Source organism: Mobula birostris, chromosome 1 (genome assembly GCF_030028105.1).
Source record: "Mobula birostris isolate sMobBir1 chromosome 1, sMobBir1.hap1, whole genome shotgun sequence".
NCBI classification, from domain to species: domain Eukaryota; kingdom Metazoa; phylum Chordata; class Chondrichthyes; order Myliobatiformes; family Myliobatidae; genus Mobula; species Mobula birostris.
Window position 1 is genome coordinate 3283154 of NC_092370.1, and position 72089 is coordinate 3355242.

The 72089-nt window shown below is 44.9% G+C and overlaps 1 protein-coding gene across 1 annotated transcript; it reads left to right on the forward strand.

Moving 5' to 3' along the window:
- The first annotated feature begins 13310 nt into the window (after positions 1–13310).
- gdf6a (growth differentiation factor 6a) lies at positions 13311–40341 on the forward strand. Its single transcript, XM_072274184.1, has 2 exons — positions 13311–13653; positions 39458–40341. Exons 1-2 carry the CDS (start codon positions 13311–13313, stop codon positions 40339–40341), a joined length of 1227 nt encoding a protein of 408 aa, XP_072130285.1.
- Positions 40342–72089: the final 31748 nt, after the last annotated feature.

Consider the following 72089-nt stretch of genomic DNA (forward strand, 5'->3'; position numbering starts at 1 on the left):
CACAAACAAGATAAAATATGCAGCTGCTGGAAATACGAGCAACACAGACAAAATGCTGGAGGAACTCAGCAGGTCAGGCAGTATCTATGGAAAAAAGTACAGTTGATGTTTATGGCCAAAACCCTTCCGCAGGACCCTGCTTAGAGCATTGATTAGAGCATTGGCTGATTGGTAGGAGGCAGCAAGTGGGAATAAAAGGATCCTTTTCTGGTTGGTTATCAGTGACTAGTGGTGTTCCGCAGGGGTCAGTGTTGGGACCACTTCTTTTTATGCTTTATATCAATGATTTAGATGATGGAATTGATGGCTTTGTTGCCAAGTTTGCAGACGATACGAAGATTGATGGAGGGGTAGGTCGTGTTGGGGAAACACGTAGTCTGCAGGAGGACTTAGACAGATAAGGAGAATGGGCAAGAAAGTGGCAAATGAAATACAATGTTGGAAAATGTATGGTCATGCGCTTTGGTAGTAGAAGTAAATGCACAGACTATTTCTAAACGGGGAGAAAATCCATGAATCTGAGATGCAGAGGGACTTGGGAATCCTTGTGCAGAACACCTAAAAGCTTAACTTGCAGGTTGTGTCGGTGATGAGGAAGGCAAATGCCATGTTAGCATTCATTTCAAGAGGTCTAGAGCAAGGATATGATGTTGAGGCTTTATAAGGCACTGGTGAGGTCTCACCTTGAGTATTGTGAACAGTTTTGGGCTCCTCATCTAAGAAAAGATGTGCTGGCGTTGGAGAGGGTCCAGAGGAGGTTCACAAGGATGATTCCGGGAATGAAAGGGTTATCATACGAGGAGCATTTGATAGTTCTGGGTCTGTACTGGCTGGAATTTAGAAGGATGAGGAAAGATCTAATTGGAATCTTTTGAATGTTAAAAGGCCTAGAGAGAGTAGGTGTGGAAAGGATGTTTCTCCATGGTGGGGGGTGTAGGACAAGGAGGTACAGCCTCAGAACAGATGGGCATCCACTTAACACAGAGATGCAGAGAAATTTATTTCATTAGAGAATGGTAAATTTGTGGAATTTGTTACTGCAGGCAGCAGTGGAGGCCAGGTTGTTGAGTATATTTAAGATAGATATTGATAGGTTCTTGATTGGACATGGTTTCAAATGTTATGGGGAGAAGGCTGGGAAATGGGTTTGAGGAGGGGAAAATATGATCAGTCATGATTGAATGGTGGAGCAGACTCAATGGGCTAAATGTCCTAATTCTGCTCCTATGTCTTATGGTCTTAAACCTTTCATCTTTCACCCTTATCCTATGACCTTTAGTTGTAGTCCCACCCAACCTTAGTGGAAAAAGCCTGCTTGCATTTACCCTATCTTAGAAAGGCATCCATTAGTCTTGTGAGACCATGGATCTGCGCTTGGAAGGTCTTCACTCTCCAGGGTGCAGGCTGGGCAAGGTTGTATGGAAGACCAGCAGTTGCCCATGCTGCAAGTCTCCCCTCTCCATGACACCAATGTTGTCCAAGGGAAGGGCAAGGGCCGATACAGCCTGGCACCAGTGTCGTCGCAGAGCAATTTGTGATTAAGTGCCTTGCTCAAGGACACAACACGTTGCCTCGGCTGGGGCTCAAACTCATGACCTTCAGGTCGCTAGTCCAATGCCTTAACCACTTGGCCACATGCCCACACTTACCCTATCTATACCCTAATAATTTTCTTTTCCTCTATCAAATCTCCCCTCTGTGTTCTATGTTCTAGGGAATAAAGTTATAACCCATTCAATCTTTGCTTATAACTCCAGTTCTCCAGTCTGTGCAACATCCTTGTAAATTTTCTCTGTACTCTTTCAATCTTATTTACATCTTTCCTGTAGGTAGGTGACCAAAACTGCACACAATACTCCAAATTAGGCCTCACCGACATCTTATACAACTTCAGTATAACATCCCATCTTCTGTACTCAATACTTTGATTTATGAAGGCCAATGTGTCAAAAGCTTCCTTTAAGACCCTATATGCCTGTGATACCACTTTCAAAGAAATATGGATGTGTATTCTTAGATCCCTTTGTTCTGTTCACTGTGTAATAATGAACCTAATTAGTCATACCGAAGTGCAAAACCTCGCATTTCTCTGCATTAAATTCTGTCTGCCATTTTTCTGCCATTTTTCCAGCTGATGCAGATCCCTCTGCAAGCCATGAAAGCCCTCCTCACCGTCCAGTACAACACCAGTCTTGGTGTCATCTGCAAATTTACTGATCCAGTTAATCACATTATTATCCAGATCATTGATAGAGATGGCAAACAATAATGGACCCAGCACCATGTCTTGTGGCACTCCACTAGTCACAGGCTTCTAGTCAGAGGGGCAACCATCTACTACCACTCTGGCATCTCCCACAAAACCACTGTTTGATCCAATTTACAACCTCATCCTGAATGCTGAGCGACAGAGCTCCTCGACCAATCTCTAAAGTGAGACCTTGCCAAATGCTTTGCTGATGTCCATATGGATAATCTCCACTGCCTTGCCTTCATCAATTTTCCTGGTAGCTTCCTCAAAAAACTCTATAAGATTGGCTGGCATGATTTACCATGTACGAAGCCATGCTGACTATTCCCAATGAGTCCGTCTATCCAAATACTCATATACCTGGTCCTTTAGATTGTCTTCCAATGACTTTCCCACTACCGATGTCAGGCTCACCAGTCTATAATTTCTTGGCATATTCTTAGAACCTTTTTTAATCATGGAACAACATCAGCTATCCTCTGATCCTTTGCTATCTCACCTGTTGCTAAGGATGATTTAAACATCTCTGCTATGGTCTCTGCAATTACTGATTGGCTCGCACAGGGTCTGAGTACCTTGTCAGGCACTGGGGATTTGTCTCAAAACAGCAAACACATCTCAAACAAGAGAAAACCTGCAGAAGCTGGAAATCCAAGCTACACACTTGTTATCTTTCTGTTTATTCTGGCAGGCACATTCAAGCTTTGTACTCTCAAATTTCACCTTTGAAAGTCTCCCAAGTATACATTTGCCAGTAACCAACCTGTCCCAATCGACACTTGCCAGATAATTTCTGATACCACCAGAACTGGCCTTTCTCCAACTTAGAATCTGAAACCTCAGACCTATTTCCTCTATTTCCTGAGGAGACTGAGGTCCTTTAACATCTGTTGGACGATGCTGAGGATGTTTTACGAGTCTGTGGTGGCCAGTGCTATCATGTTTGCTGTTGTGTGCTGGGGCAGCAGGCTGAGGGTAGCAGACACCAACAGAATCAACAAACTCATTCGTAAGGCCAGTGATGTTTTGAGGATGGAACTGGACTCTCTGATGGTGGTGTCTGAAAAGAGGATGCTGTCCAAGTTGCATGCCATCTTGGTCAATGTTTCCCATCCACTACATAATGTACTGGTTGGGCACAGGAGTACATTCAGCCAGAGACTCATTCCACCAAGATGCAACACAGAGCATCATAGGAAGTCATTCCTGCCTGTGGCCATCAAACTTTACAACTCCTCCCTTGGAGGGTCAGAAACCCTAAGCCAACAGGCTGGTCCTGGACTTATTTCATAATTTACTGGAATAATTTACATATTACTATTTAACTATTTATGGTTCTATTACTATTTATTATTTATGGTGCAACTGTAATGAAAACTAATTTCCCCCAGGATCAATAGAGTATGACTATGACTATGACTATGATTATGAGACCTATCCTTTTGCATAATTACCTTGAAACAAATGGCATTATGAGCACTGGATGCAAAGTGTTCTCCTACACAAACTTCTGTCACCTGCCCCGTCTCATTCCCTAATAGCAGATTAAGTATTGCATATTCTCTTGTTGGAACTTCTATGTACTGACTAAGGAAACTGTCCTGAACACATTTGACAATCTCTATCCCATCTAGTCCTTTTATAGTATGGGAGCCCCAGTCAATATGTGGAAAGTTATGTGTGGAATATGTGGAAGTCACCTACTGTCACAGCCTTATGTTTCTTACAACAGTCTGTGATCTCTTTAGAATTTTGTTCCTCTAAATCCCTCAGACTATTGGATGGTCTGTAATATAGCCCTTTTTTTATATAGGAATCTGTTAATCTCGTGAGACCATGGATTTGCGCCTTGTAAGTTTTCCAGGGCGCAGACCTGGGCAAGGTTGTATGGAAGACCGGTAGTTGCCCATGCTGCAAGTCTCCCCTCTCCACGTCACCGATGTTGTCCAAGGGAAGAGTATTAGGACTCATACAGCTTGGCACCGGTGTTGTCACAGAGCAATGGTTAAGTGCCTTGCTCAAGGACACACACGCTGCCTCAGCCAAGGCTCGAACTAGCGAACTTCGAATCACTAGGTGAACACCATAACCACTTGGTCATGCGCCATTAATGTGGTCATATCTTTATTATTACTCAGTTGCACCCATAACACTGCCATGCCATTTTCCCTGACTAGTAATGCCAATCCTCTCACTTTAATCCCTCCTGCTCTATCACATCTAAAACAACAGAACCCTGGGATTACAATGGGAGATAGAAAATGCACGCCAAAAGGACAATGTTACAATAGTTATGGGGGATTTTAATATGCAAGTAGATTGGGAAAATCAGGGTGCTGTTTGATTCCAAGAGGTGGAATTTCTAGAATGCCTATGAGATGGTTTACCAGAGCAGGTTGTGGTTGAGATAACTAGGGGACCAGCTATTCTGTATTGGGAGGTATGCAATGAGTTTAAGGTAAAAAAAAAACCTTAGGGTGATCAAAATATGATATTAAAATTTGAGAAGGAGAAGCTAAAGTCAGATGTATCAGTACTACAGTGGAGTAAAATGAATTACAGAGGCCTGAGAGAGGATATGGCCAGAATTAACTGAAAAAGAACACTGGCAGGAATGACAGAAAAGCAGCAATGGCTGGAGTTTCTGGAAACAATTCAGAAGATAGATAGATAGATAGATATACTTTATTGATCCTGGGGAAATTGGGCACTGAATATATACGGCCCAAAGAGGAGGAGGTATTCTAAAGACAAAATGACACAACTGTGGCTAACAAGAGAAGTCAAAGCCAAAGAGAAGAGAAATAACAGAGCAAAAATTAGTGAAAGTTAGACAATTGGGAAACTTTTAAAAACCAACAGAATGCACCTAAAAACAGTCAAAAGGTGGAATATGAAAGCAAGCTAGACACTAATACTAAAGAGGATAGCAAAAGTTTCTTCAGGTACATAAAGGAGGTGAAGAGATTGTGGAGACATTAACCTTTCAGGAATAACTGGATGTTGGAATGGTTCCAGAAGATTGGAAAATTGCGAATGTCACTGCGCTCTTCAAGAAGGGAGAGAGACTGAAGAAAGGAAACTATAGGCCAGCTGGTCAGACCTCGATGGCTGGGAAGATGTTGGAGTCGATTGTTAAGGATGTGTTTTCTCGGTACTTGGAGGCACATGATAAAGGAAGCCAAAGTCAGATGCTGTGTACTTGGATTATAGAGGGCCGTTGACAAGGTGCCACGCATGAAGCTACAGATTAGAAAAATGGGCAGAGAAATAGCAGATGGAATAGAATGCTGGAAATTGTATGGTCTAGCACGCAATCCTGAGATTATCACCTGGAGGTCCTGCCCTTTAAACTATCCACCTAACTCCCTAAACTCCCTGTGCAGAACCTCGTCGCCTGTCCTGCCCATGTCACTGGTACCAACATGGACCACGACCCCAGGCTGTTCACCCTCCCGCTTAAGAACGCTGAGAACTCGGTCCGAGATATTCCGGACCCTGGCACCCAGGAGGCAACATACCATCCGGGAATCACGTTCCTGCCCACAGAACCTCGGTTCAGTTCCCCGAACTCACGAACCCCTTCTCAGCACCGCGCGATTCCTCTCCCCTACTTCGCTGTGAATTAGTCGCGGAGCGAGACTCAGAGCCGCAGACTTTTTGTCCTTAACATAAGCGTTATCTAACTTCGTCAATGTTGCCCGACGAGCCTATTATCTCCACTATAGACAAATGGGAGAAATGAAACACATGCAAATACAGATTAATTGTTCAGTGGACCAGACGGGCCGAAGGGCATGTTTTGTGCTGCTGTGCTCCACGGTTCTCGACTCTGACTTCGCGGTCAGGAGACCAAGCGCCACTCGTCTCTCAGGTAACAGTTTTAAATCGTGGATATTGGGATACGGAGTGGCAAAGTGGGAATTTAATGTTAAAATAAATATTCTTCTACAATAAGGAATTATCTTTGAGCAGAGAGTAAGTTGCATCCTAGTTTTGCAAGCTATCATTTATTTATAAATAAAAAACGACAGTGACGCTGGTTTTCGACCGGGACGGTGGCTCCATTTCTCGCTGCAGACACCCTGTCTAACCTGTTGAATATTTCCTACGTTTTCGGTGTAAATATCCACGTTTTTGTTCAGTCCATAAGGCCATAAACTATAGGAGTAGAATCAGGCCATTCCTCCCATCATGACTGATTTGTTGTCCCTCTCAACACCAAATCTCCTGTCTTCTCCCCGTAACCTTTGACACTCTGCCTAATCAAGAACCTATCAACCTCTACTTTAAATATACCCAATGACTCGGCCTCCACAGCCGTCTGTTGTAATGATTCACCACTCTCTGGCGAAAGAAATTCCTTCAGATCCCTGTACTAAAGAGGCAGTTTGCCTTGATCATTCAATCGAAATGAGTAAAATACGGATTTCTAAAAAACAAATTATTTTGTTGTTACGGGTTTCAAAATTCTTGTGTTACTGCACAGGACGGGAAAAAGCTGCAGAGAGTTGTAACCTCAGCCAGCTCCATCACGAGCACCAGCCTCCCCGGCACCCAGGACATCGTCAAAAGGCGATGCTTCAAAAAGGGGGCACCTGTCATTCAAGGCCCCATCACCCAGGACGTGCCCTCTTCGCATTGCTACCATCGGGGAGGAGGTACAGGAGCCTGAAGACACACACTCAACGTCTTCCCTCCGCCATCAGATTTCTGAATGGACAAAGAACCCGTGAACAGTACCTCACTATTTCTGTCCTCTTTTTACGCTACTTCTTTAGTTTAATTTTATATTCAAACATTTAGAGTACATTTATTATCAAAGTATGTAGGTAGTTTACAACCCTGTGACTCGCTTCTTATTTCTGAGGGATATTTCTCTTGTATTTTTATTGCAAATTGATGTTGCCGCACAACGACAAATGTCAGTGGTATTACACCTGATGCCGATTCTGACATTGATTTAAATCGGCATCTGATTCAAATAGCTACCGAACCACGCTTTTGTTCCGTCCGTGTCTGGATATCAGTCCAAATTAGTGCATCACAAATTAGTACATCTGCTTTTTAAGCAGAATCATTTTAGTTGTCTACGAAACGAAAGAGGATTCAAAATTTCAATCTGCGCTAGAATTAAATTTAAACTGTATGCTCGGGTTTTCACTTACAGAACATTAATGCTGCCTACTGCCGCCAGATGGGGATCGTTTAATGTTTTAAGCACGATCACATTTAACTCTACAGGCAAAAGATGACAAATGGATTCTTGCAGTTGAATGAGCAGGGATCAGAATCAGGATCAGGATCAAGATCAGAATCAGAATCAGAATCAGAATCATGAATCAGGAATCAGGAATAAGCAACTGGATCAGAACCAGAATCGTGAATCGGGATCAAGAATCAGAAACAGCATCAGGATCAGGATCAAAATGAGAATCAGGATCATGATCAGGATCAGAATCAGAATCATGGATCAGGAATCAGGAATAAGCAACTGGATCAGAATCAGGACAAGGATCACAATCAGAATCGGGATCAGAATCAGAATCGGGATCAGAATCAGGATCAGGATCAGAATCAGAATCAGGATCAGAATCAGGATCAGGATCGGAATAAGAATCAGGATCAGGATCAGGATCAAAATCAGAATCAGAATCATGAATCAGGATCAGGATCAGAATCAGGATCAGGATCAAGATCAGAATCAGAATCAGAATCATGAATCAGGAATCAGGAATAATCATGAATCAGGAATCAGAACTGGATCAGAATCAGGACAAGGATCACAATCAGAATCGGGATCAGAATCAGAATCGGGATCAGAATCAGGATCAGGATCAGAATCAGGATCAGGATCGGAATAAGAATCAGGATTAGGATCAGAATCAGGATGAGAATCACGATCAGAGTCAGGAACAGGATCAGAATCAGAATCAGGATCAGGATCAGAATCAGGATCATGAATCAGGATCAGGATCAGAATCAGAATCAGGATCAGAATCAGAAACAGGATCAGGATCAGAATCAGAAACAGGATCAGGATCAGGATCAAAATGAAAATCAGGATCAGGATCGTGAATCAGAATCATGAGTCAGGAATCAGGAATAAGCAACTGGATCAGAATCAGGATCAGGATCAGAATCAGGATCAGAATCAGGATCAGGGTCAGGATCTGGATCAGAATCAGGATCAGGATCAGAATCAGGATCAGGATCAGGATCAGGATCGGAATAAGAATCAGGATTAGGATCAGAATCAGGATGAGAATCACGATCAGGGTCAGGAACAGGATCAGAATCAGGATCAGAATCAGGATCAGGATGAGAATCAGGATCAGGATCAGGATCAGAATCAGGATCATGAGTCAGGATCAGAATCAGAATCGTGATTCAGGATCAGAATCAGAAACAGGATTAGGATCAGGATCAAAATGAGAATCAGGATCAGAATCAGGATGAGAATCAGGATCAGGGTCAGGATCAGGATCAGGATCAGAATCGGGATCAGGATCAGGATCAGAATAAGAATCAGAATCATGAGTCAGGAATCAGGAATAAACAACTGGATCAGAATCAGAATCAGGGTCAGGATCAGGATCAGGATCAGAATCAGAATCAGAATCATGAATCAGGATCAGAATCAGAAACAGGATCAGGATCAGAATCAGAATCATGAGTCAGGAATCAGGAATAAGCAACTGGATCAGAATCAGGATCAGGATCAGAATCAGGACCAGGATCACAATCAGAATCGGGATCAGAATCAGAATCGGGATCAGAATCAGGATCAGGATCAGAAACAGATTCAGGATCAGAATCAGGATCAGGATCAGAATAAGAATCAGGATTAGGATCAGAATCAGGATGAGAATCACGATCAGGGTCAGGAACAGGATCAGAATCAGGATCAGGATCAGAATCAGGATCATGAATCAGGATCAGAATCAGAATCGTGAATGAGGATCAGAATCAGAAACAGGATCAGAAACAGGATCAGGATCAGGATCAAAATGAGAATCAGGATCAGAATCAGAATGAGAATCACGATCAGGGTCAGGAACATGATCAGAATCAGGATCATGAATCAGGATCAGAATCAGAAACAGGATCAGGATCAGAATCAGAAACAGGATCAGGATCAGGATCAAAATGAGAATCAGGATCAGGATCAGAATCAGAATCAGAATCATGAGTCAGGAATCAGGAATAAGCAACTGGATTAGAATCAGGATCAGGATCAGGATCAGAATCAGGATCATGAATCATGAATCAGGATCAGAATCAGAAACAGGATCAGGATCAGGATCAGGATCAAAATGAGAATCAGGATCAGGATCAGAATCAAAATCAGGAATCAGAATCAGAATCAGATTGAGGATCAGGATTAGAATCAGAATCAAGATCAGGATCAGGATCAGGGTCAGAATCAGACTCCAGGATCAGGTTTAATATTACTGGCTTATGTTGTGTTTGTGGCAGCAGTGCAATGCAATGTAAATTATTTTTACTACCTATTAATTTAAATAAGAAATATATATGGTGTGGTTGTCCATCCGCCATTGCGGGGAAATTTGTGCGGGAGAGTTTTTATGTCGTGCAAAAGGAGAGCAAAAGAAAACAGAAACAAAGAGTGAGCTATCGTAATGAGTTCGTTGTTCATTCAGAAATCTGATGGCGGAGAGGATTAAACATTGAGTGTGTGTATCAGCTAGCCACTGTTGGTAGAAACGTATCGGTCAATTACGCACTGTACTAATATTCACAGTTCTGCGTGGAGCTGCCGATTTATCTCCGCAAATCTAGATTTAGGTCGTTTCTAAAACAATTAAATAAACACGTTATCAGTTTGAAATGCTGCATATAAATCAGCGGTTGATGTGATTTAATTTCACTGTGATTAGCAGTAAACCATTTTCGACGATAATGATGCGGATGTTTGATGTCCTCACACAGTTGAAATTTGAACATCTACGGTCAGTGCAAAATGGAGACATGGGAGGCTGCAGATACTCGAAACGGAAGCAAAATTCAGACTATACTGGCTGGAGTTTCGATGAAAGCGTGGGGATCTCATTGAAACCTATCGAATGTTGAAAGCCCTCGACAGAGTGGATGTGGAGAGAATGTTTGTTTTTATATAGAACATCGAACATAGAAATCTACAGCACATTTCAGGCCCTTCGGCCCACAATGTTGTGCCGACCATGTAACCTACTCTAGAAGATGCCTAGAATTTCCCTCTATTTTTCTAAGCTCGATCCACCTATCTAAGAATGTCTTAAAAGACCCTATTGTATCCGCCTCTATCACCGTTGTCGGCAGTGCATTCAACACACCCACCACTCTCTGTGTGAAAAACTTACTCCTGACATCCCTTTGTACCCACTTCCAAGCACCTTAAAACCGTGCCCTCTCGTGCTAGCCATTTCAGCCCTGGGAAAAAGCCTCTGACTATCCACACGATCAATGCCTCTCATCATCTTATACACCTCTATCAGGTCACCTCTCATCCTCCGTCGCTCCAAGGAGAAAAGGCCTAGTTCACTCAACCTGTTCTCATAAGGCACATCCTCCAATCCATACAGTAGGGGCGCCTAGGGTCAGAGGGCACGGCCTTAGAATAGAGGGACGTCCACTTAGAACAGAAATGAGGAGGAATGTCTTTAGTCGGAAGGTTGCGAATCTGTGGATTTCGTTTCCATAGACGGCTGGGGAGGCCGAGTCACTAAGTATATTTAAGAAGGAGGTTGGTAGGTTTTTGGTTAGTAAATGCGTCAAAGGTTACAGGGAGAAGGGTGGAGAATGGGGTTGACAGGGATAATAAATTAGCCATGATGGAATGGCAGAGCAGACACGATGGGCCGAATAGCCGAATTCTGCTTCTATGTCATATGGTCAATTGCAGGCCGGTGGGGTAATATCTGCGGAGGTAGAGGTCTGGTCAGCATCTCCTGGGTCCCCTGTAACACTCAGTTATCCCAGCAGTTTGGGTTTCGCTCCGCGCACGCAGTCACCCTGACCTGACGAGGGACATAAATTATTTTGCGATACAGTATACCTTTAAACTAGATAATATAGAACAGACCAATACAGCACAACACAGGAACGGCGCCTTCGGCCCACCAATTAGATTAATCATCATATGGACATCCCCTCTGCCTACACAATATCCATATCCGATCATTTCTCCCACATTCTTATTGCCGTCTAAACGTCTCTTACGTCTCTTATGCCCGAAGTCTCTAATGTACTTGTCTGTACCACCAGCCCAGGCAGCACGTTGCAGGCTCCCACCACTCTCTGTGTAATAAACTTGCCCCTCGCATCTCCTTTGGAATTATCCCCTCTCACCTTCGTTGCACGCCGTCTGGCATTAGCCATTTCAACCCTGGGAAAAAGATGCTGTCTGTCTACTCCGTCTGTGCCCCCCATAATCGTACAAACCGCTATCAGATCTCCCCCCAGCGTCCTCCTCCTCCCCGAGATAACCACGAATTCCCACATTCTCGTACCGCGCATATTATTTTACATTGACATAATTTTCAAATGTGTATTTGGACGGTAAATGCAAATAGCTTTTAGGAACAGCCGCTACCCCTCTGCCATCAGAACGGACAACCAGCCCATGTGCACTTCTTCAGTATCTGATCTTCTTTCTGCTCCTGTTTGAACTACCTATTTAATTATATATATAATTGTAATTTATATATCTTAAATATATGTATTGCTACGTGGTATTAAACGAGGTCCCCATTCTGATTCTGATAGGTGGCCATGTTTTCAAAATAACTGTCATCCATACTTCACACGATCGTTGTGTATCACAGGACGGGAGTTTGTAAAACGGTTACAGGGCAAATCAGCTGTAAGTATCATCCGGGAAGTTATTTGCAAAATAGGTTCTTCATTCTATTTATTCCACCATAAACCATTCTGACGTCTCCCCACCCCCCTCATTTTGAGTCCAGATGAAGCGTCTCGGACCAAAACTGTCTACTCCTCTGCCTGGATGCTGCGTCTCTTCCGCATTTAGTGTGTGGATTTCCAGCATCTGAAGAACCTGTTTTAATTTATCCCACCATCATAAGACCATTAGACATAGGAACAGAATTAGTCTCTTTTGCCCCTCGCGTCTGCTCCACCATTTCATCCTGGCTGATTTATTATCTCCCTCAACTCCATTCTCTTGCCTTCTCTCCAGAATCTCTGCGTCCGGACTGAGCAAGAATGTATCAACCACTGCTTTAAATATACCCAATGAATTCCGCAGATTCTCAGGCTAAGGAAATTCCTCCTCATCTATTTCTAAATGGACGCCCTTCTATTCTGAGGCTGTGCCCTCTGGTCCTAAACTCATCCACTATAGGGAACATCCACCCTAACGAGGCTCTTCAGTTTTCAATAGGTTTCAATGGGATCGCCACTCATTCCTCAAAACTTCAGCGAGTACAGACCCAGAGCCGCCTAACACTCCTCAAACGTTAACCCTTTCATTCCGGAACTCATTCTGATGACCCTCCTGTGGACCCTCTCGTATGTCGACACATATTTTCTTATATAAGGGGCTCAAAACTGCTCACAAAACTCGGTCCGGTCTGACCAATGCTTTATAAAGCATGACATGTTTGCTTTCTATAATCTAGTCCTTTTGAAATGAATGCTAACATTGCATTTGCCTTCCTCACCACTGACTCAACCTGCAAATTAACCTTTAAGGCAGCCTGCCTGCACAAGGAGTCTTAAGAGACGTGCTGTAATGAAACCTTTACACCGAGCGTGCGGTGGGGGTGATTACATTTCTTTGCCTTGGCGGGAGATTGCTGCCCCTCAGGGGGTGGAGAGAACCGCTCTGCCTCCTCCCACTGGCCGAATGGGGGCGGGCAGTGCGCGCCGCCCGGCCAATCATCGGCGGCGCGCTTGCGCGGGTGGGCGGGCCGGCGCGCACGTCGGGGACAGTGGGGCGGTGGACGGGCGGCCGCGGCAGGGAAGTTTCGGTACCGTGCGTTTCTGTGCTTGAAGCGAGCCGCGCCCGGCGGAGCGCCCCTCGAATCCCCTCCGGATGGAGCCGCTCCGAGCCGCTGCCCTTCTCCTGTGCTCGGTCACCTGCTGCTGGTGGGGTTTACAGTGCGTGGAGCCGGCAGCTCTGTCCCCCGCTGCTCCGGGCGCCGCCTCCTCCTCCAGGACAGCGTTCGGCGGCGCGGCGCTCCGAGCGGATGGTACCGTGCGCTCGTTGCCGGTCCAAGGGAGCGGCCACCGGCGGACCGGCGGAGTGACTCCCCACCACTTCATGATGACAATGTACAGGACTTACTCTGCAGCCGAGAAACTTGGACTAAACGCCAGTATCTTCCGCGCTACAAAGTCTGCCAACACGATCTCAAGTTTCGTGGACCAAGCAGAAGGTTGGTCCCGAGCGAAAATCCGTTCCTAGTAACGCTACCGCTGCGAGTCGGACCCCGAGTTCCCTTCCGACCCATCGGATGTTCGGAGCCCGCCGTTACTGCCGGCTGCAGTCCGGGCCACTTTGTGCAGACGGGGTTGTAGCATATTTGCTGATCTCAGGAAAGATCACCGTTTGTGGGGCGGACAGAGGATTGTAGTTTTGAAAAGTTAAATAGAAATAAGACAAGATATTAGTACAATAAGATAATATTAGGTTTGGAATGTCTAATAGCAGACAGCATGCACTTAAGGTGAGAGGAGGTTTAAGTTTTAAGAGATCTGAGATGTGCTATCAGAAGAGGCTTGGTTTTGTAATCTCTGGAGCGGTGGGGACCGAGGGGAGATCTGATTGACGTTTGTAAGATTATGAGAGGCACAGACTGAGAGGCATACGAGTAGACAGACAGTACCTTTTTACCAAGGTTGAAATGTCTAATACCAGACGGCATGCATTGAAGGCGAGAGGGGGTAATTTGAAAGGAGATGTGAGAGGCAAGTCTTTTTTTACACAGAGTAGTGGGTGCCTGGATTGTGCTGTCCGGGGTGGTGGTAGAGGCAGAGACATTAGGGACGGGGCTTTAAGAGACATTTAGGTAGGCGCTTGAATGTAAGGGAAATAGGACATCGTGTTGAGAGAAGAGATTAGTTTAGTTGGCCATTTGATTACTAATATAATTGGTTCAGCACAACATTGTGGGCCGAAGGGCCTGTTACTGTTCTATACTAATACGGAGCTATCGGCGTTGTCGCTTCAGACACAATAGGGCGCCTTGCAAGGTTTAGCATCTTTCTACGACAACATCGGCGTAATGCTGTTTTTGATTGAATCTCACATGGGATCACTTGTAACATGAATTTCCAGATAGATTTAAGATATATTTTAAAGTCATCTTAAACAAGCAGAGCCCAACGCAGGTTTTCAGCCGGACTCAGAACTACGTTATCAGTGAAGTAGCATTGTCTGTGTCACCCGTGCGTGGGAGCCGGTGTAGTCTGTCCAGTTACCTTCTACAAAGTTTGGCAAAGACAGGCATCACGTTAGTGCGTTTTAAGTATTTATGTTATGGGGATCCCGAGAGTTCAGCGTGATCTCTGCTTTCGTTAAAACGGCGTTCGGCACAGAATGAAACTGCGGATTGATCTTGCTCAAAAGAAAGGGGTTGAAAGGAGCAATGAAGGATATTAATATTCCTCCGCCCTTGAAGGATTCCACAGGTACGAGATTCACGTTATTTAAAGTGCACGGTGTCGATATTGCTAAACTGATCATTGGATGTAACCGTTGGAAACTGTCACTCTGAGATAGTTTGCAATCGGCTCACAGATAACGACACATTTCCCAATGTATCACGAACGCAAGGGATGATGCAAATCTTTTTTTTTTCTCCAGTCCTGTCGAAGGGTCTCGGCCCGAAACGTCAACTGTACTCTTTTCCATAGATGCTGTTTGGTCTGCTGAGCTCCTCCAGCATTTGTGTGTGTTGCTCGGATTTCCAGCATCTGCAGATTTTCTCTTGTTTGCAAATCAGAATCACGTTTTGATCACTGGCATAAGTCGTAAGATACAGTATTTTTGCGGCAGTAGTACATAATAAAAATTAACTATATATTATAATAAGATATATATATATATATATATATATATATATATATATATATATATATAATGTAGTGTAAAAAGAGTAAAACCATTAAAAATATAGTGAGGCAGTGTTCATGAATTGATTGTTCATTTAGAAATCAGATGTGGAAAGAAAGAAGCTATTCCTGAATCGTTGAGTGTATGTCTTCCGGTTCCTGTACCTCCTCCCTGAGGGTAGCAATGAGAAGAGGGGGTGCCCTGGGTGATGGGGGTCCTTTCACCTTTTGACAGTGTCCTCGATTACGGGGAGGCTGGCTGAGATTAAACCTCCTGCAGCTTTTTCTGATCCTCTGCAGTGGCCCCTCCGTACCAGACCGCCAGAATGGTCTCCACGGCCCGTCTGTAGACGTTTGCGAGTCTTTGGTGACATTCCTAGTCTCCTGAAACTTTCAATGGATTTCAGGTCGCACTTTTTCAGTTCTGACGAAGGGCCTCGGCCCACAACATTGCTCTTCATAGAGGTGCGCTGAGTTGCCGCAGCATTCTGTGTGTGTTACTCGATATTTCACAAACCTGATCCCTGTGTATGGTGCAGGCAAAAGCCCGTGTTTATTCTCTTCCTAATTTCATCAAAAGGTGCCTTGAGGCCGAATTGCCGGTTCGTTGCGACTGATCACCCTGCAATAGGCACTTGGTCTTGGACTGTCGTCAGGTCTGTTATCCGTAAAATAGAACAACAGCCGGCCTGGTTCTAGAGCGACACGGATAACCTCCCAATTTAATTCAAATCAGCCGGATGATCGGTCGCTGAACGGCGGTGATGTGAATTCCCTTCATTTACTTCCAAGGAATTTTATCTCCCTATCCTCGCTTTGATGGATGTAAACATGCAACCCCTCAGACTGTCGACTTGGTTTCTCCTGTAGCTTCAATTATGATCGTGTGTGTGTGTGTGTGTGTGTGTGTGTGTGTTTGTGTGTGTTTGTGTGTGTGTGTGGGGGTGGGGTGTTAACCGGAGAAGTGTATGTGCAGTCGTACCTCACAGGAAGACAAAATAAAGAAGAGTAGCATTCAGCATTTCGGGGTAACATGCCGTTTGAAACGTGTTGATCTACTTGAGCGTGTAGCGAAAGTTTGAAGCAACTTTGTAACGTTTATGGATTACAATGTATCTTAGTGTTACGTCCTAGCTGTAAGCCAGTGCAGTACGATGTGCAGAGCAAGCTGTAGCTCATGTAGCAGACTCCCTCTGCACGCTGATGAATTAATTCAAAGGAACGGCAGAGACCTATACAGTTTGACACCAGCGGCGTCGCGTTGAACTCAACGGAGGACTGACTTAGGGATTCCAGCTCCGGATTTGCCCCCGAAGCCTCCCCCATGAGTGGGTGTAGCCGCAAGGCAGCAGAGTTTTCAGATCAGAGTTTTCCTTCTCCTAGAGGAGCTGCAAATCCCGGTTAACGAGCCCCATTTGCCCGAAACGACTGTTTTGAGCCGCCTTGAGAGTTTTTATTAAAATAAAGTCGCTGTGCGAGTAAGAGAAGCGCCAAAAGCGACAGAAGTTTCCGGAAGATCGGTAAATTGATCAGCAAACTAAACATCAGTAATTTAAAACAAAACAAAGCACGTGGACACAGGCGAATGACACCCAAACATTGACTTGTTATTGAGCCAAGAAGGTGTTATTGAATGACACCCAAATATTGAGTTGTTATTGGGCCAAGAAGCCTGGCCGTCATCGGCACTTAAAGACGGAAAAGAAGCCACTATCAGAATCAGAATCAGAATTGGGTTTTATGTCACTGGGATTTGTCGTGAAATTTGTTGTTTTGCGGTAGCAAAGCATTGCAATACATAATAATAATAAATTACTATAAATTGCAATAATACATATATGTTATATACGTTTTGTATATACAGTACATATTACAGCAAGATATATATAGCAATTAAATTAAATGGGTGATGGGGATTCCTAATGGCGGTTGCCGCATTAATGCTAAATTATTGGTTAAAAGCTGCAGGTTGAAATCTGCTTTACTTCCTCGCGTGGAACAGAGAAACATGGAAAACATACATCACAATACAGGCCTTTCGGCCCACAAAACTGTGCCGAACATGTCCCTACCTTAGAACTACCTAGGCTTTACCCATAGCCCTCTATTTTTCTAAGCTCCATGTAGCCATCCAGGAGTCTCTTAAAAGACCTTATCGTATCCGCCTCCACCACCGCCACCGGCAGCCCATTCCACGCACTCAACACTGTGCGTAAAACACTTACCACTGACATCTCCTCTGTACCTACTTCCAAGCATCTTAAAACTGTGCCCTCCCGTGCTAGCCATTTCTGGTTATTTTTAAAATTCATTCCTGAGAGCTGTGAAGAGAATGGAAGGACAAGACATCGTATGGGTACAAGTGATCAGTTTAGTTGGCATTTTGATTGATAATTCAATTGGTTCAGCACAACATTGTGGGCCGAAGGGTCTTTGCCTTTTAGGAGAATGAGGTGAGGGTGTGAGGGGGGATTTCACTGAAAGCTATCGAGTATTGAAAGACTTCGATAGAGTGGACGTGGAGAGGATGGGAGAGTCAAGGACCACAGGGCACAGCCTCAGAACAGAGGATGTCCCTTTAAAACAGAATTTCTTCAGCCAGAGGGTGGCGAATCTGGAATTCATTGCCACAGGCAGCTGTGGAGGCCAGGTCTTTATATTTAAGGCAGAGTTTGATAGATTCTTGATTAGTCCGTGTGTCAAAAGTTATAGGGAGAAGGCTAGAGAATGGAGTTGAGAGGGATAATAAATTAGCCATGATGGAATAGTAGAGCAGATCTGATGGGCTGAATGGCTCTAATGTCTTATGGTTTTATTCTCTGAACGACAAAAATCGTTAATCGGAGGTGATTTAATGAACGGCCGTGGCTGCAGAGCGCTGGGGGAGTAATTTTGACAACATCGGGATATCTGGCATTTGCTATAAACCGATTAGCTCAGATACGGCCGCTTTTAAGTAATTTTACCCCGTAATCAGGTTTACAATGTTAAATTCATGCGAAGTAAATTCCTGTAGCGCCATATGTTTAATGTATCGGCGAAGCCGGCAGAAAGTACCCGCTGGTGTTGTCACTGACCGGGTTCACTTGCTAGCGCAATTCTGGGCTGGGGCTTGTGCTTTTTGTGTCCACACTGATGTGATTTAATGTGTCACCGCAGTGACCCCGCGCAGGACCTACTGAGGGTCGTTTAGCAGAAAGACAGTGATTTGAGTATTTGAACTCAATGATCTAATTGCGTGTTCATGTCACAATATATCAAATATTGTCTGTACTCCCGTAATGAACTGGCCCAGCCAATAGCAAATCCCGAAAACTCAACAGACTTCCGCTCCTCGGAGATGCTTATTCAGTTTACTAGTTACCACCCTCCGCGATCGCTACTTTGCGAGCTATTAATTGCTGGATGCGAATTCCGCCGCTCCCTGGAACTGAGCAGACTCTCTCGCCCCGCATCAGTTTAAAACAACCCGAATGAGGTTTAATATCACCGGCCTATGCCGTGAAATTTGTTGTTTTGTGGCAGCAGTACGTCGCAATACAAAATAGTAAAAAACTCTAAATTACAATGAGAATATATTAAAAATAAATTAAATAAGTAGTGCAAAGCAAAAGGGAAAATAGCGAGGTGGTGTTCATGGGTACATTGTCTGTTCAGAATTCTGATGGCAGAGGGGAAGAAGCTGTTCCTGAGTTGTTGAGTGTGTGTCTTCAGGCTCCTGTACCTCCTCCCTGATGGCAGTGAGAAGAGGGCATGTCCTGGGAGATGGGGGTCTCTAATAATGGATGCTGACTGTTTGAGGCATCACCTTTTGAAGATGTCCTCGATGCTGGGGAGTCTGGTGCCCATGATGGAGCTGACTGAGTTTACAACTTTCTGCAGCTTTCTCCGATCCTCCGTACCAGCCGGATCAAAAACGGACTTTCTTCGCAGTACCTAATCGCTCCGACGCTAACTCCTGCCATTAATCCCACTTTTAACAACGTCCATTGATAGATTAAAGCGCAAGGGGGTGGGGCGTCTGCGAATTTCATCGTCCGTTACGGTCGCAAGGTCAGACAAGAACGAGTCGAATGCAGCAACATTAGTTTTGGTGCATGAAGCAACTCATTAAATCGCAGATGGGAGGGAGAGCGTTGGCCCGGGGACCCACAGCACCACACCGGGCAGGGTAAAGCAGCACAATTAGGGGAAGGAAAATACGCCGGATTTACTAGCGGAGTCTAAAGCTGAAAGAAAAAGTACTTTTAAATCAAGCGGTGATTTACTCAGTGCGCGTGGTACCCCTCGTGATGGCTACACAGGATCCCCGCGTGTTACATGTCTGTGACACATAGAGTATTAAATCTTCCATTCCGTCACCAATCAGAAAGAACAACTTTAATTCTGGGGCACTGTCTGCTTGTTTGGGGGGAAAATAATCGTTCAAGCAATTTAAGTTAATTTTATCCGCCCGGGTTTTCAATTGCAGGCACATTGGTTGTCGGTCTTTGTTGCGTCTGATCTTTCATATTGACTCTATTGTATTTCTTTCTATTTATTGCGAAAGCCCGCAAGAAAAAGAATCTCAGGGTTGTACATGGCGACGTATCTATACTGTGATAATAAATTTACTTTGAACATAGTAATGCAAAATTTAACGCAAGTCGGGGACTGCTGGAATACATTTTAATACGTTTGTTTTAACCTTAAGAACGAACTCTTCTTCTACATTGGAATCCGGTTACAATGGATTCCATAAATCTGCGCGCAAAAATAACCGGTATCTTTAAAAACCCCAACACGCAGAGATTTTGTATCTATTCAGCTCTACGCTGAATTCCATATAACTGTACGCAAAAGCAAAATCTGCGCGTTTAGGACCCTAAGACGCAGAGTTTATCTATCTAACCAACTACGCTGGATTCCATAGAACTAGCGTCACTTTACGGACATACAATCAATCTACGTGTAGGAGCTACTTGTGTGTCGTGTTTTTTTTAAATTATTCCGTTCTTTATCTTTTTGTCTTGCACCGGATCCGGAGTAACAATTATTTTGGAAACATCTCCTTTACACTTGTGTACTGGAAATGACATTAAGCGATCTTCAACTGAACGCGAAAGGAAAGCTATGTCTTTAAAAACTCCAAGACATAGCGCTTTTCTATTTAACCAGTTACGTTGGATACCATATAACTGAACGCGAAAAAAACTATGTCTTTAAAACTCTAAGACACAGGGGAAATGAAATATAAGCAGGAAAGTATTTTAATGGATGAAGAGAGAATTGGAAACTGTTAATTATTCGGTGACCTTGTATTCGATTTGTTTGAGACATATATAAAACAACACTAATGCAGAACAGACGCTTCAAGTGGCTGCTATAACAGACGGTTCCAATCTAAGTTTAATATTACACCGTGTTGAGAGAATGGAAAGGAAGAGGGGATATCATAACGATCAGCGAGATAGTTAGAAGGGCACCTTCTCCGACCAAAAGGAAACTCGAACCTGTGGTAAGAAAGGGCCTAAACGGTCGCGTACAAATATCTTACACATTGTGTTTATGGCCTGGGAACCGCCGCTGATATTGTGTAAAACGAAATATTAATAGCTGAATTTTTGAGGTCGCGTTCCTTTCAATCTTGCATTTGCTTTGACAATCAGTGCCATTTGTTTTATTATAATAGTTTGGAATAAAAAATTGTAACGTTAATTACTTTTAATCGGCTGTAAAGACCGGGTTTAAGGTAAATATCCCTCACCTTCGTGACTCCGATCGCGTTTTCCCAAGTGAATCGCCTGCATCATATGTTATTCTCACAACTAATAGAACAAGGTTTTTTTTGCCACCATTTTTCCGTCGCTGCTTGAGCCAGAGGGGATAACTTTACTCGCCCCATCAGAATCAGGTTTATTATCACTGTCATATGTCGGGAATTTTTTTTGTTTTACAATGCAATACATAATATAAGTTAAATTAATTAAGTAGTGCAAAACGAGAGAGAAAAAAGGAAAAGTGGTGAGGTGGTGTTCATGGGTTCATTGTCCATTCAGAAATCTGATAGCGGAGGGGAAGAAGCTGTTCCGGAATCATTGAGTGTGTGTCTTCAGGCTCCTGTACCTCCTCCCTGATGGTAGCAATGAGAAAAGGGCATCACTGAACGGCTCCCACAGCCTATGGGCTCACTTTCAAGGACTCTTCATCTCATGTTCTCGATATTTATTGCTTTTATATTGTTTTTATTAACTTGATGTTCTCCTGTTTGTATTTGCACAAATTGCTGTTTCTTTTTGCACAGTTTTTGCTGTTTGTTCGTCTTTGTTGTCGGCGGTTTTCAGTGTCCCTTGTGTTCACCGTGAATGCCCGCAAGTAAATGAATCTCTGGGTTGTATATAGTGACATATTTGTACTTTGAAAATACATTTATTCTAATTTGGTATGAGAACTTTGCTTTAGCTACAGCGAAAAACAGCGTGTTCTCAGAGAACCAACCAACGTAAATCGAAAGTAGACGTTGTCCTCAGATTCAATAAAACGGTCGCAAATCAGCTCCACAAAGATCCGTTCTGTGCGGCCAGCGCGGCACGTTGGTGTCTCAGTAGATTCACTTGGAATTTTAAATTGGTATTTTCCACACGACAAGCCAGGTCTGATGAAATAGCCAGGAGTAACCAGGCTCTAGTCTTATTAGAAGTTTATGCTCGGATTACAGACAGGAACAGGCGAGCTGAGTGCGTTGCTTTTGTTTTAACGATGAATTCTGTCATAACATGGCTCAGGAGGATTAGAAAGCCACCAGAATACTAATCAGGTTTAATTTTACTGTCATATGTGGTGAGATTTGCTGTTTTGTGCCAGCGGTACAGAATAGTAAAACATAAATTGCGATAATCAATATGTATACTGTAGAGTGCAGAAGTCTTGCGCATATATATATATTTGTCAACGCGGAGCGGAGAGTGAGTTTGTAAATCTGGCGGGGTAATGGCGGGGGTGGAGCGCCGCGGGAGCTGTTGGACAGATGGAGCGCCGGGAGCGGTGGTGGGGGTGGGAGGGGTGGGTGGCGTGGGTGCAGGCACACCCAGCCCTGAGAAACCAGGCAATGTAAATTGGTTTCAACAGTTGGTTTATTGATCATTACAGAATGTCTCTCTGGTGCTTCCCGCTCCCTCCCCGCTCCCTTCCCCTTTTCCCAACCATGATTCCCCTCTCCCTGCCTCCTTCCCTCTCCTAGTACACAAAAGAGACCCATATCAGAATCAGGTTTATCATCACTCACATATGTCATGAAATTTGTTTTTGTTTTCCCCTGTGGTAGCAGTAGAGTGCAACACATAAAATTACTACAGTACTCTGCAAAAATTCTTAGGCAGTCTAGCTCTATATATGCCTGAGACTTTTGTAAACTGGTGCAAAAAATATAATAGCGTAGTGCTCATGGGTTCAATGTCTATTCAGAAATCTAATGGTGGAAGGGAAAAGCTGTTTCTGAAACATTAATTACGTGTCTTCAGGCTTCCTAATGGCAGCAATGAGAAGAAGTGAAGATATGTTCTGGCTGATGGGGTCCGTAATGACTGATGCCGCCATTTTGATGCTATGCGCTTTGAAGATGTCCTTAATGGCGATGAGGCTAGTGTCCAAACGGAGCTGGCTGAGTTTACAAATGTATTCAGTTCCTCAAACATGTACCGCAGTTTATAGCTAATCTGATCATAACCTGGGCAGAAAATATCAGCTCTTAATATCAATAATCTTCCGACCTTTGTCTTAAAAATATTTAAAATCCGTTTCCACTGCCCACTGAAAAGGGGCAAGAACTTTCAAAAACTCACTGCTACGGGGTAAAAACTCATCCATGTCTTAAATATGGGCTTCCTTACTTTTATGCAGTGACTCTAACTCTAGACTCTCCTATCAGGGGACACTTGCTCTCAACAACCATCGGCCAAGACCTGTCGGCATCTTTTCTGTTCCAACCGAGACAGTCAACAGATGCAAGCCTTACCTGCCCGAACTTCCCTCATCAGACAGCCCGCCCGTTTCAAAAGTTCAAAGTAAATTTATTATCAAAGTACATTATTGTCAGCATGTACAACCCTGAGATTCATTTTTTGAGGGCATTCATAGTAAATAGAAGAAACACTATAGAATCAATGAAAGACCGCCACCCAACAGGATGGGCAAACAACCAATGTGTAAAAGTTAACAAATACAAAAAGAAAGAAAATTAATTATATTAAATATGAAGAAATAAAAGTTAGCCAATGGAAGAGCATGAGCCTGCATGGAAGACATCCCCACGATTCAGCAGACTGGATATCGACAAGAAAGCTTGGCTCAGAGTTGGAGACCTCTTCCAAGAAACAGAGGATTCCTTGTGGCAATACAGGACCACGTGGTTAACGCACAGAAAAAAAAGTCAAAAATACATAATCAAAGACCAACAAATTCAAGACGATTTGTGCAGAAGATGCCAAGAGAAACCAGAAGCAATCCAACGTATTAACTCAATCTGATTACTTTTACAGGCACAATCAAGCGACAACATCATTCATCAAAATTTTGTTTTAAAATACAAACTCATAAAAATACCATAGCTTGTATTTATGATGCAGTATTAGAGTCAGATTCCTACGCATTATATTCTTCCCGATCCGTTATTACAGATAGGACAATCCATAATCACAGTCCGGATATAATAATACAGGATAAACAAGCAAGGACAACTTATTTAAAAGATAGAGCCATTCCAAACACACAAAACTTACAGAAAATAAGTGAAAGACACCAGAAATACGCTGAATTAAAAGAGGAAATTGAAAGAATTTGGAACATGAACAAGGTGTACATTATCCCGATAGTAATATCGACAACTGGCGTCATCCCAAAGTCACCACACAACAGCATTAAACAATTAGCCCTACACAGCAATATCTATGTAAATCTTCAGAAAGACACCCTACCATTAGAATAGTCTGAAAGTTCCTAGCTATTAAGAAATGAGCATGCTTGGCTATGTCCATACCTCAGGTTTTACAAGCTTGAGCTGAACAAATACAAATAATAATAGTAAATAAACAACAAATGTTGAGAACGTGAGATGCAGAGTCCTTGAAAGTGAGTCCATAGGTTGTGGGAACAGTTCAGCGTCGAGGTGAGTGAATTTGAGTGAAGTTAAACCCTCTGGTAGAGGATTCTGATGGGTGAGGGGTAGTAACTGTCCCTGAACCTGGCAGTGTGGGTTCTGCGGCTCCTGTCCCTTCCTCCCGATGACAGCAGAGAGAAGGGATTTGTCTAGTGGTTTCAGGTATTTGTCTCGTCAAATTTCTCTCAAACCTCGCCAGGAAGATTATCATCATTTCTGAACTATGAAGCCCATTGTTGTACACTCTATTGAATACCTCTGTGCACACTGGACTGATTCGCCATCTACAGACTCATTTTCAACGAATCTGCAACTCATGTTCTCAGTATTATTCATTTGCTTTAAAAATAAATATTTGCACGATATGTCTTCCTTTGCACATTGTGTTTTTTTTTGTCAGTTTTGTTTGTGTATAGGCGTTCATCGGTTCTATTGTATTCCTTTATTTTCCTGTGAATGCCTGCAAGGAGATGAATATTGGGGTTGTATATTCAATCACAAACAAGAGAGCTATTTCTCAAACAACAGGAATTCTGCAGATGCGGGAAATTCGAGCAACGCACATAAAAGTTGCTGGTGAACGCAGCAGGCCAGGCAGCACCTCCAGGAAGAGGCACAGTCGACGTTTCAGGCCGAGACCCTTCGTCAGGACTAACTGAAGGAAGAGTTAGTAAGAGATTTGAAAGTTCAATTAGTCCTGACGAAGGGTCTCGGCCTGAAGCGTCGACCGTAGCTCTTCCTAGAGATGCTGCCTGGCCTGCTGCGTTCACCAGCAATTTTGATGAACTATTTCTCAGCAGGCCAGGAAACATCTAGGGAAAAGAGTACAGCTGACGTTTCGGACCGAGACCCTTCAGCAGGGCCTGCTGATTCCTCCAGCATTCTGCGGGTGTTGCTTGGCGTTGTATACGATAGCACGCAGGGACTTTGGTAATACGTTTAATTTGAACGTCTATACACAGAGTGCTTCATTAAAGTCCAATGTACCTAAAACATATTGAGGGAACCCCCACCAGTACTTTATTATTTCCTGTCAGGCACCTAATGTACAGGCACTCCTGTGCATAGCGTCACTTTATGGACAGACAATCAGTCTGTGTATATACAGTAGATATCTTATGTATTTATATTTATCGTGCTCTTATTATTATAGTTGTGTTCCGTATATTGTTGAGTTTCTTTTTGGGGCTACATCGGATCCGGAGTAACAGTTATTTCATAGAAACATAGAAACATAGAAAATAGGTGCAGGAGTAGGCCATTCGGCCCTTCGAGCCTGCACCGCCATTTATTATTATCATGGCTGATCATCCAACTCAGAACCCCGCCCCAGCCTTCCCTCCATACCCCCTGATCCCCGTAGCCACAAGGGCCATATCTAACTCCTTCTTAAATATAGCCAATGAACTGGCCTCAACTGTTTCCTGTGGCAGAGAATTCCACAGATTCACCACTGTCTGTGTGAAGAAGTTTTTCCTAATCTCGGTCCTAAAAGGCTTCCCTTTTATCCTCAAACTGTGACCCCTTGTTCTGGACTTCCCCAACATCGGGAACAATCTTCCTGCATCTAGCCTGTCCAATCCCTTTAGGATTTTATACGTTTCAATCAGATTCCCCCTCAATCTTCTAAATTCCAACGAGTACAAGCCCAGTTCATCCATTCTTTCTTCATATGAAAGTCCTGCCATCCCAGGAATCAATCTGGTGAACCTTCTCTGTACTCCCTCTATGGCAAGGATGTCTTTCCTCAGATTAGGGGACCAAAACTGCACACAATATTCCAGGTGTGGTCTCACCAAGGCCTTGTACAACTGCAGTAGTACCTCCCTGCTCCTGTACTCAAATCCTCTCGCTATAAATGCCAGCATACCATTCGCCTTTTTCACCGCCTGCTGTACCTGCATGCCCACTTTCAATGACTGGTGTACAATAACACCCAGGTCTCGTTGCACCTCCCCTTTTCCTAATCGGCCACCATTCAGATAATAACCTGTTTTCCCATTTTTGCCACCAAAGTGGATAACTTCACATTTATCCACATTAAATTGCATCTGCCATGAATTTGCCCACTCACCCAACCTATCCAAGTCACTCTGCATCCTCTTAGCATCCTCCTCATAGCTAACACTGCTGCCCAGCTTTGTGTCATCCGCAAACTTGGAGATGCTGCACTTAATTCCCTCATCCAAGTCATTAATATATATTGTAAACAACTGGGGTCCCAGCACTGAGCCTTGCGGTACCCCACTAGTCACCGCCTGCCATTCTGAAAAGGTCCGGTTTATTCCCACTCTCTGCTTCCTGTCTGCTAACCAATTCTCCATCCACATCAATACTCTACCCCCAATACCGTGTGCTTTAAGTTTGCACACTAATCTATTGCATGGGACTTTGTCAAAAGCCTTTTGAAAATCCAAATATACCACATCCACTGGTTCTCCCCTATCCACTCTATTAGTTACATCCTCAAAAAATTCTATGAGATTCGTCAGACATGATTTTCCTTTCACAAATCCATGCTGACTTTGTCCGATGATTTCACCGCTTTCCAAATGTGCTGTTATCACATCCTTGATAACTGACTCCAGCAGTTTCCCCACCACCGACGTTAGGCTAACCGGTCTATAATTCCCCGGTTTCTCTCTCCCTCCTTTTTTAAAAAGTGGGGTTACATTAGCCACCCTCCAATCCTCAGGAACTAGTCCTGAATCTAACGAGTTTTGAAAAATTATCACTAATGCATCCACTATTTCTTGGGCTACTTCCTTAAGCACTCTAGGATGCAGACCATCTGGCCCTGGGGACTTATCTGCCTTCAATCCCTTCAATTTACCCTACACCACTTCCCTACTAACATGTATTTCGCTCAGTTCCTCCATCTCACTGGACCCTCTGTCCCTTACTATTTCTGGAAGATTATTTATGTCGTCCTTAATGAAGACAGAACCAAAGTAATTATTCAATTGGTCTGCCATGTCCTTGCTCCCCATAATCAATTCACCTGTTTCTGTCTGTAGGGGACCTACATTTGTCTTTACCAGTCTTTTCCTTTTTACATATCTATAAAAGCTTTTACAGTCAGTTTTTGTGTTCCCTGCCAGTTTTCTCTCGTAATCTTTTTTTCCCTTCCTAATTAAGCCCTTTGTCCTCCTCTGCTGAACTCTGAATTTCTCGTCGTCCTCAGGTGAGCCACTTTCTCTGGCTAATTTGTATGCTTCTTCTTTGGAATTGATACTATCCCTAATTTCTCTTATCAGCCACGGGTGCACTACCTTCCTTGATTTATTCTTTTGCCAAACTGGGATGAACAATTGTTGTAGTTCATCCATGCAACCTTTGAATGCTTGCCATTGCATATCCACCGTCAATCCTTTAAGTGTCATTTGCCAGTCTATCTTAGCTAATTCACGTCTCATACCTTGAAAGTTACCCCTCTTTAAGTTCAGAACCTTTGTTTCTGAATTAACTATGTCACTCTCCATCTTAATGAAGAATTCCACCATATTATGGTCACTCTTACCCAAGGGGCCTCTCACGACAAGATTGCTAATTAACCCTTCCTCATTGCTCAAAACCCAGTCCAGAATAGCCTGCTCTCTAGTCGGTTCCTCGACATGTTGGTTCAAAAAACCATCCCGCATACATTCCAAGAAATCCTCTTCCTCAGCACCTTTACCAATTTGGTTCACCCAATCTACATGTAGATTGAAGTCACCCATTATAACTGCTGTTCCTTTATTGCACACATTTCTAATTTCCTGTTTAATACCATCTCCGACCTCACTACTACTGTTAGGTGGCCTGTACACAACTCCCACCAGTGTTTTCTGCCCCTTAGTGTTACGCAGCTCTACCCATATCTCCTTTACACGTGTGTACTGGAAATGACATTAAACAATCATGAATCTTGAGTAAGCGGTGATAGCTTTCATGATCATTTGTTGATCTGCACAGTGCTCTTTTGCTAACAAGGAGTTACGATCCTCAGATCACTTCATGAAGCGCGCTGTCTATCACTGGTTTGCTGAACTTTAATACCGGCGTGGGCATTAAAGGTGCGGGCGACAAACGGCTCACCGAACCGAATTTAGCTGCATCGAATCAGTGATCAGGATTCATCATCGCGCTTAGATCTGCATGCACATCTTGATTGTATTCGCCAGATTTTCCGTGAGTTCAGGGAAGTTCGCCGTATGTCTTTCCTTTAGGTCGCAGGAAAGCAGCGTCTGTTACTGGGGATTCCCGCTCGCCAGGACATGCTGTCTTCTCGCTGCTGCCATCAGGAAGGAGGTAGAGGAGCCTCTGGACTCACACCGCCAAGTTCATGAACAGTTATTACTCCTCAACCAATAAGACTCATGAACCAGTGTGAATAAAAATTCATTCACTTCAGCACTGAATTGAGTCGCTTTCAAGGACTCTACAATTCATAATCTCGATATTTATTATTTATTTATTATTACTTTGATTTTTTTTCTTTTTTGTGTTATTAGTTTGTTGTCTTTTGCACATTGGTTGTTTGTGCACTTTTGTTTGTGTGCAGTCTTTCATTGTGTTTCCTTGCACTTACTGTGAATGCCCGCAAGAAAATGTATACGTATTTCAATGGTAAACTTACTTTGAACTTGGAACTTTAAACCCTGAATCTGATTCTAACCCGCCTACTTGGTTTATTCTGCGTAAATACTCTTGTTTGTTTCCATGTATTTACCAACGACCAACTAAACTTCCCGAATCTCATGAGAAGATAAACATCACTGTGTAGCTGAGAGGGAGGGAGCGCGAAAGATTCCGGAATGGCTCTGGAGGACTGGAGAATTGCAAATGTGACTCCACTCTTCAAGAAGGGAGAGAGGCAGAAGAAAGGAAACTATAGGCCAGTTAGTTTGACCTCAGTGGTTGGGAAGATGTTGGAGTCGATTTTTAGGTTATGTGGTTTCGGGATATGTGGAGGCACAGGATAAAACACGCCGGATTCAGCATTGTTTCCTCAAGGGAGTATCTTGCCTGACAAGTCTGTTGGAATTCTTTGAAGAAATAACAAGCAGGAGAATCGGTTGATGTTGTGTACTTGGATTTTCAGAAGGCCTTTGAAAAGGTGCCACTCATGAGGCTACTTCACAAGCTACGAGCCCATGGTATTACAGGGAAGATTCTAGCATGGGTAAAGCAGTGTCTGATGGCAGGAGGCAAAGAGTGGAAATAAAGGGAGCCTTTTCTGTTTGGCTATCAGTGACTAGTGGTGTTCCACAGGAGTCTGTGTTGGGATCGAATCTTTTTACGTTATCTATCAATGATTTGGATGATGGAATTGATGGCTTTGTTGCGACGGTTGCAGACGATATGAAGATAGGTGGAGGGGTAGGTAGTTTTGAGAAAGTAGAGAAGACTTAGATTAGGAGAATGAGCATGGAAATGGCAGATGGAATGCAGAGTCGGGAAGTACACGGTCAAGCACTCTGGTAGAAGAAATGAAAAGGTCGACTATTTTCTAAGTGGAGAGAAAATACAAAAAAAAACACTGAGTTGCAAAGCGATTTGGGAGCCCCTGTGCAGGATTCATTAAAGGTTCATTTGCAGACTGAGTCTGTGGTGAGCAAGACAAATGCAATGTTAGCATTCATTTCAAGAGGACTAGAGTATAAAAGCAAAGATGTATTGTTGGTAAATTATAAAGCACTGGTGAAGCCTCACCTAATATAGGAATTATTCTTCATTTCGAATTTATGTCTTTAGCGTACAAAACTATGCCCGACCAGTGCGAATATCGACATGTGTATATCTGCCAAGCGGGTGCCCAGGTGGAGACACGTCCCTACCAAAGGAGGTGTTAGTCACGCCTTCCCTCCGCTAGCCTGCAGGTCACCGTTGGACAAGGTGTAGCACCTGTTTAGCCCCCTGATCAGGGTCACGTGGTCACGGGAGCAGGCGGTGGATGGTCTTATGAGCATCCGGTGCAGATCACAAATCCTGGTTATGCGACCACCGACGCCAGGCAGGCAATCTCTGAAGAATATTGATAATGGCTGGTGTCACCTGTCTTGTAAAGACACTGCCCAGATGAAGGCAATGGCAAACCACTTCTGTAGGAAAAAAATTGCCAAGTGCAGGCATGGTCCTGAGACCATGATCGCCCACGTCATTCGACACGGCACATAATGATAATGATGACTGCCAAGACTCTATTCTCTTCTTTGTTTCATTTCCGTTACCGATATGCTGCAGGGACGGAATGAACCGGACTTGCAGAGCTGGACTATCTTCTTCAGCTAATTGATGCACCTTGACGGGCTGGCCGCACACATCACGCGGCGCAGCCTGTCCATGGAACGGGAAGCCCTTCAGGGAGAGGGAGAGCGGCGAAGAGGGAAATCAGACGGGCGCAAATTGACCCCACGAGATCCAACACCCGGGAATAGAACCATTTGCCCTCCTCGCCACAGATACTTTGTAAATGACATGTATAATTTTGTTGCATTTGGGAAGACGGCCATAAAACCATTCGCTCCGTTATTCCATCATGGCTAATTCATTATCCCGCTCAACCCCATTCTCCTGCCGTCTCGCCGTTACCTTTGATGCCCTGACTAATCAGGAACCTATCATTTAAACTCATGCACTTTGGTAGGAGAAATGGAAGGGTTTGAGACCATATATTACGGTCTTAGCAAGCTCCGCTTTAAATATACCTAATGACTTGGTTTCCACAGCCGTCTGTGGCAATTACTTCCACAGATTCACCACCCTCTGGCTAAACAAATTCATCCTTATCTCCGATCTAAATGGACATCCCTCCACTCTGAGGATGTTTCCTGTGGTCCTAGACTCCCCTCACTCTGTCTCGGTCTTTCAATATTCGATAGGTTTCAATGAGCTCCCACTCATTCCTTTAAATTCCAGCAAGTACAGACCCAGTGCCATCAAACGCTCCTCCTATGTTAACCCTTTCTTTCCAGGGATCGTTCTCTTGAACCTTCCCTGGGCCCTCTTCAATGCCAGCGCATTTTTCTTTTCAGATAAGGAACCCAAAACTCTCACAATACTCCAGGTGTAGTCTGACCAATGGCTTATGTAGCCTCAGTATATGTCCTTGAGTTTATATTCTGGTCCTCTCGAAAGGAATGCTAACATCGCATTTGCCTTCTACGTAAGCGTTTGTTGCATTTGAAGTGAGCACTCAGTTTAAATCATGTTGACAAAGTACGGAACTGGAGCGTGATGAAAGAAAAAACTCCTTTTGCGCCAGTCTTTGAAACGCAATTTCACAATGGTTAGGCCGGTTCACTGACACGCCATCCACATGTTCTTTTTGTGGCGGGGTGGAGTGTGAGGTTGCAACCCCTGCTTGAATATTTGAGGGGGCTGCTCTTGTTCTGGTTGCATTTCAGCCCCGCTCTCCTCGTATGGGGTCACCCACTACGGCGGGGTATGAGCCCGGAGGAGGATCTCCTGCTGGGCCTGGCCAGTCACGGCCCAGGCAACGGGCAGTTGAGGGCCCTGTCCGGGGAGCAACACCTTATATTCCGTCTGGGTAGACTTCAACCTGATGGCATGAACATTGACTTCTCTAACTTCCAGTAATTGCCCCCCTTCTCCTTCACCATTCCGCATTCCCGTTTCCTTCTTTCACCTTATCTCCTGACCTGCCCATCACCTCCCCGTGGTACTACCCCTCCTTCCCTTTCTTCCATGGCCTTCTATCTTCTCCTATCAGACTCCCCCTTTGTTCTCTCTCAAAAATCAACTTCGCAGCTTTTTATTTCACCCCTGCCCCTCTCCCGGATTCACGTACCCTTCAGCTTATACACCTTCCTCCCCTGCTCCTTCATTCTCACTCTGACTTCTCCCCCTCCTTTCCGGTCCTGAAGAAGGGTCTCTACCCGAAACGTCGACAGTTTACTCCTCCCCGTAGATGCTGCCCAGGCTGCTCAGCTCCTCCCGCATTTTGTGTGTGTGTTGCTCTGGATTCAAAGGTTTCAAAGGTACATTTAATGTCAGAGGAATGTATACAATACACATCCTGAAATACTATTTCCAGCATCTGCAGATTTTCTCTTGCTTGCCAAAACAATTAAATTAGCAATCAAATTGCCAACTAAACGAATCCCTTCTGCCTACACAATGTCCATATCCTTCCATTTCCTTCATAGTCATGAACCTATCTAAACGCCTCTTAAAAGTCCCCAATGTATCTGCCTCTACTACCACCCCAGGCAGTGCATTCCAGGCACCCACCACTCTGTGTGAAAAACTTGCCCCTCACATCTCCTTTGAAATTACCGCCTCTCACCCTCAATGCATGCCTTCTGGTATTAACCATTTCAACCCCGTCTGTCTCCTCTATCTATGCCTCTCATAATGTTATAAATCTCTATCAGATCTCCCCTCAGTCTCTATCGTTCTACAGAAAACGTCCCAAGTTTCTCCAACCTCTCATTATAGTACATACCATTCTAATCCAGGTAACCTCTGTCAGATCTCCCCTAAAGATAGTTTGTAAAAAAAATAAGCACAGCAGATTCTGCAGATTTTGGAAGTCCAGAGCAACACACTCACAATGCTGGAGGAGCTCAGGTCAGGCGGCATCTATGAACAGGAATAAATTGGCGATGCTTCGGGCTGATATCCTTCATCATGACGCCTTCTTCAGGTCCTGAAAGATCGAAGTTTATTCATTTCCGTGGACGCTGCCTGACCTGTTGAGTGTCTCCAGCATTTTGAGTTCATCGTTTCGTTTAAAAATAAAGTCAGTGTTGTAAAAATAACACGACCGACGCTCAGGCGCGGATCAACTCGTGAGCGAGCAGATTATTAAAATGCATTCCCAATCAAAGTGTATACATTAGAGACAAGAGCGAGAATCGGTCATCTGTTTCAAATCTGCTAAAATTGGCAGCATTCGGCCTGTGTGGGTATAGGCTGATTCCTTTCTGGAAAGCAGTCTCTCAGGCAATTCCCCAGTATAACACACAAGTGCGCTATCAATAATAATTCCTTCAGTTCTACACATTTTATTAGAGACGTCTCTGCTCCAAGTAAATCCAGCTGCCAGCTGCGAAACAAGACATTGTATTCGCCAAAGAACTGCGCCATCTACATTGAATAAACATCCGCGATAGTGGAATAGGACACAACAGCACAGAAACAAGACATTGTATTCGCCAAAGAACTGCGCCATAAACATCGAATAAACATCCGCGATAGTAGAATAGGACACGACAGCACAGAAACAGGCCCTTGGGCCCATCTAGTCGGTGCCGATTATTCTGCCTCGTCCCATCGACCTGCAGCCCGCCCCCCCCCCCGTACCCCTCCGGTCCATGTACCTGTCCAAACTTCTGTCAAACGTCGTAAGCGGACCCACATCCACCACTTGTTGCTGCCGCTCATTCTGCACGCTCACCTCCCTCTCAGTGAAGAAGTTCCCCCCCTAATGTTCCCCTTAACCCATGACCTCGAGTTCTAGTCTCACCCAACCGCTTGCATTTACTCTGTCTATACCCCTCATTATTTCGTATCCCTCTATTAAATCTCATCTAAATCTCCTACGCTCCAGCAAATAAAGTCGTAACACCTCACAACCACGTACTGCGCTAAAAAATTATCCAAGGTTCAAGATTCAAGATTGATTACTGTCATTTCCAGTACACAAGTGTAAAGGAGATCAAAATAATTGTTACTCCAGATTCGATGCAGCACAAAAAAAACACAATGATATAAAGAACATAATTATAAAATAAAGAATAAATATAAATACATTAAGATAGCTTATTTACATAGATTGATTGTATCTCCATAATGTGACGCTCGGCACAGGAGTGTCTGTAGATAGTCATAGTCATACTTTATTGATCCCGGGGGAAACAAGGTGACTCTGACCGGAAATGATAAAATAGTGGTGATTGGGGATTTGTGGGGTCGGTTAATGGGTGAACAGCTTTATTGCGGGGAAATGTCTTGTGGTCCTGGCGGGTATGCCATGTAGCCTCCTCCGTAACGGGAGGGTGACAAACAGTCCACGAGCAGGGTCAGTTATTGGCCCTTTTCCAGCACTTTTCTGTATATGTGTCCTGGACGGCGGGTAGGCTAGTGCTGATGATGCATTGGACAGTTTTGACTACTCGTTGTAAAGCCTTCCTGTCTGCAGCAGTGCAGTTTCCATATCATGCAATCATGCAGCGTGGTAGGATGCTCTCTGTTGTGCATCTATACAATGACGTGAGTATGGATGTGCGAAGTTCAGCTCTCCTCAGCCTCCTCCGAAAGTAGAGGCGTTGGCAAGCTTTTCTGCCTGTGGATCAAGACGTTGCATTAGCCAGACAACTGTGGCATCTATATTGAATAAATATCTAGGGTATTACTTTGCATTCAAGTACGGTGTGGAGCCTAGGACCAGAGGGCACAGCCTCAGAACAGCCGGGTGTCTCTTTGGAACAGAGATGAGGAGGAATTGCCAGAGTGTGGTGACTCTGTGGAATTCATTGCCACAGACAGTTGTGGAGGCCAAGTCATTGGGTATATTTAAGGCAGAGATTGATGGGTTTTTGATCAGTCAGGGTGTCAAAGGTTATGGGGAGAAGGCAGGAGAATGGAGTTGAGAGGGATAATAAGTCAGCTGTGATGGAATAGCAGAACACATTCGATGGGCCAAATGGCGCATGGTCTAAACATCATCTTCATTTCCAGCGCACATCCTGGATAGCCAAATATCCTGCAAGGAGACTGTATGTTCTCGCCGTGATCACGCGGGATTCCCCTGGTGCTCCGGATTCCTCCTACAGTCCAAGAACCTGCCGGTCATTGTAAATTTCCCTGAGACTAGGCTAGTGTTAAATTGGCAGGGTGCTGGACGGCGCGGTTCGTTGTGCCGGAAGGACCTGTTCCACCCGCTACTGTTAAATAAGCCTAGCCAAAAAAAAAAAAATACTGCTTGGTTCTTTAATCACAGAGGATTTGATTTTAGCAGAAGTTGAAATTGGGTGGGGTGGGACTTTACACTGATCTTTTGGTTTGGATGGTAGTTGGCATTGTCATTCTTCTTGGAGTTAACAGCGCGCCTCACTGCGGCCGTGGAGCACACAATACCCCGATGTAGGGTGTCGGTCCGAAACGTCGACTCTTTATTCCTTTCCACAGATGCTGCCTGACGTGCTGAGTTCTTCCAGCATCTTGTGTGTGTTACCCTCGTTTTCCAGCATCCGCAGAATCTCTTGTGCAACGATATCTGGATTGTTCCATGCGGATTAACTGGAATATCCCGAGCAGAGCGAACTGACCCGACTCAGGCAGACTTTCCCCACGGGGGTCGGGTGAGGCTACAGCTAGAGGTCATGGGTTAGGGGAGAAAGGTGGAACCTGGTGGGGGAGCGTCTTCACCCGGAGGGTGGTGAGAGTGGGGAGCGAGCTGCCTGCACAAGTGGTGGATGCGGGTTGGATCGTAACATTTAATAGAAGTTTGGATAGGTACATTTATGGGAAGTGTATGGAGGGCTATGGTCTGGGTACAGGCTGATTAGACTAGGCAGGTCAGTAGTTCGGTATGGACTAGTTGGGCCGAAGGGTCTGTTTCGTTGCGCTAGTGTTCTACTTTCAAATGTAAAATGTGAATCACACAGGTTTGCAGACACACGCATCTCATTGGCTTCTATATATTTACCTGCAGAAACTAAAAAAAAAAGCTGCAGAAAGTTGTAAACGTAGCCGGATCCATCGTGGGCGCTAGCCTCCCCAGCAATGAGGACACCTTCAAAAGCAGATGCCTCAAAAACGGCATCCATCACCCAGGACGTGCCGCCTTCTCATTGCTACCATCAAGGAGGAGATACAGGAGACTGAATAGCCAGCAGGTTTCTGAATGGACAATAAACCCATGAACGCTACCTCACTTCGCTATTTTTTCTTTTGTTTGCTCTCTTTTTTCACTACCTATTTAATTTAATTGTTACATATACTTACTAAAATTAATAGTTGACAAATACGCACTGTGCAAAAATTTCAGGCACCCTAGCGCGCTCTCCCTCTCTCTCTGAATATACTTATTTCTTATTGTAATTTACTGTTCTGTACTGCAATGTACTGCTGCCGCTGATCCTGATTGGTCATTTCTCTTATACTTTCTGATTTAAAGCTTTAGCTCCGGTTACCACAACAAATTCGATGAGTACCTGTAATTCAAAACGCAATTTGTGCGAGGCAAAGAAAGGCGCGCTAGTTACATAATTATTTGAATGGTCAGCCCAGATTAGGATATCATACATTTCTGGCAGACATCCAAACCGCTGCATTTTCTTTAAGAAGATGCTCCTCAGAGCAGACTGGGGAAAATGAAAACTCTGAAACAAGAACAACAACGGGTAAATGACGCCTGCTTAAAGAACGCGGTATTATTTCGGTGAAGTTGAATACGCAGAAATCTTGGTAGGTATGGCAAAAAAGCATGTCATCTATTAAATGTGAAGGCAGATATTCTGAAAGTCTATCTATTGCAACATTAAATATCTCCTATAAACTCAAAACTATATTTAAATTCCAGTTTTATTTGATCCTATAGCTCAATTGGAAATTGTGACACCTCTCGTGATAAATACAAGAGATTCTGCAGATGCTGGAAATCCAGAGCAACACACACACAAAATGCTGGAGGAACTCAGCAGGTCAGGACTCGGTCCTACCTAAATGAAGGGTCTCGGCCCGAAAATATTGACTGTTTATTGCTCGCCTTTGATGCTGTCTGACCTGCTGAGTTCTTCCAGTATTTTGTGTGTGCAGCTCTGGTGAAGCCCTCGTGCTCTTAATGCCTCTCAGTCGATCGAAGGTGTTTTGGAATTGGAATGTCTAATACTCGCAGCGCCAATTCGTGTTGTAACAACATTTTAAATATAAATAAAGGTGCCCGAGTAAGATAAATTTGTGCCGCCAAAATGTGTGAGTTCATGTAAGTAACATGCCCGACAATGACAGGAGACCCGACCCGCGCGGGAGAGCTTTAAAGTGGAAAAGCCGTTGCACAGGACGATTCCACTCTGTCGATTTCGGAAGTCCGGGTCCAGTGGTGCGAGCAATCGTAACAACCGGGGTCTTCCTTGGTTGCAGCGGATGGCCATGACTTCTTCCGTACCTTGTCCTGCCCTTCGCTCTCCACGAAGAACCACGATCCTGGTCGTTGGCGCTCTCTGTAGATCTCATCCGCCCGGTCCGCCGGAACCGACCGGACATGACCGTATCCCGCCGGGGTATGAGGCCCGCCGGCTGCCCTCCCTCGCCTGGTGTAGCCTGCCTGTCTCGGGGGCGGCCGCTGTCACTTGCAAACAACTGCTTGGAACAACAGGTGAGGGCTGAGTGTCCGGTGGGGACCGACGGTGAGTGAGCTGCCCCGGAGTGGACACGACCAGCCCCTTCTCCCTGGACACCTCACACACCCTAAATCTCAAGTGGTTTGTATCTTCGTTCCTTTGGGTGATTTCCTTTGCCCGTCCTTGCGCTAATACGAGGGAGCATAGCGTTGGCGGCAAGTTTTAACGCAGAGAGTGGTGGGTGTGTGTAACAGTGGTGGTAGAGGCAGACACATTAGGAACAATTAAGAACTCTTAGTTATATAGGTACACGAATGGAGGGATATGTGAGAGGGAAGGGTTAGGTTAATCTTAACGGGTCAGCACGGCATCGTGGGCCGAAGAGCCTCTACTGTTCGATGTGCGTAAACGTTTGACGCGTTGACTACGGAGCGAATGGTGCCTATTTCTTCAATAATCACAGTTAACACGAGGGAGCGACAGATTTTCCGGCGGTAACACTGGCTTCTTTCAGAACAAGTGGAGAGGCGGGGCCGTGGTGTGGATGGCTGGACATTAAACAGATTTTCTTTCCTCTGAGAGCCAAAGTTATTAGCCGTCTCAATAACACGCTCTATTTTTGCTGAGTTTACTACGAGGATACATCATGCATAAATCTTTAGAATAGCTGACAAGGTACGTCAAACAGCCAGTAGCGAGCTAACCGCTGGGCTGCCACAGCGCGCATTATCACCGACACGTGTCGTGAACATGTGCGGAGAATTTTATTTCATGGGCTTGGAAGGAGGTTTAACTTCTGTCTATAACATATCAGTAATTTTATTTAGCATTCGTCCTATATAAATAGAACTTTTCATTATACTCCACATGCAATGTATTCACGAGAATGTTCTGGAAATTAAAGTGTTAACGTGTGAGGAGCGTTTGGTGGTTTTGGGCCTGTGCTCGCTGCGGTTTAGAAGAATGGGGAGAGAGGGAGGAATCTCATTTAAACCTATCGAATATAGAAAGGTGTAAGCAACACACGCAAAATGCTGGAGGAACTCAGCAGGCCAGGCAGCATCCATGGAAAAATGCCTTTCGCCTCGGCCCGAAACGTCGACTTTTTTTTTCGATAGGTGCTGCCTGGCATGCTGAGTTCCTCCAGCATTTTGCGTGTGTTGCTTGATAGGTTCTTGGTTAGCAAGGATGTCAAATGTTACGGGGAGAAGGCAGTAGACCGGGGTTGAGAGGGATAATAAATCAGCCATGATAGAATGGTGGAGCAGACTCGATGGGCTGAATGGCCTAATTCTGCTTTTAGGTCTTATGGTCATATTATATGCAAAGTATATTGTATATTATATAATAATGGAACTTCTAATTATATATGTAAGCAAAGTTCCCGAATCTACTTGTCCAACTCGCCTATATAATGTGCAGAAAGGGTTTTCTCTTGATTTCCAAGCAGCTAATCCGCGTCGTTACCATCTTTCTGATGCACACTCTCAGCAAGCCAGGCGGCATCTACGGAAGTGAACGTTTCGGGCCGAGATTTCCTCAGGGCCGGAAAGGCAGGGGAGACGCTGATGAAGGGTCTCTGCCCGAAACGTCGACACTTTATTCCGCAGCCCTCATCTGCTCTCACCTGTCACCTGCCAGCTCGTAATCTTTAGTGCTTTTACAACTGTCTGATATCTCCATCTCTCCTTTTCCTTGCAGACGAGTCCTCACACCCGCATTTCAAAAAGCAGAACTATCTATTCGACGTAGCTACGTTGTCGGACAAGGAGGAACTGGTCGGGGCCGAGCTGAGGATTCTGAGGAAACCGGCTGAGGATTCGGGAATGACGCCGCCAGGCCTGTATGACATTGAGCTCTACTCGTGTTTCACCCGGGGAAGCTCGCCCAAGTTACTGGAGTCGAGGAGACTTGACATGTACCACTCAAACAAACGAGCATGGGAAGTTTTTGACGTTTGGGAGGTCTTTAAACTCCCGCACCCCGCCCAACTCTGCTTCGAAATTAAGGTGACATCATGTAAAAGCAGGTTTGAGATTGATCCGAGGCAGGTGGGCCTTGGGCGGTTCGGGCGGCCGCTCCAAGAAAGGGCGGTTCTGGTCGTTTTTACCCGAACTCGGAAAAAAGAAAACCTTTTCAGCGAGATGAAGCAGGAAAGGAAATCCTCGGACGGTTCGGACGAGGGGGGCAGACTGCTGTTCAAAGGCCGGAGGAAGAGGAGGACCGCCTTTGCCAATCGTCACGGGAAGAGACACGGGAAGAGGTCCAAGTCTCGCTGCAGTAGGAAGCCTTTGCACGTGAACTTCAAAGAGCTGGGTTGGGACGACTGGATCATCGCACCCCTGGACTACGAAGCGTACCACTGCGAAGGGGTGTGCGACTTCCCTCTCCGATCTCATCTGGAACCCACGAACCACGCCATCATCCAAACCCTCATGAACTCGATGGACCCCAACTCCACTCCGCCGAGCTGCTGCGTGCCCACCAAGCTGAGCCCTATCAGTATTCTGTACATCGACGCGGGCAACAACGTTGTCTATAAACAGTACGAGGACATGGTGGTGGAATCGTGTGGGTGCAGGTAGCGTTTCGTCCCCAGTTTACGGGGGCAGCCAGAATACCGAGTACATACTTGAGGACGTGGTAGGGTTGGTCCGTCCGAGGACGATGCACGTTGTTTTACTTGTGTTCAACTAGCTGCGTTTCTCACTGGAGGGCCCCGCAACATTATCCACGGGGGCAAGTGTGGGACAGACGGGGGAGAGAGGAAGAGCGAGAAAGAGAGGGAGAGAGGGAGGAAGAGAGAGGAAGAGCGAGAGAGAGAGCGAGAAAGGGAGAGAGAGAAGAGGTGAGAGAGAAGGGGGAGACAGTCACAGACCTAGAATGTTCTCTATAATTTATTCGTACACGTCATGTAGTTGCTATGACACCGATATTTTAACACACTACCTACAGTTTACCCGTTAAGCGATATCTAACTAATATGATCACAATGCGCAAGGGGCCATGTCACCAGCAATGAGAGGCTCGCCTTCGGTTACCGCCCGTAGGGACAGCGGCAGAGTTTGCTTCAAATTTAAGCGAAACGTTAACCCGTGGGGATGTTATTCACTGTATAACGTCGATCACAGAAACCGCCGGGGAAGAGGCATTCATGTGCCCACTGTCTCCATTGTTCAGCAACGACCCCCAGACATCACAAGGGGACATCCTCCACTTTACCGGTTAAGGGTTAACACATGAGGAGTATTCGATGGCTCTGGGCCCTCATGATGTTCAAAAGCATGAGGAAATCTCATTGAAACCTATTGAATTTTGAGTGGCCGTGAGGAGGTTAGTGGGGGGGGGGGAGGGGGTCTAGATTACAAGCTCAGAATGGCGCATGTCTGTTCAAAACAGAGATGACGAGGAATTTCTTTAGCCGGAGAGTGGTGAATCTATGAAATTCATTGCTACAGGCGGTTGTGGAGGACGAGTCATTGGGTATTTCTAAAGCGGAGGTTGATCGGTTCTCCATTAGTCAGGGCGTCAAAGGTTACAAGGAGAAGGCAGGAGAGTGGTGTTGAGGGGGATAATAAATTAGCCATGATGGAGTGGTGGAGCAGACTCGATGGGCCGAATTGCCTCATTCTGCTCCTACGTCATATGATGTTACGGATTTATGGTCCTTACCCGTCAGTGTATGAGACTCACCCCAACCCCTTTTGGGATGGCCATTGTCAATCCACAAGATACGCCTGGCCAATTATTCCACCAGAGCAGACTTGACAAACAGAGAGGACACAGGCGCCACTCCTTCACCAGCCACCACTATTAAATCATTACGGTCAGGTCGAGGGAGATTGCGCACAGGTCCATCGCTGCTGATGATCACTGTGTACACACAATGGACACCTGTTCAAACCGAACCATGTCAGATCACTGAGAACCAGGGCTCATGGGTTAAGGGTAAAAGATGAAATGTTTAGGGGAACATGAGAGGCAACTTCACTCAGAGGGCGGTGCCAGCTGCCAGCGGAAGTGGTGTATGTGGGTTCGATTTCAATGTTTAAGAGAGGTTTGGATAGAAACTTTGATGGGATGGTATGGAGGACTATGTTCCGCGTGCAGGTCGATGGGAGTAGGCAGGATAACAATTCGGCATGGACTAGATGGGCCGAAGGGCCTGTCTCTACGCTGTAATGCTCGACGACTCTGTGACTTCTAAGCGAGGCTATAATCGAGTCTTTTCCCCTTTCACAATTATCCGTCGATCTCGATTAATATACTGTATAGATGGCGGTAATGTATCAAATCACCAGCCCCACGTTTCCCCAACCCGCCCGACACAATCAAGAGAGCGAACGGCACCCATCCATTTTATCGAATCAGAGTCATAGAACTGCAGCAACGAAACAGGCCATTCAGCCCGTCTAGCCCGTGCTTAGTCCTAATGACCTGAACTGGGACCATCGCCCCTCACAGCCCTACCATCTATGTACCTATCCAAACGCGGAAAGGCTGAAATCGAGCTGGCGTGCACCACCGGCGCTGGGAACTCATTCACACTCTCACGACCCTCTAGATTCTTGTTTTAAAGAGAACCTGTTGCCTCTGACATTCCGATAAGATTACCACCCCGAAAGAACAGTCAGCCAAAGAAAAAGAGGGACTTCAGCAGATTGTAGTTATACCGAGAAAGGAATTTAAGGTGCCCGGAGTGATTAAAAACCGTGACGGGAGGTGTCAAAGTCAAAATGGCTAAGGTGTATTTGATGTTCACGATCAGCGAACGAATCACAATGCAACTGGCGGCGCTTCGCCACTTGCAAACAGCACAGTATTTGCAAATTTAGCTTGTAAATCGGCAAATACTTACCTTCCGCCGGCATTCGCAATGGGAAGACATTCAGAGGACTCGCGACCTCACAAACGCTATTGTACCAGGATATGAACAACTCGGCTCCTGTCTGGAATATAAGGACTTGCTCGGTTCAGTCACCACTTGCTTGGTAAATGTCCAAAGGACAGCATTATAAACTGTATATTGCCTGGATTGCACAATCCGACTACAGGGAAACTGGGAAGTACTCAAGCGCGGACCATATGTATAAAAATGCACGTTAGCTTTAATGCACTGTTGTTCCGTATGTTGTACTGTATATACTTTACGTATTTAAACAAAACTTTAATGTGCGGAAATCGAAAGTTAACAATTACACTAAATATATAAAGAATAATGTATGAATCTTTGTCTGCACTCAATTTTGTGCAATTTCTAATATTTTTGGAAAGTAATATTTGAGTTGTACAGGGTTTAAAACGACATCGAACAATATCAGACATTCCCCAATTGTTCTGAATATTAATATGTTTAGATTAACACACACGCAACGTTGGAGGAACGCAGCAGGGCAGGGAACATCTATCGAGAGGAATAAAGAGTCGACTTTTCAGGCTAAGACCATTCATCAGCAAGCATTGTTGTGGGTGGCGGGGTGCATATGCCTCTTCCAAAACAGGTGTAAGATACTCCTTCCCTCTGCTTGCCTGCAGGTCACCCTTGGATAAGGTGTAGCACCTGCTCAGCCCTCCCCCCCTCGATCAGGGTCACGGGAGCAGGTGGTGGATGGTCATATGAGCAGCTGGTGCAGATCACAAGTCCTGGTTATGCCAGGCAGACAATCTCTGAGGAGTATTGATAATGGCTGGGGTCACCCGTCTCGTAAAGACACTGCCCAGAAGGCGGCAATGGCAAACCACTTCTGTAGTAAAATTTGGCAAGAACGATCATGGTCATAGACAGAGCACGGATGCCCACGTCATACAACACGGTTCATCGTGATGGTGACGAGACGCTGCCTGCCCTGCTGAGTTCCTCCAGCATTTTGTGTGTGTTGCTCTGGATTTCCAGCATCTGCAGAATCTTCTGTGATTATGTTGAGTTGTACAGGGTTTTAAACGATAATCGAACAATATCAGACATTCCCGAGTTGTAATTGTTCTGAAATGTTAATATGTTTACTTCTTTTTGTACCAAGAGTGGAGATACGTTTTTCATTATCTACCTCACATTACATCATAACGTTTGGAGTTTCATAGAATTCGGCCAAATTCACTCCAGTCTTTTCTGATAATCTGCCTTAAATAGATTCTTTATTGGTTATATTCTCACTATTGCTTTATCATTAAATATTTAATTTCACTATTTGTCTTTTCCTGGGATTATTGTGTAAATCTAATTGAAAAGCTGGTCTACACTCAGCCAAGTATTGAGATTATTTTGTTCTCCCTCTTCAGCTTGTCTACTGTCAGTGGTCCATGATTCAGCTCCGGACGGTAATATAGCAATGAACATGTGTACGTGTGCCAAATAAAGCCAAACATTAACTCTTAAATACTGTGAGGGCTTCGGGGGGGGGGGGGGTGGATGGAGGATCTTTTTTTTCCCCCTTTTTTCCAGGGTTGAAATGCCTAATACCATAGGGCGTACATTTAAAGCGAGAGAGGGGATTTTCAAAGGCGATGTGAGGGGTAGGTTTTTCCACTCAGAGGGTGGTGAGTGCCCAGAATGAGCTGCTTGGGGTGGTGGTAGTAGAGGCAGATGTATTAGGGACTTCTAAGTGATGTTTAGATAGACACATGAATGTGAGTAAAATGGAGGGATATGGACATTGTGCAGGCAGACAGATTATTTAGTTGGCCTTTTGATGACTAATTTAATTGTTTCAGCACAACATTGTGGGCAGAAGTGCCTGTTCTTGTGCTGTACTGTTCTGTGTCCTAGAACAGGATATTTTTCTGGGTAAGCAGTCTAGGACCAAAGGTGACAAAATGAGGAGTTGACCAATTAGGACTGAAATGAAACATGATGTCTTTTGACAGAGGGCATTGAAACTGAGGGCTAGTCATTGAACCTGAGGGTCACAATGGGGCGCTGGGAACAGACCCAGATGCGAGACACAGACAGTGAAGTACAAGGAACAGGACTTGACTAGAGTAAGGACATGACAGGATTCAGACCAGGAGCAGGGACAAGAACGCAGACTTGGGCTAAGGAAAGCGGGACCAGGACTAGAAACCATGGACTAGGAGACAAGGCTTCGACTCTGAGCCCGAGATTGGACAAGGACCCAGAACCTGGGTCTTGCCTTGGGCTCGGACCCCAGAACCAGGCAAGGACATGACATGGCTTCAGGACAGGACGTGGCTGGGGGTTAGAGGGCTGGGCTTGGAGACAGGCCGGGGTCTTTGATCTTGAGGCTGGGGTCTTGGGTCGTGAGCTTGGCTGCAGGCAGGGGCCTTCAGGCTTGGGTTCTTGGAGCTCGGCTGCGGGATCCTCGAGGCTTGGGTTCTTGGAGCTCAGAGACAGACTGAGAACTGACATCAACATAGAGCTGGAACTTATCCTTCCACAAGCCAGGACTCATCTTTAACACGACACTAGCATGAGACAGGACAGAACCTAAACATAGAGCCGGGACTTATCCTAAGACAAGCCAGGACTCAATAGACAATAGGTGCAGGAGTAGACCATTCGGCCCTTTGAGCCAGCACCACCATTCACTGTGATCATGGCTGATCATCCACAATCAGTATCCAGTTCCTGCCTTATCCCCATAACCTTTGATTCTGCGATCTTCAAGAGCTCTATACATCTCTTTCTTGAAAGCATCCAAAGACTTGGCCTCCACAGCCTTCTGGGGCAGAGCATTCCATATATCCACCACTCTCTGGGTGAAAAAGTTTTTCCTCATTTCCGTTCTAAATGGCCTACCCCTTATTCTTAAACTGTGGCCTCTGGTTCTGGACTCACCCATCAGCAGGAACATGCTTCCTGCCTCCAGTGTGTCCAATCCCTTAATAATCTTCTTTGTTTCAATAAGCTCCCCTCTCAGCCTTCTAAATTCTAGAGTATACAAGCCCAGTCGCTCCAATCTTTTGACATATGACAGTCCCACCATCCTGGGAACTAACCTTATGAACCTACGCTACACTCCCTCAATAGCAAGAAAGTCCTTCCTCAAATTTAGAGACCAAAACTGCGCACAATACTCCAGGTGTGGTCTCACCAGGGCCCTGTACAGCTGCAGAAGGACCTCTTTGCTCTTATACTCAATTCCCCTTGTTATGAAGGCCAGCATGCCATTAGCTTTCTTCACTGCCTGCTGTACTTGCATGCTTACTTTCAGTGACTGATGTACAAGAACACCTAGATCTCGTTGTGCTTCCCCTTTTCCTAACTTGACTCCATTTAGATAATAATCTGCCTTCCTGTTCTTACCACCAAAGTGGATAACCTCACATTTATCCACATTAAACTGCATCTGCCATGCATCTGCCCACCCACCCTGCATTCTCATAACATCCTCACATTTCACACTGCCACCCAGCTTTGTGTCATCAGCAAATTTGCTAATGTTACTTTTACTTCCCTCATCTAAATCATTAATATATATTGTAAACAGCTGCAGTCCCAGCACTGAACCCTGCAGTACCCCACTGGTCACCGCCTGCCATTCCGGAAGGGACCCATAATTTGCTACTCTTTGTTTTCTGTCAGCCAGCCAATTTTCAATCCATGTCAGTACTCTGCCCCCAATACCATGTGCTATGATTTTGCCCACTAATCCCCTCTGTGGGACTTTATCAAAGGCTTTCTGAAAGTCCAGGTACACTACATCCACTGGCTCTCCCTTGTCCATTTTCATAGTTACATCCTCAAAATATTCCACAAGATTAGTCAAGCACGCTTTCCCCTTCATAAATCCATGCTAACTTAGACTGATTCTGTTAGACTGATCTGGTTGCTATCCAGATGTGTCGTAATTTCATCTTTTATAATTGACTCCAGCATTTTTCCCACCACCGACGTTTGGCTAACCGGTCTATAATTCCCTGTTTTCTCTCTTCTTGGAGAGAGGGACAACATTAGCCACCCTCCAATCCACAGGAACTGATCCTGAATCTATAGAACATGGAAAATGATTACCAATGCATCCACGATTTCTAAAGCCACCTCCTTAAGTACCCTGGGATGCAGACCATCAGGTCCCAGGGACTTATCAGCCTTCAGACCCAACAGTCTATCCAACACCATTTCCTGCCTAATATAAATTTCCTTCAGTTCATCCATTACCCTAGGTCCTTTGGCCACTATTATAGCTGGGAGATTGTTTGTGTCTTCCCTAGTGAAGACAGATCCAAAGTACCTGTTCAACTTGTCTGCCATTTCCTTGTTCCCCATAATAAATCCACCCGTTTGTCTTCAAGGGCCCAATTTTGGTCTTAACTATTTTTTTCCTTTTCACATACTAAAAGAAGCTTTTACTATCCTCCTTTATATTCTTGGCTAGTTTACCTTCATACCTCATTTTTTCTCCGCGCCTTGCCTTTTTAGTTACCTTCTGTTGCTCTTTAAAAGTTTCCCAATCCTCCGGCTTCCCACTCGTCTTTGCTATGTTATACTTTTATTTTTATACTGTCCATTACTTCCCTTGTCAGTCACAGCCTCCCCTTAGGATCTTTCTTCCTCTTTGGAATGAACTGATCCTGCACCTTCCGCATTATTCCCAGAAACACTTGCCATTGCTGTTCCACTGTCATCCCTGCTATGGTATTGTTCCTTTGAACTTTGGCCAGCTCCTCCCTCATAGCACCATAGTTCCCTTTGTTCAACTGTAATACTGACACTTCCGAGTTTCCCTTCTCATTCTCAAATTGTGGATTAAAACTTATCATATGATGGTCACTACCTCCTAATGACTCCTTTACCTCGAGTTCCCTGATCAAATCCGGTTCATTGCACAACACTAAATCTAGAATTGCATTCTCTCTGGTAGGCTCCAGTACAAGCTGTTCTAAGAATCCATCTCGGAGGGACTCCACAAACTCCCTTTCTTGGGGTCCAGTACCAACCTGATTCCTCCAGTCTACCTGCAAGTTGAAGTCCCCCATAACAACTGTAGCATTACCTTTGCAACATGCCAACTTTAACTCTTGATTCAACTTACACCCTACATCCAGACTACTGTTTGGGGGCCTGTAGACAACTCCCATTAGGGTCTTTCTACCCTTAGAATTTCTCAGTTCTATCCATACTGACTCTACATCTCCTGATTCTATGTCCCCCCTCGCAAGGGACTGAATATCATTCCTCACCAACAGAGCCACCCCACCCCCTCTGCCCATCAGTCTGTCCTTTCAATAGGACATATACCCTTGAATATTCATTTCCCAGGCCCTGTCCACTTGAAGCCATGTCTCTGTTATTCCCACAACATCATACTTACCAATTTCCAACTTTGCCTCAAGCCCATCTACTTTATTTCTTATACTCCGTGCATTCATATACAATACTTTTAATTCATTACTCCCCTCACCTCCCATATCAATTCCTATTTCACTTAGCCATTCTGTACGATCCCTTCTTGAGCTTTCTGCTCTGTTGATTCTGCTGGCATTCTTAACTTTTCTTATTCTCACTTTCCCTCTATCTCCATCCTTATGTTTCCAGTTCATCCCTTCCTCCCCACTACTTAGTTTAAACACCCCCGTGTTGCAGAGGCAAACCTGCCTGCCAGAATGCTGGTGCCCCGCTTATTAAAGTGCAACCCGTCCCTTTTGTACAATTCATCCTTACCCCGAAACACACCCCAGTGGTCCAAGAATGTAAATCCTTGCTTCCTGCACCAGTTCCTCAGCCACACATTCAAATCCATTATCTCCCTGTTCTTGACCACTCCAGCACGAGGAACTAGAAGCAAACCGGAGATAACCACCCTGGAAGCCCTGCTTTTCAGCCTTCTTCCGAGTTCTCTGAAGTCGCGCTGTAAAATGTCTTTCCTCTTCTTCCCCACGACATTTGTGCCGACATGCACCACCACTTCTGAATGTTCACCTTCACTCTTGAGGATTCCCTGCAATCGGTCCGTGACATCCTGGATCCCGGCACCAGGGAGGCAATACACCATCCTTAGATCTTGCCTGTTGCCACAGAAACCCCTTTCTGTACCTCTCACTATGGAGTCCCCTACTACCATGGCTCTGCCTGATGTCTGTCTCCTCAGCTTTGCCTCAGCGCCAATTGTTGACTCGCAGACCCGTCCGCCTCTCAGACTGGCATCATCTTCTGTCCCGACAGCCTCCAAGAGGGAGAACCTGTTTACGAGAGGCACATCTCCCGGGGTCTCCTGTACTTCAAGCATCCTTTCCTTTCTCATCATCGTCCTCCTACTCTCTTCCTGTATCCTGGGTGTAACGATCTCACTGTAGGTCCTGTCCAGAAAACTCTCGTTCTCCCAGATGAACCCAAGGTCCTCCAGTTGCCTCTCCAGTGCTGCAACACGGTCCTTCAGAAGCTGAATCTGGACACATTTTCCACAGGTGTAGGAACCAGAGGCACTATCAATGCCCCTGACCTCCCACATCATGCACGCAGCGCACTGAATCAGCCTAGCGGTTATCTCTTCACCACTTCTCACCCTCTCCAACTGTGGCATAGGCTCCTCTCTCAGCCTCTGCTCACCAAAGCCTCTCGAGCCAAAACCTTCCTACACTGTCTCCCTCTACTCCGTCGCCCGCTACAACGTCGCCTGCTCCGTCAAACTGCTCCCTTTTGAATACTCCCGCTGACTCACTGACTGACTTGCACGCACTTGCACAGTCCTGTCCCGATCAACAGCCAAGAAAAATGGCCGACTCAATTTCATCTCCACACCAAGGTGGGACAGGTCCCTCCATCAGGTAATGGCAGAACAGCCAGACTTACCCAACAGAGGTAAGGACAAGACAAGACAGATCCCCCCCACAGGGCAACAGCTAAACAGCCTGGCTTACCCCACAGAGGCAAGGACAAGAAGAGACAAACACCAAAGAATAACAGACAGTTCCATCTCTGCTCCGGGGAAGCTCCAAGTCTCAGTTCAGCCAGCAACCTCAGCTGGCCACGGAAACAGCCAGATCCCTACCTAGCTCAGAGTGTCTAGCAGCCACTCAGCTGGCCCAGGAAACAGCCGAATCCATATCACAAAGACAGCTCCGACTACCAATGGCGAGGCTCCATGAAGCAATGGTTCTCCAACACAGCCTAAAGATGGCAAGTGAACACTCTAGACTTCCACCAGCAGGTTGCTCCCAGAGGAACTGACAAGACAAACCAGCAGCCCCCATGTGAGCCCAAGGCCACTTATATTCCAAGCCCCAAGATGAGAATCATGTGCCTATGATTAACTCAAACAAGGGACAGCTGGAAGACCTGGAGTCCCAAGTCCACGGACTGGACCATGACACTGAGCTCCATTCATTAAATCTAAGGGGCATCAGTAAATTTGAGGGTCATCATTAAAACTGAGGGCCATTCATTAAATCTAAGGGTTAATCATTAAATCTGAGTGCTATTCATTAAATCTAAGGGACATCAGTAAATCTGAGAGTCAGTCATTGAATCTGAGGGCCATTCATTAAATCTGAGTGCTATTCATTAAATCTAAGGGTTAGTCATTAAATCTGAGTGCTATTCATAAAATCTGAGTGTAAGTCATTGAATCAGAGAATCACCCATTAAATCTGAGGACCATTCATTAAATCTAAGGGTCATTATTAAATCTGAGGACCATTCATTAAATCTAAGGGTCATTATTAAATCTGAGGACCATTCTTTAAATCTGAGGGTCATTAAATCTAAGGGTCATCACTAAATCTGAGGATCATTCATTAAATCTAAAGGTCATCATTAAATCTGAGAGCCAGTCATTAAACCAGATGGTCATTCATTAAATCTGAGGGTCAGACATTTAATCTGAGGGTCATTCATTAAATCTGGTTTATTCATTAAATCTGAGGGTTATACATTAATTCATTAAATCTGAGTCAGTCATTTAATCTGAGGGTCATTCATTAAATCTGATGGCTATTCATTAAATCTGAGGGTCATCATTAAATCTGAGGGCCATTCATTAAATTGTCATTCATTAAATCTGAGGGTCAGTCATTAAATCTGATGGCTATTCATTAAATCTGAGGGTCATCATTAAATCTGAGTCAGTCATTTAATCTGAGGGTCATTCATTAAATCTGATGGCTATTCATTAAATCTGAGGGTCATCATTAAATCTGAGGGCCATTCATTAAATTGTCATTTAATCTGAGGGTCAGTCATTAAATCTGAGGGTCATCATTAAATTTGAGAGTCATTCATTAAATTTGAGAGTCATTCATTAAATCTGAGGTCATTCATTAAATCTGAGGTCATTCATTAATTCTTTAAATCTGAGAGTCAGTCATTAAACTGAGGGTCATCATTAAACCTGTGGGTCAGTTGTTAAATCTGAGGGTCAGTCATTAAATCTGAGGGCCATTCATTGACTATATTCAGAATGGCGATTGACAAATTTCTCTATTGCCAATTTCAACTTTTTTAATGCTCACACTTCCTGATATCTTCACATGAATTTGTTGTTAATTTATTTTGCAATACAGTGCAGAACAGTCTCTTCTGACCCAATGAGCTGCAGCCCCCAGCAACCCATATATTTAACCCCAACCTAATCATGGGACAATTTACAATGGCCAATTAACCCATGAACTGTTGTGTCCATAAAACCATAGGACAGTAGATTAGATAGACGTACTTTATTGATCCCGAGGGAAATTGGGTTTCATTACAGCCACACCAACCAAGAATAGAACATAAATATAGCAATACAAAAACCACAAACAATCAAACAACAAAATGCACAACTATGCCAGATCGAAAAAAGTCCAGGACCAGCCTATTGGCTCAGGGTGTCTGACCCTCCACGGGAGGAGCTGCACGTTCGATGCCCACAGGCAGGAACGACCTCCCGTGCCGCCAAGTGTTGTATCACGGTGGAATGTGGCCAAAGTCCAACAGTAAGAAGTTCAATATCCAGTCTACAAACACGTTCCTCGATTGCACCATCTGTTGTTAACCAGAACAGTAGGCACCCAACTCCTTTTCGCTTACCGCTCTCAGTGCACTTCCGGTCAGCCGGAACGGTCTGGAAGCCGTCCATGGAGAAGTTTTGATCGGGTATGTCTTCGTGCAGCCCCGTTCCAGTGGAGCACATAACACTGCTCTCCCGAAATGTTCTCTGACGCCCAGCTAGCGCCGTGAACTCATCCATTTTATTACCCACCGAACCCCTCTTCTCCATAAGTCTCTGTTGTCTCGATCCCGTCCTCTTTCCTCGACTTTGTGATCCCCCTCTGTGTGTTTTCCTCCAGATTTCAGCCGGGGTGTCCGCCGCTCTGCTCGCTAAACCGGCCGGCATTAGCTCAATCAGCTGGTCCCTGGAATACACAATGCGACCATGCTGCTGCCCTGCTAATGAGCCGTGTCGGAATGTAACTATTTCCAGCACTAAAAACCCAAATAAAACACTCTCCACCAGCATGTTAGAGAGGGTGCAGCTTCACTGTGTTATTGTGAAAAAAATACAACAAATAACGTAAGTGAAAAAAGTAAGAATACTGATCGGAACGGCTGTAACAGGCTGCATGCACGACCGGCGCATGCGCACTAAATTAGTTTATGAGGACACTCAGTCCTCGTTTATTGTCATTTAGAAATGCATGCATTAAGAAATGATACAATGTTCCTCCAGTATGATATCACAGAAACACAGGACAGACCAAGACTAAAACTGACAAAAACCACATAATTATAACATAGTTACAACAGTGCAAAGCAATATCGCAATTTGATAACAGCAGACCATGGGCATGGAAAAAAAGTCTCAAAGTCCCGATAGACTCAACATCTCACGCAGTCGGTAGAAGGGAGAAACTCTCCCTGCCATGAATCTCCAAGCGCCACCAACTTGCCGATGCAGCACCATTGGAAGCACCCGACCGCAACGGACTCTGAGTCCGTCTGAAAACTTCGAGCCTCCGACCAGCCCCTCCGACACAGCCTCTCCGAGCACCATCCTCTGCCGAGCGCTTCGACCCCGTCCCGGCCGCTGAGCAACAAGCAAAGCCGAGGACTTGGGGCCTTCTCCTCTGGAGATTTCAGATCACATAGTAGCAGCAGCAGCGAAGCAGGCATTTCAGAAGTTACATCAGATGTTCCTCCATGCTCTCACATCCGTCTCCATCAAATCAGGATTGTACACGGCACCCTACTTGACAGATAACAGACATCACCACCGGAGTGGCCGCAGCGCGCTGCGTCATGCCACCATCTTCTCCTCTCAATTCTCCTTCTGTTCCTATGTTGTATGGAGGACACAGCAGCAGAATCAGGCCATTTGGCCCATCGAGTCTGCCTGCCATTTCATCTTGGCTGATCCAATTTTCCTCTCAGCCACAGTCTCCTGCTTTCCCTCCATTTCCCTTCATGCCCTGACCAATCAAAAATCCATCAACCTCTGCCTTAAATATATGTAAAGACTTGGCCTCCACAGCTGCCTGTGGCAACAAATTCACAGGTTCACCACTCTCTGGCAAAAGAAATTCCCCTGACCTCCATTCTAAAATGGCGCCCCTCTACTCGGAGGTTGTGTCCTCTGGTCTTAGACTCTCCCACAATAGGAACATCCTCTCCACATCGACTCTATCAAGGCCCTTCACCATTCAATAGGTTTCAATGAGGTCACCCCCATTCTTCTGAATTCCAGTGAATACAGGCCCAGAGCCATCAAACACTCTTCATATGACATGCTATTCCATCCTGGAATCAGTTTTGTGAACCTCCTTTGAACCCTCTCCAGTTTCAGCCCATCCTTCCTAAGATAAGGGTCCCAGAACTGCTCAGAATACTCCAAGTGAGGCCTCAGCAGTGCTTTGTAAAGTCTTAACATTATATCTTTGTTTTTCTATTCTAATTCTCTTGAAATGAATGCTAACATCATATTTACCTTCCTCACCAGTGACTCAACCTGCAAACTCACCTTTAGGGAATCTTGAACAAGGACTCCCATCGCTTTGTACCTCAGTTCTTAAAAATGTTTTTATTCCACTTAGAAAAATGTCTTTGGACTGTGGGAGGAAACTGGAGCACCCGGAGGAAACCCACGCATTCACAGGAAGAACACAGAAACTCTTTACAGAGAATGCCCGAATTAAATTCTGATCTTTGATGCCCCGAGGTGCAATAGCATCACTCTAACTGCTACACTATCGTGGCCCCCCGCTGCTGTGTATAACATTATGCATGCTATCTTGTTTAAATATCAGATCAATGGCATGAGCATCCTTTTCTCTAACTTCCTGTTAATTTCTCTCCCCTCCCACTTCTCTCTTTTCCTATTCTCCATTCTGATTCCCGTCTCACCCCTTCTCTTCTCCTCACCTGCCCATCACCTCCCTCAGGAGCCCCACCCTCCCTTTTCTCCCCTGGCCCACTCGCCTCTCCTCTCAGATTCCTACTTCGTCAGCTCATTACCCTTTCCTGCTGTCACCTCCCAGCTTCTTACTTCATCCCCACCCACCCACCATCCCCCTCAACTGGTCTCACCTATCACCTCCCAGTGTCTCACTTCATCCCCCCCTCCCTCACCCACCTTCCTTCTCCCTCACCTGGTCTCACCTGTCACCTCGTTTCATCCCCCCCCCCCACCCACCTACCTTCCCCCTCACCTGGTCTCACCTGTCACCTGCCAGATTGTAATCCTTCCCCCCACCCACCACCAACCTTTTTATTCTGGTATCTTCCCCCTTCTTTTCCAGTCCTGAAGAAGGGTCTGGGCCTGATGTTCTCAGAATGATTTTATTTCTTTATCTTACTTGTTTAAAGTTTAGAGATACAGCTGGTTAATGGGCCCTTCCAGCCCAGTGAGGCCTCACCACCCAATTACAGCCGTGCGATCAATCAGCCTGTATGTGTTTGGAATGTGGCAGGAAACCAGAGATCCCAGAGGAAACCCACTTCAGAGTTATAGAACACCACAGTGCAGAAACACGCCCTTCAGCCCATTTGCTCCATGTCGAACTATTCATCTACTAGTCCCATGAACCTGCACGTGTACCATAGCCCTCCATACCCCACGGGGAGAACGTACAAACTCCTTACGGACAGCAGCGGGAATTGAACGCAGGTTACTGGCGCTGTCAAAGCAGTACAGTAACTCCTACGCTACCTGCCGCCTTGTCGGTGGAACGGTGGGAGGGCTGTCTATTGGTGGTTCCTGCAGTGCCTGTAGGGGACTGAGTCTGGGTGGAATGACTGAATGGGGAATGCCAGCACATGACTCTGTTTAATGTGGGGAGTGCGAGGCACGGCAGACATCACACAGTCCTTGACAGATCGGGGTCAGAGAGCAGTGGCACGGAACGCAGCAATGACTGAGGAGCAACACACACAGAATTCAGCAGAAACTCAGTTCCTCCAGCATCATGTGTGCGCTGCTTGGATTTCCAGCATCCCTGGTTTGTGAATGACTGAGGAGCCTTCCTCTACATTCACTGCTGTGGGGTGGGGGGCCCATCACCCTCTGCTGGCTCCACTGTTGAAGTCTTGGTTGTATCACTCTGTCCGGAACCTACTGCCATGGGTGACCCTACCGGGAGCTACGTCCCAGTGGGTACCACGGTGGGGATGTCAGGAACCCAGAACTCCACCACGACAAGGTGACGATCCTTGGAGAACAATATTGTTTCAGAAGCATCCATGTCTACATTCAAATACTGATCATATTTTTACCTTAATGCCAGAATATTTCGCAGGGCGCTCAGTTGATGCAACATGAATATCAAGGCAATATGCAAACAAGGCTTGACACAATTCTGGACTTATTCCATTTGGATTCAGACCAAAATGATGAGAGTCCGATCCACTAAAAAGTTAGTCGTGTGTTGATTCTCTGAGTGAAAAACTTACCCTGACATTCCTTCAGCACCTTTTTCCAAGCACCTTAAAACTATGCCCCCTCGTGCTAGCCATTTCAGCCCTGGGAAAGAACCTCTGACTATCCACACAATCAATACTCCTCATCATCTTATACACTTCCATCAGGTCACCTCTCATCCTCTGTCACTCCAAGGAGAAAAGGCCAAGTTCACTCAACCTATTCTCATAAGGCATGCTCCCCAATCCAGGAAACATCCTTGTAAATCTCCTCTGCACCCTTTCTATGATTTCCACATCCTTCCTGTAGTGAGGCGACCAGAACTGAGCACAGTATTCAAAGTGGGGTCTGACCAGGGTCCTATAGAGCTGCAACATTACCTCATAGTCATAGTCATACTTTATTGATCCCGGGGGAAATTGGTTTTTGTTACAGTTGCACCATAAATAATTAAATAGTAATATGTAAATTATGCCAGGAAATAAGTCCAGGACCAGCCTATTGGCTCAGGGTGTCTGACCCTCCAAGGGAGGAGTTGTAAAGTTTGATGGCCATAGGCAGGAATGACTTCCTATGATGCTCTGTGTTGCATCTCGGTGGAATGAGTTTCTGGCTGAATGTACTCCTGTGCCCAACCAGTACATTATGTAGTGGATGGGAGACATTGTCCAAGATGGCATGCAGCTTGGACAGCATCCTCTTTTCAGACACCACCGTCAGAGAGTCCAGTTCCATCCCCACAACATCACTGGCCTTACAAATGAGTTTGTTGATTCTGTTGGTGTCTGTTACCCTCAGCCTGCTGCCCCAGCACACAACAGCAAACATGATCACACTGGCCACCACAGACTCGTAGAACGTCCTCAGCATCGTCCGACAGATGTTAAAGGACCTCAGTCTCCTCAGGAAATAGTGACAGCTCTGACCCTCCTTGTAGATAGTCTCAGTATTCTTTGACCTGTCCAGTTCATTGTCAATTCGTATCCCCAGGTATTTGTAATCCTCCACCATGTCCACACTGACCCCCTGGATGGAAACAGGGGTCACCGGTACCTTAGCTCTCCTCAGGTCTACCACCAGATCCTTAGTCTTTTTCACATTAAGCTGCAGATAATTCTGCTCACACCATGTGACAAAGTTTCCTACCGTAGCCCTGTACTCAGCCTCATCTCCCTTGCTGATGCATCCAACTATGGCAGAGTCATCAGAAAACTTCTGAAGATGACAAGACTCTGTGCAGTAGTTGAAGTCCGAGGTGTAAATGGTGAAGAGAAAGGGAGACAAGACAGTCCCCTGTGGAGCCCCAGTGCTGCTGATCACTCTGTCTGATCACTCTCGGCTCTTAAACTCAGTCCCATGACTGATGAAGGCCAATACACCGTATGCCTTTTTAACCACAGAGTCAACCTGCGCAGCAACTTTGAGTGTCCTGTGGACTCGGACTCCAAGATCCCTCTGATCCTCCACACTGCCAACAGTCTTAATATTAACATTATATTCTGCCATCATATTTGATCTACTAAAATGAACCACCTCACACTTATCTAGGTTGGTCATCTGCCACTTCTCAGCCCAGTTTTGCATCCTATCAATGTCCTGCTGTAACCTCTGACAGCCCTCCACACTATCCACAGCACCCCCAACCTTTGTGTCATCAGCAAATTTACTAACCCATCCCTCCACTTCCTCATCCGGGTCATTTATAAAAATCACAAAGAGTATGGGTCCCAGAACAGATCCCTGAGGCACACCACTGATCACCGGTCTCCATGCAGAATATGACCCATCTACAACCACTCTTTGCCTTCTGTGGCAAGCCAGTTCTGGATCTACAAAGCAATGTCCCCTTGGATCCCATGCCTCCTTACTTTCTCAATAAGCCTTGCATGGGGTACCTTATCAAATGCCTTGCTGAAATCCATATACACTACATCTACTGCTCTACCTTCATCAATATGTTTAGTCACATCCTCAAAAAATTCAATCAGGCTCACAAGGCACGACCTGCCTTTCACAAAGCCATGCTGACTATTCCTAATCATATTATACCTCTCCAAACGTTCATAAATCCTGCCTCTCAGGATCTTCTCCATTAGCTTACCAACCACTGAAGTAAGACTCACTGTTCTATAATTTCCTGGGCTATCTTTACTCCCTTTCTTGAATAAGGGAACAACATCCACAACCCTCCAATCCTTCAGAGCCTCTCCCATCCCCTTTGATGATGCAAAGATCATTGCCAGAGGCTCAGCAATCTCCTCCCTCGCCTCCCACAGTAGCCTGGGGTACATCTCGTCCCGTCCCGGTGACTTATCCAACTTGATGCTTTCCAAAAGCTCCAGCATATCCTCGTTCTTAATACCTACATGCTCAAGCTTTTCAGTCATCACTACAATCGCCAAGATCCTTTTCCATAGTGAATACTGAAGTAATATATTCATTAAGTATCTCTGCTATCTTCTCCGGTTCCATACACACTTTCCCACTGTCACACCTGATAGGTCCTATTCTTTCATGTCTTATCCTCTTGCTCTTCACATACTTGTAGAATGCCTTGGGGCTTCTTCTGGCTCTCCTAATTTTATTCTTAAGCCCTTTCCTGCTAGTTTTGTAATAGAAATTTAATTTAATGTGGATAAATGTGAGGTTATCCACTTTGGTGGCAAAAACAGGAAAACAGATTATTATCTGAATGGTGGCCGATTAGGAAAAGGGGAGGTGCAACGAGACCTGGGTGTCATTATACACCAGTCATTGAAAGTGGGCATGCAGGTACAGCAGGCGGTGAAAAAGGCGAATGGTATGCTGGCATTTATAGCAAGAGGATTCGAGTACAGGAGCAGGGAGGTACTACTGCAGTTGTACAAGGCCTTGGTGAGACCACACCTGGAGTATTGTGTGCAGTTTTGGTCCCCTAATCTGAGGAAAGACACCCTTGCCATAGAGGGAGTACAAAGAAGGTTTACCAGATTGATTCCTGGGATGGCAGGACTTTCATATGATGAAAGGCTGGATGAACTACTCGTTGGAATTTAGAAGATTGAGGGGGAATCTTATTGAAACATATAAAATTCTAAAGGGATTGGACAGGCTCGATGCAGGAAGATTGTTCCCGATGTTGGGGAAGTCCAGAACGAGGGGTCACAGTTTGAGGATAAAGGGGAAGCCTTTTAGGACCGAGATTAGGAAAGACTTCTTCACACAGAGAGTGGTGAATCTGTGGAATTCTCTGCCACAAGAAATAGTTGAGGCCAATTCATTGGCTATATTTAAGAGGGAGTTAGATATGGCCCTTGTGGCTAAAGGGATCGGGGGTATGGAGAGAAGGCTGGTACAGGGTTCTGAGTTGGATGATCAGCCATGATCATACTGAATGGCGGTGCAGGCTCGCAGGGCCAAATGGACTACTCCTGCACCTATTTTCTATGTTTCTATGTAGAACTATAGAACATTACAGCACAGAAACAGGCCTTTTGTCCCTCCTTGGTTGTGCCGAACCATTTTTCTGCTTCGTCCCTCTGACCTGCACCTGGACCATATCCCTCCATACACCTCCCATCCATGTACTTGTCCAAGTTTTTCTTAAATGTTAAAAGTGAGCCCACATTTACCACCTCGTCTGGCAGCTCATTCCATACTCCCACCGCTCTCTGTGTGAAGAAGCCCCCCTAATGTTCCCTTTAAACTTTTCCCCCCTCACCCTTAACCCATGTCCTCTGGTTTTTTTTCCTCCCCTTGCCTCAGTGGAAAAAGCCTGCTTGCATTCACTCTATCTATACCCATCATAATTTTATATACCTCTATCAAATCTCCCCTCATTCTTCTACGCTCCAGGGAATAAAGTCCTCACCTATTCAACCTTTCTCTGTAACTGAGTTTCTCAAGTCCCGGCAACATCCTTGTAAACCTTCTCTGCACTCTTTCAACCTTCCTGTAATTTGGTGACCAAAACTGAACACAATACTCTAGATTCGGCCTCACCAATGCCTTATACAACCTCATAACATTCCAACTCTTATACTCAATACTTTTTCTAGATCTCTATCATTAGCTGGTTTTTTGAACCTTTCGTAAGCTTTTCTTTTCTTCTTGACTAGATTTACAACAGCATTTGTACACCACAGTTCCTGTACCCTACCAACCTTTCCCTGTCTCATTGGAACGTACCTATGCAGAAAGCCATGCAAGTATCACCTGAACATTTGCCATATTTTTTCTGTACATTTTCCTGAGAACATCTGTTCCCAATTTATGCTTCCAAGTTTCTGCCTGATAGCCTCATACTTCCCCTTACTCCAATTAAACACTGTCCTAACTTATCTGTTCCCATCCCTCTCCAATGCTATGGTAAAGGAGATAGAATTGTGATCACTATCTCCAAAATGCTCTCCCACTGAGAGACCTGACACCTGACCAGGTTCATTTCCCAATACCAGATCAAGTACAGCCTCTCCTCTTGTAGGCTTATCTACATATTGTGTCAGGAAACCTTCAAACTCCACCTCATCTAAACACTTTGCTCTCGGGAAATGCCAAACGATATTGGGGAAATTAAAATCTCCCAGCTCAACAGCCCTGTTATTATTCCACCTTTTCAGAATCTGTCTCCTTATCTGCTCCTTAATGTCCACCCACAGAAACTCTGTAGAAAACCCCTCCATGACTTCCTCCTTTTCTGCAGCCGTGACACTATCTCTGATCAACAGTGCCACACTCTGACCTCTTTTGCCTCTCTCCCTGTCCTTTCTGAAACATCTAAGGCCTGGCACTCTGAGTAAACATTCCTCACCCTGAGCATCAACGTGATTCCACCATTCCTATCTGAGAGCTCTACCCAAATAGACTCAGTGTTTGACCCCTCCACGTTATCTCCCCTGAGAGCAGTTGTGATGTTGTTCCTGATTAGTCGTGCAGCTTCACCCTCTCTTTTACTCCTGCTCTTTCTTTTCTAAAACTTTGAAAATCATTAATCACCCATTCCCACCCCTCTCTCAACCAAGTTTCAGTAATGGCTACAACATTGTAGTTCCATGTACTGATCCATGCTCTACGTTCATCACCTTAGCCATAATATTCCTAGCATTAAAATATACACTCTTCAAACTATCTGACCCATCATACCTGTTATTTTGATTTTCCCTTTCAATACTTCCCCTGACATCTACATTCTGGTCTGACTCTTTCCCCACTGACCTGGTGCTCCAGTTCCCCAGCTCCCCCCTGGTTTAAATTCTCCCATGCAGCATCAGCAAACTTCCTGGCCAGGATTTTGGCTTCCCTTCAGTTCAGGTGCAATCTGTCCCTCTTGTACAGGTTAACCCTCCCCTAGAAAAGGGTCCAATGACCCAAGAAATCCTGTCCCCTGCACCATCTCCGTAGCCACTCATTCATCTGTGCTATCATCCAATTCCTGCCTGCAATAGACCACAACACAGGGAGTAATCCAGAGATTACAACCTTGGAGACCCTTCCCTTCAGCCTCTTCCCTAACTGTATATACTCACTGTGTAGGACCTCTTCCCCTTTTCTGCTCTTGTCATTGGTACCAATATGCACCACAACCTCTGGCTGTTCACCCTCCCCCTTGAGAATATTCTGCTGTCAGGACGCTGGAGCAGAGATCCAATCGCAGACCCAGTACTCTGCACACACTGATATTAATTGAGTAACAAATCCTGAGGTGCAAACAAAGTTGGCATCAAAGTTCAGACAGAGATCAAAATTTCCAGAGAAATCCAGAAACAGGCACAGTCAACAGACAGACAGAATACAAATGCTGGAAAGGCTCAGGAAAATTCACTGGCACAATCTGGCAACAAACAGTTGAAAACACAGGACTGAAATACACTGACAATAAACAGAGAGGCAGATGATAGGTGAAGCACAATGAGACAGAAGTGGCAGCAAATACAGGTAATAATGAGAAACAGGTGAGAGACAGAGTACTCGGTAATACAGTGGCCGGAGTAGAGCAGGAGCGGGGACAGGAGAACATGGGGCATGAAAACAAACAAGAGCACATGGCAATACAAAACCACAGACTGACGTCTAGGGGGAAAATGCACGAAAAGACAAAGTTCAACTGGAGGTACTGACACCTGCTGCCGCTCCGATACATTTTGGACCCAGCACCCGGGAGGTAACATACCATCCTGGTGTCTCTTCTGCGGCCACAGAATCTCCTTCCTGTACCCCAACTACTGCACTGCCTGACTTAACCCTCCCCTGTTGAGGCTCAGAGTTGGCCACAGTGTCACCAGCCTGGCTGTTGCTGCCGTGCCCTGATGGGTCATCCCCTTAGCAGTGTCCAAAGAGGTGTACTTGTTGCACGACCACAGGGGAACCCTGCACTGACTTCCTAATTCCCTTATCACTCCTGGCTTCTCTTGTCCGAAGCCTTTACTCTGGTTGTAACAGCCACCTCAAAAATCTCATCTATAACATCTTCTGCTCTATCCTAAGATCATAAAATATAGGCACAGAATTAGGCCATTTGGCCCATTGAGTCTGCTCCACCAGTTCATCATGGCTGATTCAATTTTCCTCTCAGCCCCAATCTCCTGCCTTCTCCCCATATCCCTTCATGCCCTGACCAGTCAAGAATGTATTAACCTCTGCCTTAAATATACATAAAGACTTGGCCTCCACAGCTGCTTGTGGCAAAGAATTCCACAGATTCACCACTCTCTGGCTTAATAAATTTCTTCTCATCTCCATTCTAAAAGGACGCCCCTCTATTCTGTGGCTGTGTCCCCTGGTCTTAGACTCTCCCACCATAGGACACATCCACTCCACATCCACTCTATCAAGGTCTTTCACCATTCAATAAGTTTCACCCCGAAATCTCCTGAATTCCAGTGGATACAGGCCCAGAGCTATCAAAAGCTCTTCATATGACAAGCTGTTCAATCCTAGAATCATCTTCGTGAACCTCCTTTGAACCCTTTCTCATTTCAGCACACCCTTTCTAAGATAAGGGGTCCAAAGCTGCTCACAATACTCCAAGTGAGACCTCAGTACTGCTTTATAAAGTCTCAACATTACATCCTTGATTTTATATTCCAGTCCTCTTGAAATTAATGCTAACACTGCAGTTCCCTTCCTCACCACAGACTCAACCTGTAAATTAACCTTTGGGAAATCCTGCACAAGGACTCCCAAATCCCTTTGCACCTTAGTGCTTTGTAATTTTTCTCCATTTAGAAAACAATCAACCCTTTCATTTCTTTCACCGAAGTGCATGACCATATAGTTCCGGCTATTGTATTCCATCTGCCCTTTCTTTGCCCATTCTCCTGATCTGTCTTAAGTCTTTCTGTAGCCTCTCTACTTTCTCAGAGCTACCTGTCCCTCCACCTATCTTGGTATCATCTGCAAACTTTGCAACAAAACCATCAATTCTATCATCCAAATCATTGACATATAACATAAAAATAATCGGCCCCAACACAGACCCCTGTGCAACACCACTAGTCACTGGCAGTCAGCCTAAAAGGCTCCCTTTACTCCCATTCTTTGCTTCCTGCCAATCAGCCACTGCCTTATCCCTGCTAGTATCTTCCCTGTAATACCACGGGCTTGTGATTTGTTAAGCAGCCTCATATGTGGCACCTTGTCAAAGGCCTTCTGAGTACATCCAGCTCCTTCAGGCACTGAAGTTGGGTACACTTCCCGCAGGTGTAGTCTTCAGGGAAATCAGGTAACAATACTCAGATAGTGGTGGGCACATGGAACGCCCTGCCAGGGGTGGTAGTACAGGCAGATACATTAGGGGCATTAAAGAAACTCTTAAAAAGTTCAATTTGTTATCAAAGCACATACATGTCACCATATACAACTCTGAGTCATAGGCATTCTCTATAAATCCATAATAAAATAATAACCATAATAGGATCAATGAAAGATTGCACAGACTTGGGCATTCAACCAGTGTGCAAAAGACTACAGACTCTGCAAATACAAAAAGAAAGAAGTAAGAATAATAATAATAACAAGAATCTTGTATCTTGAATCTTAAATAAATATGCAATAAATATTGAGAACATGAGATGAAAAGTCTTTGAAAGTGAGTCCATGGGCTGTGGGAACAGATGAAGTGGAGTTGAGTGAAGTTATCCCCATTGGTTCAAGAGCCTGATGGTTGAGGGATAGATAGAAAGGCACATAGAAAAATGGAGGGTTGTGTGGGAGGGAAAGGTTAGATTGATCTCAGACTAGGTTAAATGGTCAGCACAACATTGTGGGTCAAAGTGCCTGCACTGTGCTGTAGTGTTCTGTGATCTATGATAGATAGATAGATAGATAGATATACTTCATTGATCCCGAGGGAAAATGGGTTTCGTTACAGCTGCACCAACCACGAATAGAGCGTAAATATAGCAATACAAAAAACCCCAACAATCAAACAACAAAATACAAACTATGCCAGATGGAAATAAGTCCAGGCCCAGCCTATTGGCTCAGGGTGCCTGACCCTCCACGGGAGGAGCTGCAAATTCGATGGCCACAGGCAGGAACGACCTCCCGTGACACCCAGTGTTGTATCTCGGTGGAATATGGCCGGAGTCCAACAGCAAAAAGTTCAATATGTATGTTCCTTTAGGGTGTTTAGTTTTTGATTGGCATCATTGAACCAAATAAATCTCATGCCTGAAAGCATCTGTTGTATTGAAAAGTTCTCAGTGCAGTAAATGTTGAACTCTGTGAAGAAAGAGTCCATTTTCCTTTTCTCTCTGTTCCTTTCTTGAGTCATTTAAACATACTGGACATTCTTTCCTGGATACCATGCCACTGGTTTCCTTCCGTTTGATAAATCTGAGTGATCATTTAAACTGTACCCTCTTCATTACCATCAGACAGTGTTCATATCAGAAATTAAAGTGTTCAAGAGCTTCAAAAAGGCGGCGTCCATCAGGGACCCCCATCACCCTGGACATGCCATCTTCTGATTACTCCCGCCAAGCAGGAGTTACAGCAGGGATTCCTACCCTCTTTCATTAACCGGGGGGTCTGTGGACCCCTGAGGTCCAGGAGCCTGAAGACACACACTCAATGTTTCAGGAGCAGCTTTGTCCTCTCCACCAGCAGATTTCTGAATGGACAGTGAACCCACGTACAACTTCACTATTCTTTTCCTTTTTTTGTACTCTTTTACATTACTTATTTAATTTTTAATCTATATATTTCTTATTTTAATTTATAGATTTTTTATTACGCATTGCAATATACCGCTGCCACAAAACAACACATTTCATGATATATGCCAGTGATATTAAACCTGATTTTGAAGATCCCTTAATTAGGAAACGATAATGTTCTGCAGGGAGAGCTTTAGGAAGCTTTGGTGCTGGGAGTGTGCACATGAGCCACAAAGCTTGTAACCAAGGTTATAAATATCTGCTTGCTATAAAGTTAAGTTCATGTAGGGATGACGCCAGCATTCTTTGACAATTGGTTATAGTCCCTCGTTAAAATGGCCGGATTCAAAATGCAGCCAAAGTCACATGAGGGAGAACAGTAGCACACGAGTTCATCCTGACTTGTATATCAGGCAATAAAGCCAGAAACAGGCCAAGTACAGACTGAAGGGAGCAGAGTGTGGAAAGTAACTGTGATGTGCAGTCATAATCCTGAAAAACACACCATCAGCTCCTGCAGTACTGTGCAAAAGTCTTAGGCACCTATATATAGCCAGGGTACCTAAGACTTTTGCACAGTACTGCAGTAATTTTATGTATTGCACTGCACTGCAGCCACAAAAATAAACAAATTTCATGACATATGTGAGTGATGATAAACCTGATTCGGATATGGGTCTCTGTTGTGGACTGAGAGTGGGAAAGGGGCAGAGAGAGGGGTTATGGTTGGGAAAAGGGGAAAGGAGAGGGGAGGGAGCAGGAAGCACCAGAGAGACATTCTGTAATGATCAATAAACCAATTGTTTGGAATCTGATGACCTTGCCTGGTGTCTCAGGGCTGGGTGAGCTTGCAGCTATGCCTAAGCCCCAGCTCTGGTACACCATTCCTGCCCCACACCCCTCCCGTGGCACCCCACTCTCACCATTCCCAACATCCTTTTCTCCCGCCAGATTTACAAACACACTCTCTGCTCCATGTTGACAAATAAAATACTGTGCAAAATCCTTAGGCAACCTAGATATATAATATGTGCCTAAGGCTTTTGCACAGTACTGCAGCTCCAGGGATTTTCCCTTTGGAGTGAGGGAGGGTGAGAAGAGCCTTGACAGGGGTGTACAAGATGATAATAGGCATGGAGAGAGTGGCCAGCCAGAGACTCTTCTCAGGGTGGAAATGGCTAATAGCAAGGACAACGTAGGGAGGATGGTAGAGGTCTTTCCATACAGAGAGAGCGGTGAGTGTGTGCACGTTATTATGCTGCAGAAACAAGAAATCAATAACTCAGCAGCGATTATTGCTATTTATATTTCTGTACCTTTGATGAAGAGCGTAGAGCATCAAACAGAACAGTACGGCACAGTACAGTCCCTTCAGTCCAGAATGTAAGCCAAGGAACATGAGGGGGATCTCCTTTACTCAGAGAGTGGAGAGAGTGGGGAACCAGCTGCCAGCAGACATGGTGGATGTGGGCGTGGTCTCAATGTTTAACAGGAGTTTGGATAGGCACATGGACGGGAGGGGTGTGGTGAGCTATGGTGCGGGTGCAGGTCAACGGATCTAGACAGATTAATAGTTTGCCATGGATTAGACAATAAACACTACAACACAGTACAGGCCCTTTGGCCCACGATATTGTGATGATCTTTAAACCTACTCTAAAATCAATCCAACCTTTTTCTCTCACATAACCCTCCATTTGAAGATCATCCGTGTACTTATCTAAGAGTATCTTAAATGCTCCTGTCTTTACCTCCACTATCTGTAAAAAGCCTACCTCTGACATCCCCCCCTATACTTTCCTTAAAATTATGCCCCTTGAAAAGGTCTGGCTGGTCACTTTGTCCATGCCTGTTATTATCTTGTACATGTCCGACAAGCTACTTCTCACTCTCCCTCACTCCAGAGGGAAAATCCCTGGAGCTGCAGTATTGTGTAAAAGTCTTAGACACATATTATATAGCTAGAAAAGGCTCACTTTATTCCCATTCTTTGCCTCCTGGCAATCAGCCATTTCACTATCTATGCAAGAACCTTTCCTGCAATACCACAGCTTTTAACTTGTTAAACCACCTCATGTGCAGCACCTTGTCAAAGGTCTTCTGAAAATCCAAGTACATAATACCTACTGATTATCCTTTGTCTATCTTGCTTGTTATTTCCTCAAAGAATTCCTGCAGATTTGTCAGGAAAGATTTTCTCTTGAGGAAACCATGTTGACTATGGCCTATTTTGTCATGTGCCTCCAAGTACCCCGAAACCACATCTTTAACAATCAACTCCAACATCTTCCCAACCACTGAGGTCAGACTAACTGGCCTATAGTTTCCTTTCGTCACCCTCTCTCCATTCTTGAAGGGTGGAGTGACATTTGCAATTTTCCAGTCCTCTCTGGGTAGGTCTGTAGTCTAGTGTAGTTTTTGTGTTGTTTTACATAGTTCAGTGTAGTTTTTGTATTGTTCAGGTAGCACCATGGTCCTGAAAAACGTTGTCTCGTTTTTACCGTGTACTGTACCAGCAGTTATGGTCGAAATGACAATAAAAAGTGACTTGACTTGACTTGACTCTGAAACCATTCCAGAATCTATTGATTCTTGAAAGATCATTGCCAATGCCTTCACAATCATCTCTTTCAGAAAGCTGGAATGTACACCATTTAATCCAGGTGACGTATCTACCTTCAGATCTTACAGTTTCTCAAGCACCTTCTCTCTAGTAATGGCTATTGCATTCACTTTTGCCCTCGACACACTTGAGCATCCGGTGCACTGCTAGTGTCTTCCACAGTGAAGACTGATGCAAAATGCTTATTCAGTTTGTCCGCCATTTCCTTCTCCCTCATTACTGCCCCTCCAGCATTATTTTCCAATGGTCCGATATCCACTCTCACCTCTCTTTTACGCTTTATGTATCTGAAGAAACTTTTGGTATTACCGGCTGTCTTACTTTCATATTTCATCTTTTCCTTCTTAATGACTTTTTAGTTGCTTTCTGTGGTTTTTAAAAGCTTCCCACGAATTTTTGCTTTATTATTTGTCCTCTCTTTTGCTTTTATGCTGTTTTTGACTTCCCTTGTCAGCCACGATTGCATCATCCTGCCTTTAGAATACTTCTTTGGGATGTATCTATCCTGTACCTTCCGAATTTCTCCCAGAAACTCCATTCTGCCATCATCACTGCTAGTGTCCCCTTCTAATCAAATTTTGGCCAGTTCCTCTCTCTCTCTTGCCTCTATAATTCTTGTTACTCCACTGTGATACTGATACATTGGACTTCAGCTTCTGCCTCTCAAATTGCAGGCTGAAGTCTATCATATTATGATTACTTTTTCCAAAAGTACATATGTACATATGATGTTTTTGTGTTCTATCGCTGAGGAACAGTGAACCATCTGATTGGCCTATCAGAGTTCTCTTTGGGAACTAGTTGACTTGATCAGCATTTCTGATCTGGCTGTTGTTCACGATTGCACTTAATAAAAAAAAAAGTTCTTTTACATTAAGCTCCTTCATCAAATCCTGTTTCTTGAACAACTCCCAATCCAGAATAGCCTTTCCCCTTGTGGGCTCAACCACAAGCTGCTCTAAAAAGCCATCTCTTAGGCATTCTACAAATTCTCTCTCTTGGGATCAGCACCAACCTGACTTTCCCAATCTACCTGCACATTGAAATCCCCATGACTATTGTAACATTGCCCTTATTACATGCATTTCTATCTCCCATTATAACTTGTTGCCCACATCCTGACTACTGTTTGGAGATCTGTATATAACTCCTAACAGGGTCTTTTCACCTTTGCACTTAACTCTATCCACACCGACTCTGCATCTTCTGATTCTATGTCACCTCTTTCTAAGGATTTGAGTTTATTTTTTACCAGCAGAGTCAACCCACCTCCTTTTTCTACCTGCCTGCCCTTTCGATTCAATATGTATTCTTGAATGTTAACCTCTCAGCCATAACCTTCTTTCAGCCATGACTTAATGATGCCCCTGTCATGCATACCAATCTATAAGACCATAAGACAAAAGAGCAGAAGTAGGCCATTCGGCCCATCGAGTCTGCTCCGCCATTTTATCATGAGCTGATCCATTTTCTCCTATTTAGTCCCACTCCCCCGCCTTCTCACCATAACCTTTGATGCCCTGGCTACTCAGATACCTATCAATCTCTGCCTTAAATACACCCAGTGACTTGGCCTCCACTGCTGCCCGTGGCAACAAATTCCATAGATTCACCACCCTCTGACTAAAAAAATTTCTTCGTATTTCTGTTCCGAGTGGCTTCAATCCTTAAGTCATGCCCTCTCGTACTAGACTCCCCCATCATGGGAAACAACTTTGCCACATCCACTCTGTCCATGCCTTTTAACATTGGAAATGTTTCTATGAGGTCTCCCCTCATTCTTCTAAACTCCAAGGAATACAGTCCAAGAGTGGACAAACGTTCCTCATATGTTAACCTTCTCATTCCCGGAATCATTGTAGTGAATCTTCTCTGTACTCTCTCCAATGTCAGCACATCCTTTTTAAAATAAGGAGACCAAAACTGCCCACAGTACTCCAAGTGAGGTCTCACCAGCGCCTTATAGAGCCTCAACATCACATCCCTGCTCCTGTACTCATTCCTCTAGAAATGAATGCCAACACTGCATTCGCCTTCTTCACTACTGACTCAACCTGGAGGTTAACTTTAAGGGTATCCTGTACGAGGACTCCCAAGTCCCGTTGCATCTCAGAATTTTGAATTCTTTCCCCATTTAAATATTTGTCTGCCCATTTATTTTTTCTGCCAAAGTGCATAACCATACACTTTCCAACATTGTACTTCATTTGCCACTTCTCTGCCCATTCTTCCAATCTATCCAAGTCTCTCTGCAGACTCTCTGTTTCCTCAGCACTACCAGCCCCTCCACCTATCTTCGTATCGTCAGCAAACTTAGCCACAAAGCCATCTATTCCATAATCCAAATCGTTGATGTACAACTTAAAAAGAGGCAGCCCCAATATGGACCCCTGTGGAACATCACTGGTAACCGGCAGCCAACCAGAATAGGATCCCTTTATTCCCACTCTCTGTTTCCTGCCAATCAGCCAACGCTCTGTCCACGTATGTAACTTTACCGTAATTCCATGGTCTCTTATCTTGTTAAGTATAACTGTGCTACAAGATCAACTACCTTACTGAATTGAATTGAATTGACTTTATTACTTACATCCTTCATATACATGAGGAGTAAAAATCTTTATGTTACATCTCCATCTAAATGTGCAATGTACAATTTATAGTAATTTATAATAAATAGTATGTACAACAGGACAGTCAATATAACATAGAAATACAGTTGTGTCAGAATGAATTAATCATTCCGACCGCCTGGTGGAAGAAGCTGTCCTGGAGCCTGTTGGTCCTGGCTTTTATGCTGTGGTACCATCTCCCGGATGGTAGCAGCTGGAACAGTTTGTGGTTGGGGTGACTCGGGTCCCCAATGATCCTTCGGGCCCTTTTTACACACCTGTCTTTGTAAATGTCCTGAATCATGGGAAGTTCACAACTACAGATGCGCTGGGCTGACAAACCACTCTCTGCAGAGTCCTGCGATTGAGGGAAGTACAGTTCCCATACCAGGCAGTGATGCAGCCAGACAGGATGCTCTCAATTGTGCCCCCGTAGAAAGTTCTTAGGATCTGGGGGGCCCATACCAAACTTCTTCAACTCTCAGAGGTGAAAGAGGTGCTGTTGTGCATTTTTCACCACACAGCTGTTATGAACAGACCACGTGAGATCCTCAGTGATGTTTATGCCGAGGAACTTAAAGCTGTTCACTCTCTCAACCCCAGATCCATTGATATCTATAGGAGCTAGACTGTCTCCATTCCTTCTGTAATCCACAATCAGCTCCTTTGTTTTCATATAATGTGTGAATTCAAATATAGCACCTTCAGTCTGTATTCAAAGTTCAAAGTAAAATTTATTAGCAGAGTACATGCATGTCACCACATAAAAGCCAAGATTCTTTTTCTACGGCCATACCTCAGGAAATCTATAGAATAGTAACTGTAAACAGGATCTGTAAACTAAACAAACTGTGCAAATGCAGATATAAATAAAATGCAATAAATAACAAGCATGGAATAACAATATGACTGACTCCTTAAATAAGTGTAGCTGTCCCCTTCTGTTCAAGAGCCTGATGGTCGAGGGGTAGTAACTGTTCTTGATCCTGGTGGTGTGAGACACCTGTACCTTCTACCTGGTGACAGCATCAAGAAAAAAGCATGGACTGAGTGGTGAGGCTCTCTGATGATGGATGCTGCTTTTGTACGGCAACGTTACATGTCGATGTGCTCAATGGTTGGGAGGGATTTACCCGTGATGTACTGGGCTGAATCCACTACCTGTTCTGGGATTTTCCACTCAAAGGCTTTGGTGTTCCCATACCAGGCCGTTATGCAGCCAGTCAGCACATTTTCCATCACACATCTATCAAAGTTTGTCAAGGTTTTCGATGACATGTCGAACCTTTATAGACTCCTGAGGAAGTAGAGACACTGTTGTGCTTTCTTCGCAATTATATTTATATGATGGGTCCAGGTCCTCTGACATAGTGACACCCATGAATTTAAAGTTACTGACCCTCTCCACCTCCGATCCTCCGATGATCACTGGCTCATGGACCTCTGGTTTCCTTCTCCTGAAATCTACAATCATTTCCTGGTCTGACTGATATTGAGTGAAAGGTTGTTGTTATTACACCACTCAGCCAAATTTTCAATCTCCCCCCTGTATGCTGAACCATCACCAGAACATTTGATCCACAACAGAGGTGTTGTCAGCAAACCTGTTTATGGTAATGGAGCTGCATTTAGCCACACAGTCAGAGGTATAAAGCAAGCAGGCAGGGGCTAAGCACACATCCCTGAGGTGCTCCTGTGCTGATGGAGATGGTGAGGAGATGTCTTTGCCAATCTGAACTGACTGCAGTCTGCATGTGAGGAAATCTAGGATCCAATTGTACAAGGGGTGTTGGGGCCCAGGTCTTGGAGTTTACTGATTACTTTTGAGGGGATGATGCTGTTAAATGTCAAGTTGTAATTGATAAAGAGCATCCTGATGTATGCATCTTTGCTGTCCAGTTGTTTCAGGGTTGTGTGAAGAGCCAATGAGATGACATCTGCTGTAGACCTGTTGCTTCAGTAGGGGAACTGGAGCAACAAATGTTCATCCCAGTTTGGCAAAAGAATAAATCAAGGAAGGTAGTGCACCCGTGGCTGACAAGAGAAATTAGGGATAGTATCAATTCCAAAGAAGAAGCATACAAATTAGCCAGAGAAAGTGGCTCACCTGAGGACTGGGAGAAATTCAGAGTTCAGCAGAGGAGGACAAAGAGCTTAATTAGGAAGGGGAAA

Coding starts and splice junctions, on each gene's coding strand:
- gdf6a (XM_072274184.1), top strand. CDS start 13,311: ATGGAGCCGCTCCGAGCCGCTGCCCTTCTCCTGTGCTCGGTCACCTGC. Junction 13,654..39,457: donor TTTCGTGGACCAAGCAGAAG/GTTGGTCCCGAG, acceptor TTTTCCTTGCAG/ACGAGTCCTCACACCCGCAT.